Source organism: Humulus lupulus, chromosome 6, assembly GCF_963169125.1.
Source record: "Humulus lupulus chromosome 6, drHumLupu1.1, whole genome shotgun sequence".
Lineage (NCBI taxonomy): Eukaryota > Viridiplantae > Streptophyta > Magnoliopsida > Rosales > Cannabaceae > Humulus > Humulus lupulus.
In genome coordinates this window covers 144,552,616-144,624,704 of record NC_084798.1, presented here as the reverse complement: position 1 = coordinate 144,624,704, position 72,089 = coordinate 144,552,616, and the positions used below count along the sequence as shown (strand labels likewise).

At 38.0% G+C, this 72,089-nt stretch overlaps 2 protein-coding genes across 2 annotated transcripts; one reads left to right on the top strand and one right to left on the bottom strand.

Moving 5' to 3' along the window:
• Positions 1–41,444: 41,444 nt before the first annotated feature.
• On the top strand, positions 41,445–43,255 carry LOC133785520 (uncharacterized). Its single transcript, XM_062224746.1, has 3 exons — positions 41,445–41,973; positions 42,164–42,672; positions 42,788–43,255. The coding sequence occupies exons 1-3, from the start codon at positions 41,445–41,447 to the stop codon at positions 43,253–43,255; spliced, it is 1,506 nt and encodes a 501-aa protein (XP_062080730.1).
• LOC133782577 (uncharacterized) lies at positions 42,808–50,114 on the bottom strand. Its single transcript, XM_062221903.1, has 2 exons — positions 47,172–50,114; positions 42,808–47,029 (listed from the first exon to the last, which is right to left on the bottom strand). Exons 1-2 carry the CDS (start codon positions 47,799–47,801, stop codon positions 46,868–46,870), a joined length of 792 nt encoding a protein of 263 aa, XP_062077887.1. The 5' UTR covers positions 47,802–50,114; the 3' UTR covers positions 42,808–46,867.
• Positions 50,115–72,089: the final 21,975 nt, after the last annotated feature.

Genomic DNA, 72,089 nt, shown 5'->3' with positions numbered 1-72,089 from the left:
TTATTATTATTATTATTATCACTTAAATATAATTTATTCATCATTAGTCCAATTATTGAAGAATTAATGAACGTAGGACAAAGATTTTATTTTTAATTATCTTCTTCTTATTTTAATTAAAATAGTTTTATGATATTTTTTATTTTAAAATTAATTAATATATATTATTAGTCTTTTTTATATTTTAAAATTACTATAGGATTTCAAAATGGAAAAAAAAATAAGGGATATTGGCGGCGATAATACTATTTTTTTTTCAAAAGTTGCACTTTAATACCCAATTTTTTTTTTTTTTGTAGTAATAATACATAAATCTATAATTTTAGTGCAACCGTTAGTACTCACCGTTAAGTATCCACATGACACATTTTTATTAGTCTAATTGGTGGCGATAATACTCAAATATTTTCAAAAATTACACTTTAATAGTCATGCGTGTCGTATGTCGTACCAAATTTAATTATATTTATTCCTTATTACTCACTAAATTATTAGTAAAGTGGTAGTAAGGGTTGAACCTGTAACGCCCTGGTTATTCCAAGACCGTTACTGTGAGCTTTGAACCGTGCTTAACTCGTTAATCGAGTCATTTGGTTATAAACGTGCATCTAGGTATTATTAACAAGCTATGGTGAAATACCAATCAAAAGGAAATTATATATTTTTATTTAAAACATAAAACTGTTCATGGGCCCATAAAAACGTTTACAAGTTATTTACAACTCAAAATGGTCATTACAGTGTAAAATTACAACCCGCCGACCTAAGCGGCAAAAATAGGGTTAACCCCTTAGTTCCTCTGAGAAACTCCTTGGCCGTGGTGGTAAAGCGACCGCATATATACACATCGCCACCTAAGCTCTCTACTTAAGGCTGAGTGAGCTTTTCTTTCCCTTTACCTGCACCACATAGCACCCATGAGCCAAGGCTCAGCAGGAAAACTCATTACTGCATGTATATAATGTCAAATGATGATCATGATAATCATACAGAGCTTATAGCCCTGAACAAAATGAGTGAATAATACTTTTAGGTTCTATTTAACCATGATGGGGCTTATAGCCCTAATCAAATGAGTGATTCAACACTTGAGGTTCTGTTAACCATGATGGGTTGTGTAGCCCTAATCAGATGAGTGATTTAATACTTGAGGTTCTGTTAACCATAATGAGGTTTATAGCCCTAATTAGATGAGTGACTGATGAGTAAGTCACTATGGGAGCTCAGCACCCATAGCCATGTGACGATGCAGTCACATGGGCCTTCTGGCCTTGGCTCTAAGTGACTAGCCATAGGCTAGACAAGCGCTTTTAGTTTTCATCGAACTTGAGGTCGGTCCGACATTAATTCTTATGATGAGTCATTCAATGCTGATGGCGATTAGATCTAATCTTTATTGGCTTGCGTTAAACACACTAAGACCATTCTTGACTTATGAGTCAACACCATACGACCAGTGCTCAATATTACTACCGAACTTGACTAATGAGTCACAGCTTCACAGTTAATACTGACACCATTGCCGATTCTGACTAATGAGTCAGTGCCATGCACAAGTGAGTAAGATTTGCTAAGCATTTGATATGCAATCAATGTCCACATTTAAACACTCAACATGCCTCAATAATAACCATGCATGTCACATATGGGGTGCAGTTTTCTTACCTCTTGTTCGAGCGAGAAATAGTAAAAGAACGACCCTTGAGAACGATCGACATTTTGATTCCTTAGCGATTACCTAGTCATAACTAATTATAACATCCATCAATGAAAATCAACAATAAAAGGGTCTTGACCTAAACCTCACTCCCGGGACCCTAAATTGTACCAAAACGGTGAGTAGATTCGATCCCGACCCTTAGGAATTGAAACCCCGAGCCAAAAACCCTCAAAAATGCCCAAAACAGGAATCTGGAAAAGCAGGGTAGCGCTGTAGCGCTACCCTCCTAGCGCCCCAGCGCTATTGGCAGAGTGAAATCACTCCCTAGCTAGCGCTGTAGCGCTACAACCAGGGTTTTCAACCCTGGTTTTCCCATCCTTCGACACCACCATTTCCAACCAGAAAAACCAACTTCCAAACCTCATTTAAACCCCCAATTGAACCCAAAAACCATCTACACATGACCTAGGCATCATAACCCAAGTAATTCTAGCCAAAAACTCCCATCAATTCCCATTATCCAACCTAGAAATCCAAGCTAAAATCCAATAGAAAAACATAGCAAACTAGAGTTTTAATGGCTAGAACCTTACTTCAAGCTCAGTTTAGAACCCTCTTCAATGCTGGAACATAACCCTAAGCCCTCAAGGTCCACTTCCTTCGCTTGAATCCTCAAAAGAAGCTCAAAAATCCAAAGGAAAAAGGAAGAGAAATGATGTACGGGAGAGAAGAGAATGGTGCTCTGTTTTGACAAAGTTCTACAACCTTCAATGCCTTATATATATCTTATGGGTGAAAAGACTAAATTGCCCCTAGGCTATTTAAAATCCTTTACAGGCCTTTAAGGGTAAAACCGTCATTTCCCGCCTATCTCGTTAATCTTAATTAACGCTCTCCAATTCCTATTATTCCCAATATTCTAAAATACCAATAAATCATATCCCATTACCCTTTAATTCCCGCATATGTTCTAATCACCAAATTATCCCGAGACTCACCCCGAGCCCCGAACTTAACCCTGTTATGACCAAACTGCTAACTTGCACTCAAAGATCGTCTCATGCCGAATGGCTCGAACAAATCCACATTATAATGTGGCATCAACAATAGTTCACCAACATGCATGAAAATATACAATTATGCCCTTAACGGACCAAATTACAAAAATGCCCCTATGATGAAATGTGGACCCACATGCATGCATTTAACATCATATTATAATATAATTCACATAAACATGCACATAATCATTTAATGGCATAATAAATCAATTATGGCCCTCCCGGCCTACCAATCTAACCATTAAACATCATTAGGGATTTTGGGACATTACAGAATCCACGATGATTATTATTCAATTTATCAAAATAAAAACAAGAATTAAATATGAGATTTTGTTTCAAGATTTAATAATAATAAAAAATAATAAACAAAGAACAATGGATAATACGATTTTAAAGAAACAGTTAAGAATTTTTCTCCTCATTCGACAATCAATCTATCAACAATGACGAATAATATTCACTATTCCCAATTAAACTATGAACCCGCAGGTAACACTTAAGCAGTCAATTATCTCAGTTTCCCTAATATAATCAAGTAAAGCTAAGCACTCTTAATTAATCATTTTTACTAAGCAATAAATTCACTAAGCATGCAATTTATTTAACCCAGGAAAATCATTACATTCAATGGAAACAAGTTAATCTAGGCAACAAATTCATTAAGCATGCAATTCATTTAACATAGGTTCTATTCTTCATCACAATTAAAATACCCGTCACAATACCCTAATTGCAATTTATCACTCTACTTAGAATCCTAAACTATTAGATGAATAGAAATCCTAAGATGATAGTAGAACAATGCAAAACCCTAATTAGTGGCCATCTAAACAAGATTCATAACATTCAAAATAGAAAAATAGAAGCAATTTAATATAAGGGAATAAAAGGAATAAAATTTATCAATGCATTCAAGATCTCATGTCTAGGGTTTTGAAATAAGCCTCAACTACAAAGAAAACTACTCTATAATCACATTCATATTCACAAACATAAATATTCAATGAAAATAAATGAGTTTTGAGAAGAAAGAAAAATTAGATTGAAAAATGTAGATGATGATGTATTTTCTCCTTCTCTATTGTTCTAGCCTCTAAAATTCGCAATCCAAAGTTATTCTAAAAGTTAACCCTCATCCCTTTTATAGCCCATTAAAAATTATATTTAAAATCAAAATTTAAGAAAAATTATATCGCAGGCCGCAGCCAGTGATTCTTGGTGGCCACGGCAACGGGACTATTCTGGGCAAAATACGCACTCTGGCCACAACCAAGAGTTTATGGTGGTTGCGACCACTAGTCTCTGACTCCCAGGGCTCGACCAGTGATTCTTGGTGGCCGCGACTAGTGACCATTTTCAGTACGCGTGCATTTTTCTTCTTTTTTTCGTGTTTCTTCAACTGCAGCCACTGACGATATTTTAACAATAATTTCCTCAATATAGCTCAGAATTGGACAATTAAAAAATCTATGGAAAGCTAAGAAAAATATCTTAAACTTATATTTCTTGAAATATTTTCAAAAGGCATCGAAAAATTATCAAAATCAAGTGTGAAGTTTCAGACTTGTAATTCTGAGATTAACCATTGCTTGTAAACACATCCCAAATTCATTATTTGTCACCCAAGTGTCTTGGAAGTCTTTTAACACAAAATAAAATTATTAAACATATATAAAAAAATAATCAAGTGCATAATCATAGAAGAATAATGAATTAAAAATAGACAATTTCGATACTTATCAAATACCTTTTTTTTTTTTGCGGTAATACATAAATCTACAATTTTGGTACAACCGTTAGTACTCACCGTTAATTGCCTGTTAAGTATCCACGTAACACATATGGATTTTGGGATGATTTCAGACTACATTATTTAAATTCTGTAAATATTATAAAAATCATTTTAAATTTTAAAAAATCTAAAAGATTATTAAAAACTAATTAATAATATGGATTTTGGGATGATTTTGAGTTTCAATTTTAATTTGAGTTGTTTTAAATTTGCAAAGTTTAGTTTTATTAATTAGTTTCTAATATTCTTTTAGATTTTTTAAGATTTTAAATGATTTTTATAGTATTAAAGAATTTAGAGATATTGGCGGCGACAATGCCCAAATCATTTATAAAGTTACACTTTAATACCTAAATTTACGAGTATTATCCCCGTTTTCATCCCAACATTCACGGCTCTGCATATTGAGTCCATGGGCCACCCTGAAGGGACTAAAGGCCCAAATCAGGCCCCATAGACGAGGAAGGAGTGAGCTTTGGCGGCCCAAATATCAGTAAAGCCCAAACGGTGTCCCAGAATAGAAGCCGGGACCATGAAGTTGGCATGTTGCATGTTCCCGGACCCTTCGTCCGGTGTCGCCTGAGATGTGATGAAGATATCGTTTCCTCCAAGTCTAAAAATAGATTGGGACGACAATGGATGAACTCGGATCCTAGTAAACGAACCAGGATCCTGGTAAATGAAAAGGGATGTTAGTAAATGGACCCGGACCAGGCGACCAGGTTGGGCGTGATAAGTTGTCCTCGATACTGACATCACCCCGAGGAACACGTAGTTTTGTCCCCATAACTAACCTGCAGAAGAGGTTACATACGGAATGTACGCCGTCAGTTCAAAATTGTACTGCCACTACTCTAACAGATCCTGTCCCCGGATCTCCTTCGAAGCCCACGCGAACCAGACTGGAGCTGCGAACTGTTGTCAGTCTTATAGCGTGGTTATGCTCAAGCCCCCCAGTGGGCCCTGATTAGTACATTTTATTTATTAAAATCCTTTGTATTAAGCCTCCATTAGTGTGCAAATAGTGTTTATACCCTTATTGGGCCCGGGTTAGTCCGGCTCAAACCCAACGCACTCAACTGCCTATAAATATGAACAGTTGTGCACTGGGAAAATGGATCTGATTCTTCTCTTGTAAGCATACATTCTACTCAAATTCAGAGAGATCTTATTACTTAAGCTCCTAAAATCTCTAATACAATCGACTCGTGGACTAAGGCTCTTTAATGCCCCAACCACGTAAAATTCCTTGTGTGATAATCTACGTTATTCTCTTTCTAAGCTCTCTTATCTCTTATAATTCTAGTTTCTGAAAAACTCGGTAAACATTTTGGTGCTTTCATTGAGAGATGAGGAAAGCTTTTTGAAAAAAGATATCGGATATCTATAACAATGGTGAACACAAGACATACCACGTTCGACCTTGCTCACCAAGAACAAGGCAATGGAGAGCCACTGCCCAATCAGCCTCTCCCTCAAAATCAACCTGAGGATACACCTTATCAAATGCCCCAGCCTGACGAGTCACAGAACTATGAAGACGGGGAAGATTATGAGGAAGATTACTACGAGGAAGAAGAGGGAAATGAAGGGGAATACCACAATCATGAAGCTGAGGATCCGGCGATCCCAGAAGAAGTAGACCCCGACCAGGAGGACCCAGAGGTGACAAAACTAAGGCAACAAGTCCTGGACCAAGAGGCCAGGATAGCTGAATAGAAAGAAGTCACTCGCCAGATGCAAGAATCCCTCCTGGCCCTGCAAGCTTTCATTGCTGCCCAAGGATTGGCGGCCAACCCTCCAGTTGTTCCACCTCCAGGAACACGACCGTCTATCCCGCAGGTTAGGGCCAACGCGCCCGAAAATGTGAGGTCGATCCCTCCTTCGGGACAAGATCCAGAACATGGCCCACCTAACCCGGCTCAAGATAAAGGGAAGGCCAAAGCGACCGACCCCGAGGGAAAAGCAAACCCCCGGAGGAAGACTCCTCCCGTTCAGAAAACAGGGCCAACCCAGGGCCGCTCCCTAGGAGAGAGAAGGTGCGTCCCGTCCCAGGATGGGATCACCCAATCAATCTGCAAGGGATGTGTAATACCCAACATTTTCATAATACATTTTTTATTATAAATCAGAGTTTCAATACATAAAATGTACAAGTTTACAAATTTAAGAAACAGTAATGGAACAATAGTGTTTAAAATATGATTTTATGTTATTAACGAGATTAAAGAGAGAGAGAAACTTGAGTAGTCAAGTATTGGACCCAAATGTCATATAATTTTAATTGGGGATTTTTATAAAATTAAGAAAGTTTTGTTAAAGGGCTTATTTGAAAAGAATTTTAATATTTTAGGGTCTAAATGTAATTTCAAAAAAAAAAAGAAAGGCTTCAGCCTTATTTACCCGTAGCCTCTCTCTCTCTCCTCAAAAATTTTCTTCTCTCTCTCTCCTTCTCTTCCTCTTTCTTTCTCTCTCTTTTTCCTCTTTCTGTGCTACTGTTTCCGACGACGAACGACCACTTTCCGGCCGCCACATATAGCCACGTGCTGGACCGTTGGATTCAAAGGCCTTCGAACTATCAACAACGTGGGAATCTAGAGCTCACTCGCTAGTTAAGCACCTCAACCGATCGATTTAAGTTCGGCCACCGCGCGACTTCAAAGTTACGATTCGCCCACCTCGAGCATCTGTTTGCCGATCCGTCACCACCATCGTGTTCCTCATGTTGTGGGCTTCAAAACCCAATAACTTGTTCCCACATCTACCATAGTTGGGTGGTGGGCCCACCACGAGCCACCACAATCCATCGTAGACCGACGATCAAAACTTTGAGTTTCAGAAAATCATCGTTTGGCTTGTTGTGAAACCCGATCATTGTGGTATAATTTCTTTGACCTATATTGTGATTAATTAGAATAATTGTTATTATGTGTATTTATAGTATATAATTATATATTCTTGATGTACTGAATATTTTCTATAATTATACTGGCTGTCTGGGATTATATGTATTTTTTATACTGGTTTTGATTTTGGGTTTGTCCATTTTATAGCCGTTGTGCTGCCCAATTTTATAGAAAATAATAGACAATTAATAAATTTTAAAAATACATATTTAATTGATTTTCTATTAATATGGAAATTATTATGATTAATAATTTTAATTATTATTGTTATTATTTTGTTAAGTAAAACAAGAATATAATTTCATGTATATATATATATGTGTGTGAAAAGTGTGATTTATAGTAAACCTATTATTTAACAATTATTATTGTATATTCATATTTTCGTAAATATTTGAATATTAAATTAATATCAAATATTAGTTTCTTACAGTTATTGATATTTGTAAGACCAGTGAATTTTGGAGAACGTATATTTATTTTATCACTGGGACTGATATTATGACTAATTAATAATAATATAAATATTTATATTTATATTATTATCATTATATCGATTATTACAATTTTATGTTAAAAATATGATTTCTTTTATAAAATGACTATTTGAATATATACATTCACATACGTATTGTTATTGAGGTATTTTGTTATTAATATTGAAATAAGTTTATTTATAGACGAAAATTATTATTATTATTAATGTATCATAAAAGTACATTATATTATGAGCAAGGTTTAAAGCAGTGTTTTGTAAAAAGGATTATGATGCATGAAGAGTATTAGCATTGTGATGATGATAATTATTATTATCATTTATGTGGTTTCTGGTATTGTTAATATACACCATCAATAGTGTATATTTATGATTTTTATAGAATTTAATAAATGATGTATCTTGAATAGGATCTGTATGGATTGGATTGATTAACTCTTGGTGAGCAGTTTTAAAATAAGCTAAGGACCTAAGGTAAGTAAATTTCACATTTTGTGCTTAAGTGTGAGATGCATGAATACATTGATTGTGTATGTCTGATGAGTTAAGTATGAGATGATGATGTATATGTTTATACAAGTTATATGTGGTGTGTATATCATAATGGATTATATGATATATAATCGATGAGTTTCGTGATATGTGAAAGTTGTCTTAATTGGTTAAGTTTGATCTGAGTTATGTGCAAGTATGTGTTCTCATGTTGATGAATACGTGGATTACCTTCTATGTTCATGATTTTGTTACATGTTATGATATATGAAGTCTTAAGTTTTTAGGCTGGAAACCTTAGACCTGAGCCATAGCTCTACGTTAAGGTATAACAACACCACCAACCTAAAGCTTCATGTATTATGACTAAAGATGTTTTGAGTTATACGAGATGTGATACAATGCCTTGATTGAATACCATCAAATATGAATCATGAACATTGGCATTTCAGCATCTACATGTATGCATGACATGTACAGTTATGTGATACATTATTATGTGATATAAGATCATGCATAAGAATATGAGAAAATTTATGAAATGGCTTGAAAAGTCTTATGTAAAGTTAAACATTTTAATGACACAAAGCGTAAGCAAGGTGATAATAAGATGTTTAAAAAGAGTGATACTGTTTCGATGAAGCAATTAAGTAAGTTTAGTAAAGAAGTCGGAGGTCTATAAGACTTATAGTGGCTGCCCACTAGTGTGGACTAGGTCAGAGTTGACCATTCAGATATGTTTGCCATGTTCTCGTCTTTCTTTTCCATATGTGTAATAAGTATGGCAGCTATGGCAACGATGAAATGAGTGTTATGATGAGCCTAGCTGCAATGATGGCTAGCCGAAGGAGAACCCATGGGATTTTATATGATATCTGTAACAAGCCCTGCAAGCATTGGCTGAATCAAACAGTGTGCACAAGTGAAATTGGGCCCATAAAAATGTGAAAGTAAAAGAAAGAGCATATGAGTAAAGTTTGAAAGTGCATGAGCAATAAATGAAATGCATAAGTATATAAGTCAGCATATTAGTATATGTGCACTTCAAACTCACGATATTCATGTGTATGTGTATGCATGAGATTTGCTTACTGAGCGTTAGCTCATTATGTTATTTTCCAAGTGTGGCTTTAGATGTTGAGTAACTTGTGGAGCACGGACTCAGTAGCAATGCAATAGTGGTTTAGGGTTTTTCATATTGCTACATTAAATTTAAAGTATTCATACGTGTAATAATTTCTATTACTAAGTTTATATAAAAGTTTTAAATTTTTATGTATTTCTTAGTATCATTTTATTTAATTCATTTGGTCAAGTGCCTAACATACTCCTAAACTCTGGAGTTACGAGTATGTGTTGGAATTACGAGTATGTGGCAGATGTACCCTATCTTAGGGGCATCACAGGATGCGCCCGCAGGGTACCAGGCCCCGGGTTGTCCCTAGACAGATTGGACAGGAACAACATTTCCACCCCAGTGCCTCCGTGAATAAAAATCACCGAGGACACCAGCATGTTGATGAGCCAGACGCCCTTAATTCAGGGGAAGACACGTCCCGAGTAGACCTGCGTGACGGGCTGAACGCTCGAAAGGAGCAGGCCCGCAAAGAAAAGATCTGCCCCCGAGGGAGAGATCTGAGAAACAACCTCAACGACAGGAGGAACGAGAGGGTCCCTGTAATGCCCCGAATTCTCCGATGTGTTTAACGGCGTGAATAGTAGGCCGGGAGGGCCATACTTGCCTAATTATGTTATTAATTGATAAAATGCATGTATATGTTGATTATATTATTAAATGATGTGAAATGCATGCATGTGAGTCCATATTTCTAATTACAGGGGTGTGATGATAATTTGGCCCGTTGAGGGTAATTTGTGTATTTGGGTGCATGATGTGATTTGTGAATGAGATTCCATTATTATGGAGATATATTCGAGCTATTCGGCATGAGACGGTTATTTTTAGTGGATTAGCGGTTTTGGCATAACGGGGTCAATTCTGGGGTAATAGAAATATTCATTTGATGATAAATTGGGAATATTTGAGATCAGGGTGAAATTCTGGAGGTTTTGACTATAATGTCCCCGGGGGTGTTTTCGGGACCCCGAGCATTAGGTTTTATTTAAGGTTACTTAAGCTTGAAGTAGCTGTCAGATAGAACGTACGATAAGAAAACTTCCTGTTCTCCCTTTTCAAAGTCCGTTTTACCGTTTAAGCCTATTTGACGAAATCTTGAGTTCTAGGAGTCAGAATCAAGTGAGGATCGAGGCATAGCGATCCTAGGAAAGATTAGAAGCTTCTTAACCGAAGGATTCGACAGAAAACAACCCAATTGAAGGTAATCGAAGTTTAAGTTTTGAGTTTCCGATTCGTTTAAACCTTGGGTTTTGAGGGTTTTGATGCATGGGGAAGCTTGGGAACTTTGTGTTGATGATTGGGGAATGTTTAGGTATGATTTTTGAGGTTTTGGAGTGTTAAAAACACGGTTGGGAATGGCCCAGGGTGAAGGGCCGCGGCCCTGCCTTGAAGAAGCAGATGGAGAACTTGTGCTTGCTGGGCGCCGCGGCCCTTGATGGAGGGCGCCACGGCCCTTGCCTCAGAAAACCCTGGGGGCCGCGACCCAAGGTGCTAGGGCCGCAGCCCTTGCCCTGTTTTCGCCCCGTTTGCTCGTTTTGACCCCGGGAGCCTAGTTTTAGGCCTTGGGAGTGTCCTTACTACTTGGATTAGTTTGGATTGGTCTCTTGGAGGCTAGATAATGGTTTGAGAACCCTTGATTACCTTGATTATTGTCGATATCCTATATGTGTTATGATTAGGTAACCGCTAAAGGACTAAAAGCTAAACTGTTCTCAAGGGTCGTTCTTTTGTTCATTCTAGCTCGAATCAAAGGTAAGAAAACTGCACCCCAAGTGTGACATGCATGGATATTCATGAGGCATGTTGGTTGTGTAAATATGGACATGGATTGAATATAGAATGTTTAGCATATGTTGCTCACTTGTGCATGGTACTGACTCATTAGTCAGATTTGGCAAAGGTGCTAGTGTTAACTGTGAAGCTGTGACTTATTAGTTAGGTTTGGCAGTGGTACTGGGCACTGGTCACGTTGAGCTGACTCATTAGTCAGGACGGCCTTAGCGTTTTAACGCAAGCCAACAAAGATTAGATCTAATCGACTATCAGCATTGAATGACTCAAAGAGCATTAATGCCAACCCGACCCCGAGGGTCGATGAATGAAATAAGCGCTTGGAGGCTAGTGGCTTAACTAACAGCCACTCTCCCACTTGAAACAGTGACATGCTTGTCAGTCACTCAGTATGGTTTATCAGAACCTGTTGAAGGCTAGTGGCTTACCTAGCAGCCACTCTTCCATTTGAATTAGTGACTTGCTTGTCAGTCACTCAGTATGGTTTATCAGGACCTCATGTGATGTTCACTCATTTGTTTGAAAGCTTTATGCTCAGTGTGATTATAATGATAATCATTTTATAATGTTTATGAAAAGTGTTATGTTTTCTTGCTGGGCTTTGGCTCATGGGTGCTATGTGGTGCAGGTAAAGGAAAAGAAAAGCTCACCTAGCCTTGAGTGGAGAGCTTAGGTGGTGATGTGTACATATGCGGCCGCTTGACCACCACGGCCAAGGAGTTCTCAGAGGAACTAGGGGGTTTACCCTATTTTTGCCGCTTAGGTCGGCGGGTTTGTAAATTTGAAACAGTAGTGACCATTTTGTACTGAGAACAACTTGTAAACGTTTTGTTTAGCTCTGCAGAGCAGTTTGTAATGAAAATCTCCATTTCCTTTTTATTAGTTTTATACCTTAACCTGTTAATTACACTTAGAGCACGTTTTTGACCAAAGGACTCGGGTAGCGAGTCAAATTTTCGGTCCACCGTTCACCGTAACTGTTCTGGGGGTAACCAGGGCGTTACAGTCCCCCTGGACGATGGTATGGCCAGACAATTCATGGAACAACTGGCCGCATTAAAGAAGGTCACGGATCGCCTGGTCCGTAAGCAGGAGGGAGGAGGTTCTGATTCTGAGGAAGAGGAAAAGGAACCCTGCGCCAAACACATCCTAGATGTGGTGCTCCCCAAAGGGTTCAAAATGCCAAATTTACCCGCTTATACCGGGAACACAGATCCCAGAGACCATCTATCGCGCTACAATCGGTTAATGAACATAGCCCACGTCTGCGACAATGGAAAATGCCTCTACTTTTCAATTACTTTAGATGGACCCGCAGAGGAATGGTGGAAGAGGCTCAAGCCAGGATCCATCCAGTCCGGACTACAGCCAGCGTTTCGCAAACAGTTTGTGGCTGCCATGAGGATGGATATGCAGATCAGCACCCTCGCTAACATTAAACAGCTCCCCACGGAGAATCTGAGGGCCTACATCCAGCGCTTCACGGTGGAAGCCTCGAAAACCAAGGTGGACGATGGACAGAGCCTGGTGGTCCTGCAGTCCGGGATCCGAGCCAGGTCCCCCCTATGAGAGGACATGCAGCGCAGTAAGGCAGCCACTCTCGAAGAATTCATAAGGAGGGCACAAGGCTTTATCAACTGGGAGGAGGCCCGAATCCAGACCTTCGGATGGCAACTGGCTCCCCAGCCAAGTGCCCAAACCTTTTCCAGGGTACGGGATACAATATCAGGCCCCTCAGTATCTAGCACCCCCGATAGCGCCAGGATCGACGGGTACTCTGGGAATGAGTTTTGCTCCCCCAACAGTCTACGATCCTACGTCTTTCGAGTACGCGCCGGCCCAGTCCATGTTATATTATTTTAAATAATATAATGTTAGATTATATTATGTGACATAATGTGATTTTTCACACAAATGTGATTTGTCACACCTTATAACATATTATTGAGAGTCACAAAATTGGACACATGTGTGTGCCCAAATGTGACATATTTTGGAGTTACAAAAATAGTTACAAATTTGTAACTCCCAAATATTACCCAATAATGTGTAGATTTGATATTACACATTTTGATTTGAATTTCTCAAAGCCATAAGAGATATGGTTGTTAGAGATGTGAGTTTAACTCCCATAATGTGTATGGAAGTTACAAAATCAAGTGGGAATGAATTTGGAACGTTTTGGCAAATTTGGAAAATTGGTTGCTGAAAAAACGTCTTAGGCTGCGACCCAAGAGGCAGAAAACATCGTGGGCTGCAGCCCATGTTTTTCAGGCCGCGACTTGAGCGGCTGACAACATTTTCCAAACTTCGGTTTTATCCAATTTTGAACGTTTCCAACAGCCAAGTAACTCCCAAATCTATATTTTAATTCCATAAACATCCAATTAATCATTGGTAACAGTCATGGGGCTTGATGGAATTTGAAATTCAAAGGGTGTCTCAAAAACTCTATAAATAGGAGCCTAATGCTCACTTGTAAGACACACAATTTTCCATCCACAAAGCACTTGGTTGGAAAATACACCATAGAGGCTTGATAATTCCAAAGAGCTATTTCCTAGAGAGATCCCTTAGTGCTTAGAGAATAGGGGGAAATAAGCTTTTGGACAAAGGTTTTGAACCTTGTTCAAGTTGGTGACCCCCACTACTCTACACTTTGGTTGTGTGAGAGTTTGTTCTTTTTATTGGTTTTATTTTCATTCTTTTGATCTTGTTGATCTTATTTACTTGTATTAATATTGTTTTGAGTTTGTAATCTTCTTATTCTACATCTTTCTATTTACTTGTATTTTGAGCAATTGAGTTGTAATGTTTATTTAATCAATTACCTTGTCTATTGTATTTTTTGCATAGAGTTGTATTTTAGTTTTTCCATGTTTCCATTGAGTATAAATATATATTTTCCTAACAATCAAAAGTTTAGTTTCCTTTTCAATGGAAGGAGAAACCATAGAGATCTTGTGAGGATCCAACTTTGACAAGATGGTAAGACAAGGTAATGTTCTTCTTTAGTTTTCTTAGAATATCTAATGGTTTTCATATAGTAATAGAAATAAGAAGAAGAAATTTTATAAATGAGGTTCATTGTTTTCTAATCTCCTTTGTTTTCTCAAATATAGTGGTTAGATTAGAAGATAATTCAACATCTTGAGTCGTTGCTATATGTGATTAATTAACATATTGTGTAAATAATCTAGTAGATTATTGGGTAATATGATAGCATGTTATAGAATTGTCTTATTATGTGATAATGATAAATTATTAGAATGAAAATTTTATGAGTTTTATATGACATGCATAAGTATATTGATTTTGTGAACCAATAAAAATATGAAATCATATGTGTGTGTATTTGTAATTTATGTTTACATATTTATAAAGAACCATGTTAGTATGATAAAAGTCATATGTGTTGACAATTATGTGAAATTATATTGAAATATAATCATGCAAATATTTGTGAGATGTTAATAAGTTTTATCCTATATTATTGTTAGTATGTGATTTGTGAATAAAAGAATTATTTGAGAATTTAAAATTTTCTCATTTAAAAGATGAGCATCTCATTTTATGAGATAAGAAAAGATGAACCTAAGGGGGTTACATCTTTAAATGGTTGTATCTTGCTATTGCAAGAAAAATGGATCAAGTGGATTAAAAAATTGTGGGATAACATATTGACTCAATAAACTTGAAGTCTAGAGTGTGGTCAAATGAAATATATTTGAGAATTATTTAGTGACAATAATTCTTAAATATTCAATGTATCAATGAGGAGACATTGTAAAATTGGAGAAACAATTTTGAATCTTTACACCAATAGTGAATAGAATAAAGTGAACTTTATTCATTTTGGTTAAAGATGGTGATATGTTTAAATTAATATCAAAAATGAGATAATTTTAAACTAAAACATAAGAAATTAAAGTGTTTAAATAAATCAATGAGGGTTTATTTTCTTTGATTTAAAGTGTTTAAAAAATTGACATCTTCAAATTGATTTTGAAGAGAAAATCAATGGATGTAAAATTTGTGTTTTCAAAAGAATCTCAAAGAGACTCTTAAGAAATACACAAAAGTTGTTTAAGTGATTGTGAGATTATTTAGACAACTAAAAGTGAAAATTAATGATTATTTTTTTGAGAAATTTTCACATGACATATGTATTCACATATTTTATTTTGTGAAATATATAAAAGAAAGAAACTAAGTGAAAGATGCTTTGAAAGAAATGTGTCTTGCTTTAGCAAGTAAATAAATCAAGATAAACATTGAGGTTTTTATCTTGATCTATTGAGAGTTTATCATGTGTCTTAGAGGACTCATGATGAACTTTGAGAATTATAAGTCTAGATTTATCTTGGTGGATAAATGACTTAATAGAAATGAAGAAATTTCTATTTAAAAGTGATTATCACTATGTAATAAATGTCGGGGTGATGCTCCAAAGTTAATCAATTTATTTTGTTGATAATAATTGATTAATTTGGTCATCCTATCCAATGGTGATTTGGAATTCCACATTCTTAATCACATTGGATATATGTGTATAGAATGGATAAATCTAGACATGCTTGGTGTCTAAAGTTACTGTTTGTAATATTTTAATTCAAGAAGGAATCAATTTAAAACATAAAGAATAATTTTAGAAACAAAGAGATTTCTAGAATTAATATTCAAATGTTTATCTTGGATATTAAACTATAAAATAGTGGGGGTGTTGACTATGGTCAAAATCACTATTTAAAAGAGATAACTATTTTAATCAATCTATAGCTAGCAACAAAGTTTGAATAAAAATAATGAGAGTGTCTAAGTATGCATACATGAGAAAAGAAATGATTCAAATGGAATCATTTTTACATCTCAAGGGATGGGACTTAGACTCCCTAAAGAGATTCACGATTGATGGTAACCTATCCTAACACTATTAAATAACTAGTATTAGGTTCAATAGGTAATAACAAGTCAATCAAGTGAATAGTAGTAGTACTCAAATTTTGTCCCATCTGAGATATGAGTACTAGTGTGTTACCAAAATGAGGGTTAAAACCGAAAGGTTTTTTAATAGAACTCAGTCTTGAAAAGACAAGTATTTTAGGGTAACAAAATACTTTAAGAGTTCTACCTATATAGACCTAGGGGTGGTGCCGCCCCTCATGAGAATTGGGAGTCATTCTCAAGGAAATTCTATGAATGGAATGTGCACATGGCCATTAACGGTGCAAAAGCGAGACATTGATGTCTCAAGTGAACATGGCAAATGTGTGTGTTACCATCGGTTTGTTATCAATGGATAGTAGTTTAATGCTTCGGCAACCAAAATTTCAACAAACTTTGTGGTAATTACACTAAGGTAAAATTCAAGTCGAAAGAGATTTTACTTTATGCACCAATGCAAAGGTTTCTATAGAGAGTGATTATTTAATCAAGTGGGGGAATATTATATTTTAATATAATGTTTGATTAAATAAGTGTTACAAAAGGTGATTATTTAATCTAAGTGAGGGAATGTTACATTATTTTAAATAATATAATGTTAGATTATATAATGTGACATAATGTGATTTGTCACATCTTGTAACATATTATTGAGAGTCACAAAATTGGACACATGTATATGCCCAAATGTGACATATTTTGGAGTTACAAAAATAGTTATAAATTTGTAACTCCCAAATATTACCCAATAATGTGTAGATTTGATATTACACATTTTGATTTGAATTGCTCAAAGCCATAATAGATATGGCTGTTAGAGATGTGATTTTAACTCCCATAATGTGTATGGAAGTTACAAAATCAAGTGGGAATGAATTTGGAACGTTTTGGAAAATTTGGAAAATTGGTTGCTGAAAAAACTTCCTCAGGCTGCGGCCCAAGAGGCAGAAAACACCGTGGGCCGCAGCCTGAGCGGCTGACAACATTTTCCAAACTTCGGTTTTATCCAATTTTGAATGTTTCCAACAGCCAAGTAACTCCCAAATCTCTATTTTAATTCCATCAACATCCAATTAATCATTGGTAACAGCCATGGGGGTTGGTGAAATTTGAAATTCAAATGGTGTCTCAAAAACTCTATAAATAGGAGCCTAATGCTCACTTGTAAGACACACCATTTTCCATCCACAGAGCACTTGGCTGGAAAATACACCATAGAGGCTTGATAATTCCAGAGAGCTATTTCCTAGAGAGATCCCTTAGTGCTTAGAGAATAGGGGGAAATAAGCTTTTGGACAAAGGTTTTGAACCTTGTTCAAGTTGGTGATCCCCACTACTCTACATTTTGGTTGTGTGAGAGTTTGTTCTTTTTATTGGTTTTATTTTCATTCTTTTGATCTTGTTGATCTTATTTACTTGTATTAATATTGTTTTGAGTTTGTAATCTTATTGTTCTACATATTTCTATTTACTTGTATTTTGAGCAATTGAGTTGTAATGTTTATTTAATCAATTACCTTGTCTATTGTATTTTTTGCATAGAGTTGTATTTTAGTTTTTCCATGTTTCTATTGAGTATAAATATATATTTTCCTAACAGTCCACCCCATTGTCCCGATATGGGATGGCACCAGTCGGGTACAGTGCTGCTCCCGGCGTTGCCCAGCCGTCCCAGATGGGAGGGACAGAGGCAAGCGTAAACCCCTCCCGGGGGAAGAGATCGGGGAAAGGACAAAACCGATCCGAGCTCTCTAAGAAGGGAAAGAGGGGCTACGAGCCCCAATATTCAGAGTACACCGATTTAGTGGATACCAGGGAAAACATATACCTGGCCACGGAAAGGACGGTTCACTACCGGAAACCCACCCTATGTTAAAAGGGGGAAAGAACTCGAGGGACACCAGCAAGAGGTGTGCATACCATAAAGATGTGGGTCACTCGACCGAAGAGTGTCGTCAACTGAAGGATGAAATCGAGAATTTGATCAAGCTGGGACATCTTCACCAGTGGGTCAGGATGCCCATGGGTGTTCCGGGAGTGTCAGCAGTTCCTGGACAATCCGCGATCCCGGGTGCACCTGGAGCATACCAGCCTTCCCAGGGAGGATACACGACAGGCCCAGGAGCACAGGCCCCTCAGGGGGCCCCAATTATGCAGGCACCCAGACCCGGGATGCCCTACCCCTCCGGAACCGCGCCCCCGCAGGTAGATGGTCATGTAGCCACCATCTCGGGCGGGCCGCACCTGGGGGGACCATCCTAGAATGATAAAAAGTGCTACCTCAGCAAGCTTGACCACGACCAAGAGGTATGCGCCTTGGTCCAAGCACTGGCCCAACGCCCGAAGTTGATGAACCTCCCCATCACCTTCACTGAAGAAGACGCTCGGAACATCCATTTCCCGCATCATGATCCTCTGGTCATCGATGCCCAAATAGCTAACAAGATGGTGTCCCGAATATTGGTGGACGACGGAAGCTCCGTTAACATTTTGTTCAAGCTAGCCTTCGTCGCGATTGGCTTGACTGAGGCAGATTTGGCCTCATGCCCAACTCAGATCTACGGGTTCAACGGAGATTTGATACTCCCAATGGGGAAGATCCAGCTACACGTAACGCTAGGGAACGAGCTCCAAGGCTCGTTCAAATTTTGTACATTCATAGTAGTGGACTGCCCCACTACGTACAACATCATCTTTGGTCGGCCCGCACTAGTTGATTTCGGTGCTATCACTTCCATCTGCCACCTCTGCATGAAGTTCTCATGCAACAACAGAGGGGTAGGAATGGTCCGGGGCGATCAGAAAAGCGCTAGGAAATGCTACCAAGTGTCTGCACGACCTATTTATATGGTTCGCGAGGAGCCTCTTGAGGAGGAAAACGTCGATCCAGCTCCGACCCCTCCCCCGGAACAAATGATGGTCTGGGAGGAGGACGAATTGGACCCGTGGATAGGGGCGGACCGGGCGCTGGTGCCCATGGATGAAATTGAAGAAGTGTGTATCAGCGACACCAACCCAACTAAGGTAATCTAGGTCGGGAAGAACCTGAACACGGAGGTCCGGGCCGTCATCATCGCCCAAGTGAAAGAGAACCAGGACATCCTGGCCCGGTCTCATTCAGATATGACCGGGATTGACCGCAACATCATTTGCCACACCTTGAATATCGACGAGGGCGCGACTTCGGTCTGGCGAAAACGGAGACCTCTGGGGGCGGAGAGGGCAGAGGCCCTCAAACTAGAAGTTGAGAAGTTATACTCAATCAACTTCATCCGGGAAGCTTTGTATCTCGTATGGCTAGCCAATCCGGTGCTAGTGCCCAAGCCAAACGGGACGTGGAGAACTTGCATCGACTTCACAGACCTCAACAAGGCTTGCCCCAAAGATTGTTTCCTCCTACCCCGGATCGACCAAATGGTAGATGCGACATCCGGCTACGAGATCTTGAGCTTCATGGATGCCTATTCAGGCTACAACCAGATCTCAATGCATGTAGCGGACCAGGAACACACCAGCTTTCAAACCGACAAGGGGGTGTACAGCTACATCGTCATGCCTTTCGGGCTAAAAAATGTCGGAGCCACGTATCAAAGGCTCGTCCATAGAATGTTCTAAGCCCAGCTAGGAAGTAATATGGAGGTCTATATTGACGACATACTGGTCAAGTCCAAGACCTCCGGAGGACACACCAATGATCTGGCAGGAGCATTCGCAATCATTAAAAATTATGGGATGAAGTTGAACCCCAAGAAGTGCACCTTTGGTGTGGCATCCGGGAAGTTCCTGGGCTTCATAGTAAGCTACCGAGGAATATAGGCCAACCCGGACAAGATCAAAGCATTGATCGATATGCCCTCGCCACGGAATCACAAAGACATTCAGAGCTTGACAAGGTGAATAGCTGCCCTGAGACGTTTTGTCTCGAAAGCCACGTACAAATGCATCATATTCTTCAACGTCCTTCGAGGAAGCCAAAGGTTCGAATGGTCGGCCGAATGGGAGGAGGCTTTCCAAAGACTTAAAGAGCATCTGGCCCGAGCGCCAATCTTAGCAAAGCCGGTGGATGGAGAGCCGTTGTACCTCTATTTGGTCGTGACCGAACACGCCATCAGTGCTACGCTAGTACGGGAAGAAGAGAAGGCCCAGCTTCCGGTCTATTACGTAAGCAAGAGGTTATTAGGAGCGGAGTCGCAATATCCACTAATAAAAAAATTGATGTTTTTCCTACTAATTGTATCCCAGAAGCTTAGGCCTTACTTTCAAGCCCATGCCATAAGAGTGCTGACCAACCATCCCTTACGACAAGTGTTACAAAAACCTGAATCATTGGGGAGGCTCCTGAAGCAGGCCATGGAATTAAGTCAGTTCGACATTACGTATGTCCTCAAAATATCAATCAAGTGGCAAGCCCTGACCGACTTCATCGTGGAATGCACCGAGATCACTGAAGATGACGATACCATCGATCCCACGGTACCCTTGTGGAAGGTTTTCGTAGACGGAGCCTCGAACAAAAACGGAGTAGGAGCCGGAATCCTCCAAGTGTCACCGCAAGGACACCAGTTACAAAGTTCCCTGTGATTCCAGTTCAAGGCATCGAACAACGAGGCCGAGCACGAGGCCATGTTGGCCGGATTGCTCTTGGCCCAGGAAGTAGGGGTCGTGAGTCTGGAGGTCTATAGTGACTCCCAATTGGTTGATAGACAAATCTCGGGGGAATACCAAACAAAAGGGGAAAGGATGGCAGCTTATATGACACGAACACGAGAGCTGCTTCAATCTTTTAAGAAACACTCCATCCGCCAGATCCCCAGGGAACAAAACGTATTTGCAGACACGTTGGAAAAACTGGCCACGGATGTTGAGGTAGAGCTCTTCGGGCTGGTCCCGATCAACTATCTCCCCGCCCCAAGTATTCGAGCCCCCACGGTCAATGCTATAGACTACTCCACGTCCTGGATGGGACCCATCATCCAATACCTAACAACTGGGGGGTTGCCCACGGACAGGGCAGCAGCCAAGAAGCTTCAGTACCAGGCCCCCAGGTACGTCATGATGGAAGGAAAACTCTATTGCAAAGGGATATCCATGCCATACCTCCGATGCGTATCCGGGACCGAAATGAGTGCAATCATGCACGAGGTGCACGAAGGTTTTTGCGAAGATCATACAGCCGGACTCAGCTTGTCCAAGAAAATCCTAAGAGAAGGATATTTATGGCCAACCATGAAGAAAGACTGTGTTGATTACGTCCGCAAGTGCAAACAATGCCAAAGGTACGCGAAGATCCCGTGAGCCTCTCCAACGAAAATAACTCTAATGACGAGTCCCTGGCCCTTCCCAGTGTGGGGTATCGACCTAGTAGGGTCACTCCCGACCGGGAAAAGTGGCGTGAAATACGCTATCGTTGCCGTCGACTATTACACCAAGTGGGTCGAGGCGGAACCCATGAACACCATCACCTCAAAAAAGGCCCTGGACTTCGTTATCAACAACATTGTGTGCCGATATGGCCTCCCCTACAAGATCGTGTCCGACAACGAGAAGTAATTTGACAACGTCCATTTCATTGACTTCTGTGAAAGGCATGGCATCATCAAAAGCTTCTCCGCGGTCGCCAGACCTCAAGCAAATGGGCAAACAGAGTTCGTGGACAAGATCTTAAAGGGAACATTGAAGAAAAAGCTTCAAGCCTACGAAAGCAAGTGGCCGGAGGAGCTTCCCCACACATTATGGGCATACCAGACCACCGAAAGAACGTCTACCGGACACACTCCCTACTCCATGGTATACGGATGCGAAGCAGTCCTCCTAGTGGAGACAGTTTTCCCATCCCACAGAAGGGACACGTATGATCCCGCTCAGAACCACACCCTACTCCAGGAATCTTTAGACCTCATTGAGGAGATCCGGGAAGAATCCCAGGTTCAGTTGAAGATGTACCAAGGCAAGATTGCTCGACATTTTAACTCTAAAGTTAAGAGCCAAAGGTTTGAAACCGGCAATCTAGTCTTGAGAAGAGTCTTCCCTGTAACCCAAGATCCGGGAGTGGGGGTTCTGGGACCAAACTGGGAAGGACCATACGAAATCCAACATGAAGTGTGTCCGGGAACATATCGCTTAAGGCGACTTGACAGAACAGAGGTCCCAAGGGCTTAGAACGCGGAACATCTCCGTAAGTACTATCAATAGTCAGGAGGGCATCTAACTCAAGAACACAAAACTCAGCCATGGAAACACTATAATTCAGCCATTAAACCTTGAATTCAAGCTTACCTCAACTGCAAAACCACTCCTCCAAGAGATTTCTGGGCTAACTTCCAAGGTTCTAGCTTCAATTTAATCTTCAAATCCAAAAACCCAAAACCTCTTAGAACACACTCAAAACACATAATTTCAACCACAGAAAATGGGATTCAATGCTTACCTCAATCTTGATTAAGTTCCTTTGACAACCCTTGAGCTAATCCTCTAAATCCCAGCTTTAATCTTCAGAATTCCAGCCACAATTCTATGTTCTATTGTTTCTCCTTTTAGAGAGAAAGAGAGAAGGAAGGAGAGGGTCAGTCTATTTGATGTTCCACTGTTTTCTAAAATTTTCTTAAGTCTATCCTTGAGCAATAAAGCTAATCTCAAATCTCGGGGAACCAGAAACGTCCCTTAGGGAAAAATGGTAAAATTCCCCAACGTTCCCACCTAGACTTCCTAACCTCAAATATATCTCCAATGATTTATTCTCATAACCCGGTAATCTAAATAACCACCCGATACCAAAAATACCCCTTGACTTGTCCAAAGTCAAACGTTAGGCCCCGTTGTGACTTTCCCGCTATCTAGCTCCCTAGGATCGCCACAAGTCGCCCGCTGCAGATTTACCCACATAATAATGTGGTTCTCACAAATATAACATTTAACCACATTTATATTCATATAATCACACAAGCAAGCTTATCATGTAATCATGCATTAAATCAATAAATTCACACATAAACCACATATGCCCTCCTGGCACACTAATCAAGGCCCTTAAGCCATATTAGTGATTTTGGGTCGTTATAACTATCCCCTCCTACTGAGAATTTCGTCCTCGAAATTTACCTGAATAGCTCGGGATACTGATCCTGCATCACTGTCTCTAACTCCCAGGTCGCTTCCTCGACCTTGCTATTTATCCACAACACTTTAACTAACGGAATTGTCTTATTCCGTAAGACTTTGTCCTTCCGATCCAAAATCTGAGCTGGTCGCTCCTCATAGGACAAATCTGTCTATAACTCTAAGTCCTCATACTTCAGCACATGCGTTGTATCTGAAACATACTTCCGCAACATGGAGACATGGAATACATCGTGAACCCCTGACAACGACGGTGGCAAGGCCAAACTATAAGCCACCCGTCCAATCCTTTCTAAAATCTCGAAAGGTCCAACAAACCGAGGGCTCAGCTTGCCCTTTACCCCAAATCTCCTCACCCCTCTCAATGGTGAAACTCGCAGAAACACGTGGTCCCCAACCTAGAACTCCACGTCCCTACGCTTAGGATCAGCGTAGCTTTTCTGTCTACTCTGTGAAGCGAACATTCTGGCTCGAATCTTCTCAATAGCCTCATTGGTCTTCTGAACCATGTCTGGTCCCAAATACCTTCTCTCACCCATCTCATCCCAATGAATGGGTGATCTGCACTTCCTTCCATATAACATCTCATAAGGGGCCACCCCAATCGTAGACTGATAACTGTTATTATAAAAGAATTCGATCAATGGAAGATACCTACTCCAAGATCCCTCAAAATCAATCACACACGCCCTAAGCATGTCCTCCAATACCTGAATCGTCCTCTCAGACTGTCCGTCAGTCTGAGGATGAAAAGCTGTGCTGAACTTCAACTGAGTCCCCATGGCTCTCTGCAGAGCTCCCCAAAACTTGGAGGTAAAGATTGGGTCTCGATCAGATACAATAGACTTTGGAACCCCATGGAGACGAACTATCTCCCTCACATACAACTCTGCATACTGTTCCACTAAGTACGTCGACTTCACTGGTAGAAAATGAGCTGACTTGGTGTATCTGTCCACTATCACCCACACTGAGTCATAAAGTCCCACTGTTCTGGGTAGTCCTCCCACGAAATCCATAGTAATGTCATCCCACTTCCACTCTGGGATACCCAAAGGCGGAAGCAATCCCGCTGGTCGCTGATGCGGTGGCCCCTTATGAGAGGATCCGGGACAACCCAGAAAAATTTGTTCTCTTATTCTAAAACACCCAAAGCTACCCTAAACGGTGGCCCCGTCTCTAACAAACCTATAGCTATAACAACAGTATAATAAAATGATAAGCACGAGAAAACATGAGTAAAAGGGTCGGAAAACTTACGACAAAGTGCTAATTATGGAGGATGATATGTTTCTGGCGACAAAGACGACAAAACCACGGTCTTGAACAAGCGGAGGCGACACAAAAGTTTGTCCAACGGTCGAGTCAAAGTCACACTTTCAGGCAAAGGTGCAGAAATCAAACACGTAGGAAAGAGACGACGACGAAGGCAGAGTAACTGACGGAGAATTTCGTCGGTAAGCTTGGACATAAAAGGTCCTTTCTGTGATTTCGTTTGTTCGGAGTGCGTAAAATTGTTGAATGAAAATCTGGGGGTATTTATAAGAATCGAAAATGTATTTTTTGATCTGACGGTTCAACACAACCCCCCCCCCCCCATCGGACGGTCCCGGATCGCGTAGGGGCATTAATTAGCCCACTCGAGTATCGGATCACGGTTTTCCAAAGTCGCGATCCGCGCCGCCTCGATCCACAAGAAAAGCATCTCAAAGGCCATCCCATCTAACGATCCTCAATAATGCAGGAATATTAAAGGATCCGTTCGTGCATATGGGACGCTTTGGAATTCGCGCTAATGTTTGACTGCCAACACGGTAACCAAGAGAATGTCTCCTAATCCGTCAGTCTCGAGTACCTTTGACGCGCCAATTTCAGGGGGACACGTGTGTGTATCATGACGAAGCTGAAGGATCAGGGGTCATCTAAACGACCCTGAAGTAAATGAACCGGGGCTCCGTTAAACAAACCCGGATCCTAATAAACAGATTGGGCCTTTGGGATTCGATCAGGGACGTTAATACAAACGCTTATTATGCGAGCTCTCGGCAATCAATTCCCCGTGAAAGTAGACCCGTCTCCTTGGGAATGAACCGAGATTTCGAGAATTGATCCAGGGAAGGAAGCAAGCCTCCACCGTGCAAGCACAGATGAAGGCTTGGGGGGTAAATGTTATCCCCATTTTCATCCCAACGTTCACGGCTCCGCATATTGAGTCCATGGGCCACCCTGAAGGGACTAAAGGCCCAGATTAGGCCCTATAGATGAGGAAGGAGTGAGCTTTCGTGGCCCAAATACCAGTAAAGCCCAAACAGTGTCCTGGAATAGAAGCCGAGACCATGAAGTTAGCATGTTGCATGTTCCCGAAGCCTTCGTCCGGTGTTGCCCGAGATGTGATGAAGGTATCGTTTCCTCCAACTCTAAAAATAGACCGGGACGACAATGGATGAACCCGAATCCTGGTAAACGAACCAGGATCCTAGTAAATGAAGAGGGATGTTAGTAAATGGACTCGGACCAGGCGACCAGGTTGGGCGTGATAAGTTGTCCCCGATACTGACATCACCCCGAGGAACACAGAGTTTTGTCCCCATAACTAACCTATAGAAGATGTTACATACGGAATGTACGCCGTCAGTTCAGAATTGTACTGCCACTACTCTGACAGATCCTGTCCCCCGGATCTCCTTCGAAGCCCATGCGAACCAGACTAGAGTTGCATACTGTTGTCAGTCTTATAGCGTGGTTACGTGATAACTCTATAAAATAGAGTTATTTTACCACTTTTTTATATGCTAATTGTTGCTTAATTCTTGAGCTTTTAATTGATTTATTAAGTTTTTAAGTAATTTTGAATTTATTAGGTTTATTTTAATTTTATAGATTTTTGTGTATTTTTATAGTTATTTTGTTGTAAAATGTTGTAGTTAATTATTTGAATTATTGTTGTTTAGTTTGAGGTAAAAAATGTTGTATTATTGAACTTAAATGTTAAATATAAATTAAGTTATAATTAATATTTTCAAAGAATTAACTTGATTTATTTTATAGTTGGAAGTATTTTATTATGATTTATTTTATATTTATTTTGTAGGGAATTTATGACATTTTTGTGTTTGGAAAAGGATAAAAAGCTTAAAAAGATAGGAAAATGTGGCATTTCTCCAATTGCAAAACCACCTCATTCGACCAACCTCTCCAGCCCAGCCTGTGCATCCCTCAGGCCCATCACGCCTGCCTCAGGCCATTGTCTCCCCAGCCACGCTAGAATGCATCCAACCATTTCATTTAGTTGATGTCATCCGAAGCTGCCACCTGCCCAAGCCCAAGAAACCCAGCCCGTCTCCCTCACACAGCTACCAAGCCAAATCTCATCTGCTGCCAGAAGCCCAGCCCGTGCTCCCACAACTCCCTCAGCTAGCCCACCAGGCCCGAGCCCACATACCAGCCCGCCTGGCCCCTGCAAGCTCTCCCACGCCTGCCAACCTTCAGCTTCCCCTCCTAGCCGCCTGAACACATGCACCCAGCCAGCAGCCTACACGGTCCAAACAGTCTCCATGCCAATTGTCTTGAGCCCATAAATTGTCCAAAAGCATCCTTGTCCCCTTATGTCTAAAAGTACCACTTTGTACCCAAATCTTTCTACACATTTTACTCAAAAACCATCATTACACCCTATAATTTACCCCCATTTGCCATTTTATAATTAATTAAATTAATTTAATCAATTTAATTAATTTAAATTGATTATTTTAATCCCTTTTTTTGGCTATAAATAAGGGAGTTTGGTGCTTGATTTGGAGGAGGTTACCATACTACACATTCTACACTTTCAAGACCTCTCCATTTTCTTCTTCTTCTTTGTTGTAAATTTTCTATGTGTTTTTAGAGGAAAAATTTGGGGGTTTCTCCTCCAAATTTTCCTATTGATATTTGTAATTTTTAGTTTGTATTTGCTATTCTAGTTATGAGTTTCTAATATTTTTAAGATTATTAAGGTGATGATGAAACAATATGTAACTAAATAGTATTTATTTTGTATGTTGATTTCCTATTTTGTGCAACAAAGTTTATGTAATTTTCTTCTTCAAATATCTTCTTTCATCTTAAATATCATAAATTTTGGATTGTTAGTACATATTTACACTTTGTTCTTCATTAGTGCAAAAACATAATATTATTTATGTAAGATGTGTCATTAAATTATACACATCCATGCTTAGAACAAAAATATTATGTTTTGCCTTATAAATAATGTTCATTGATTTATTTTTTATTTCATTAGATTGATTTACACTAAATGCTTTGAAATTATAATTTTGAAAAGTGAAGAAAAATCTTAACTTTTTAGAAGTAATTTGTGCTTAAAATTATAAATCTATTTGGAAAATGATAGTTTGATTTATTTTAACTATCACTAAAACTTGGGAATCAATGTACTTATAAATATTATTGAACTTATATTTTGTGGACTCTAATCCTTAAGAATCTTATTTTACCATCTTGTTTACAATTATTAATTTAGTAATATATATTGTCTTTAATTTCTATATTATTGTTTTTTATTTTATTTTCATTATTCAAAAATCTCTTCAATCTTTGGAGCTAGGTTAGAATTTGTTAATTTTGGTTTAAAATAGTTTTCAACTCATTTGGTTCGATCTCGTGCTTACACGAACACTATATTCCATATACGATTCGTGCGCTTGCGAGTTATAAATATTTAAAACATACCCGTTTTGGGTCCATCATTACGCTCAGGCCGGCCTAGTGGACCCTGATTAGTGCATTTTATTTATTAAAATCCTTTGTATTAAGCCTCCATCAGTGAGAAAATAGTGTTTATACCCTTATTGGGCCCAGATTAGTTCGGCCCAAACCCAGCGCACTCAACTGCCTATAAATATGAACAGCTGTGCACTGGGAAAAGGGATCCGATTCTTCTCTTGTAAGCATACATTCTGCTCAAATTCATAGAGATCTTATTACTTAAGCTCCAAAAAGCTCTAAAATAATCGACTCGTGGACTAAGGCTCTTTAACGCCCCAACCACGTAAAATTTCTTGTGTGATAATCTACGTTCTTCGCTTTCTAAGCTCTCTTATCTCTTATAATTCTAGTTTCCGAAAAACTCGGTAAACGAGTATAAAAATGTGACACGTGGATACTTAACGGGCAATTAACGGTGAGTATTAACGGTTGCACCAAAATTGTAGATTTATGTATTATTACCGCCAAAAAAAAAATTTGGGGATTAAATTGTATCTTTTAAAAAAATTTGGGTGTTATCGCTGCCAATATCCCAAAATATAATTTTTTTAGTTATTTTTGTTGACTGCCTTTTTCGCTATCAACTTAATCCGAAAGATTAAAGGAAATACTAGGGAAGAACACAATGAGTTTACGTGGTTTAGGCTATAAAAGAGCCATAGTCCACGAGTCTCTATTATATAGTGAGCTTGAAGCTTGTTATAGCAAGCTTCAATGATGGTTCTCAGACATCGTGTATATAGCATTGAGTTACAAAGTTTATCTCTCTAAAAAACCAAACCCTGTACAACGAGATATCCCCTCCCTATTTATAAGGCTGAGGTCATTTTTCTAATCATCTATCATTAATACAAAAGTCCTCCCTCCTGGTGTGTTAATGCCGAATTAATACATAAATGCCTGCACTAAATAAAGACTACGACCTAGGCGGAATGCACAGGGCTCATTGCAAAAAGTTGCATACCAACTTTATGGGGAACGTGTCTCTGGCTTGTCAGGGTGCGACGCACGTTTGCCCGTGTTAGGCGGCGTTGTGAGAAATGACGATTGTCGAGTGTATGAACTAGACACTACTAATCGAGGTTCACCAAAAGCTGTTAGACGATCATCTGGTGGCCCACAATTGCAGTGACTGACATCTGGCTACCCCAGGTCCGAGGACCAGATTCATAGACTTGGGGATGAGTGAGTGAAGAGAGCTCCTCTGGACGTGGCCTCACCTGTAGAGATCCTCATCCCTAGGACAGACCTCAGGGCGTGACCTCACTCGGAGACATCCACGACTTATCAACTGGCTTGGGACGTGGCCTCACCTGGAGGTACCCTCGCCTCGAGGACAAACCTCGTGGTGTGGTCTCACTCGTAGACGTCCACGACTCATCCAAATTGGGCTTTCTGGAGGTAGGGGTGAGCATTTAAACCGGCAAACCGCGGCGACCGACCGCACCGCACTACATCGCAAACCGCAGTGTCAAAAGTTGAATGGTTCGGTATGGTTTGTATCTTAGCTAAACCGCGCAGTGTGCGGTTTGGCGGTGTGAAATTTTGGTTTGCACCACACCGCACCGTATACTTACAAATATGTTAAAAAAAAATAATTACATATACACTATTTTTTAGTAACCCAATCTAAAACTAGGAGCTCACTTAAATTAGGAGTCCACTTAAATTAGGGTATAACCTTATTCTCTTACACATCATACGCGATAACAACTCCTTCCTCTTTCATCTCATTTGCGCCTCCTCCCTATCACCTCTCTATCTCACACATATTTTTTACCACACTTACACCGTGGAAAACCACCCAAACCACACCGCAAAAAATTGTTTGGTTTGGTCGGTTTGGTGCAACGAAATCACACCGCACGGTGTGTTCTAGCTACTACACCGCACTTGTGGCGTGGTGTATTAAAAAGTGTTCAAATCGCCCAAACCACACCGTGCTCAGCCCTACCTGGAGGGGTTGCACTCTGAGAACCTCATGACTTATCTCGTCACTAATCACTCTTAATTGTCACGTGTTAGGAGGTGAAAATACGGACAATAATTTTAAAGTTTTGGTACTTTTACCGCAAAAAAAATTTAAATTTTGGTATTTATTCGCAATTAATAAATACAAAATTTAAGTATTTTAGCCATAGATTTATTGAATAAAAATAAGATTTAACCGTTGGTACCTGCGAAATGGCAATAAAAGTAATGTTATGATACTTTTATCGCCAATTTTTTTTTCGGTATTTATCCGCAAGTAAATACAAAGTTTAGCTACATTATCCGGAATTTTAATACCCGAAAATAAATCCTAGAAAAAAATAAATGATTACCTTATACACATTATCTTATTAGTATTATTATGAACGAATAACATATCTTTCATAATCTATTTTTTTTTTTAAATTAAAAATATCTTTCATAATATTAGGTTAATATATATTTTTTAAATTAAAAATTATTGAAATAGTTGATGAGATTTCTTTCTATGTATATATATTTATAATAGATATCTTTCTATATTTAATCATTTAAAAAACAATTCAAATGCAATTATTTACAAGTAAAAATATGTTTAACCTTTAGATATGTTCAATAGTTCAATCATATATTTTTTAATAATAAACCAGATAAATTTAGTTGATAGAGTAGTTGAAATTAATAAATGTTTAAAATAAGATAATTTTTATATATATATTTATATAATTTGTTTTAATTTTTTTTTTTGTCGGGAAATTTGTTTTAAATTTTAAATATTGATTAATTAAATCTAACGAAGAGATATATCAATAGAATTTTAAAAATCAGTACAGAGAGATATATCTATAGAATTTATTTCAATGGACAGTATTTTAAACGCTAATTTTACACATTAATTAGTAAAACGGATTAGAGATTATAAAAATGTTGTGAAAATTACTACAAATTTACATTATTATAGAGTTTTAAATCGAAATTAGGATTGCAAAATTTGTACTTCTATTTATAAAGCTGTACCTTTCTAATTAATGATCCTTTTTTCGGCTTGCTTATTGTAGCGTGTAGGGCTGTTCATTGGACTATATCCAATGTTTTTGGACCCATCCAGATCCAATCCAATTATACATTGGATGTTGGATTTCTCCAACCGATCCAATCTAATATTGTATGCTCAACCGAACCGAACCGATCCAATAAGTCATTGGATTGGATCGGTTCCATCCAATGAATATGAATCCCTGTATTGGATCGGATCCATCCAATATTTTTGATCCAATATTTATTAGGTTATTAGGGTTTAGGGATTTTTTTTTTCTTTTAGAATATAAATGCATTTTAATATATGTAAACAGTAAATGTAATAAAATATAATATATTTTAACTTTAAAAAAATATATAATATATTTTTTATCTGAATATTAATTGGATGGTATTGGATCATTATTGGATTGGATCAGTCGGTTGGATTCATTGGATTTACATATCATCCAAGAATCGACCAATCCAATATTGAATTTTTAAAAATGTTATCCGATCCAATCCAATCATGATTGGATATCTAATTTTTAACAGTCGGTTGATATTGGATCGATCGATTTGTTATTGAATCGGATCATTTCTGTACAGCCCTAATAGTGAGTATAGTCTTCTTTACCTTTGCTATGAGATGTGAGGGATATAATTATCAAATGATAAAGCTTAAATAAGGGGTTATTTATTTAAAGTTTTAGATAAGAAAAGATGACGACTGATGATAAGGCTAAAAAATAGTGAAAATAGACTTATTTTATCAACAAAAATATCGCTTTTTAATATCGGACTAAATTTTATCTATGTAATCTCATAAAACAAGCCACGTGGAATATTTGATTTTCCTAAAAAAAAAAGAAACTATTGAATATTTGACTTGGGAAGTATTTTAATAGCTGATATGAGAGGAGACACAATTGAATGAGGGTAATTGTACGCCACGTGTCGCAGTCAGCCTGGAACGTTGCGTGTTAAGCGGTATTAATCGGCTGCAGCCAAAGATATTTTTCTGAGATTTGACTGTAAGCCTGTAATCCCATAAATAGGGCCCCGCAGATTCTTTAATCCATCCTACGTGTACATTTCTGGCCATAGGGAACATGGACGCACGTGACGCCCACCTGGGCTTTTTTCAGCCAGACATCTTGCTTCTTGTTATAAAACTGGGCCCACAAACAATGATCCTCTCTATTCCTGGCCTCGGCTTTCGGCTCCGAATCATATTTAATTATTTTGTTTACCTTTATTAATTTGTATTGTAAAATCAATTTAATCCCATGGATAATATTATATACTAAAAAACAACAATAAATTACTAAATAGATAGTAGATGGGCACATATATTTTGGTGGCTGGGAGTTGCTTCTGTGTGGTATCGTGTTGCGACCACGGCCGTGCCCATCCCAAGAGTAGTTTCATTATTCTAATGGATTTAGGAATATACAATGATGACGTGGTATCATCACGTGGGTTCATCCTACGTGGGATGCTATATCAGATGGGGGAAATCTTTTTATGCTGAGGTGGAGTGGAGGAGAGACAGGTGGTTGTAGACCACTAGTTCTTTGTCGTATTGTGTGGATGAGGTTGAGTGTGAAGAAGATATAAGGTTCTATGCATTAAGACCGTTGAAGAGAGAGATAAAGATCGCGAATAAATAAATATACAAGAGTAACAAAGAGGAAGAAAGAGAGAATGGAAGGTTCATACTTTTTCGGGTGTGGCTATAATTATTATTATTGAGTGTCATTATTTGATTTTTTAAATTAGTAAGTAATATCTTATAATATTTATTAAAATATTAAATTTTCCTAATTAATAGTATGCCTCCTAAATACGATATCGGTAGGTAGCTAACAATTCTAATCATTATCCATACTACTAGAGCGTGGAAGCTAACGACAGTTGTGGCCTTGTGGGCGCACACGTTATTAAGTCCATAATATTCAGCCCATTTCGCATTCTAAAATAGTAAGTATGATAAAAATAAAATTATATTTATATATATTACACATTTATTTAAATGAAAAATGTGTATACACTATTTTTTAGATAACGAGGAAAGATATTAACTAAGATAAATATTTGGACATAAAACCAACATAAGCATAATAGTGTGAAAGTAAAATGTGCTAATGAGTATTTTGCTTTTGGACAAATATTCAAGTTGTTATATTCAGATAAATGAGATTAATGTGATAAAAAAGTTTGCCGCCACAAATAGTAGGGAAGACTTTGGTTTAATATATAGAATATGTATATTCTGAATTGGCAAGTCAAATTTTATTAGGTGGTGTTAAATCACAAATATTGGGAGATTAGATCAAAATCAAACTCAAAAGTTTTGAGAGTATTTCTCTGAATCCAAATTCAGCATGCATATATTAGACAATGAAAAATATTATTTATCATAAGTGTGATAGTTTATCATCATATCACTTTGAGTTTGTGTTTTTGTCCAATACCTCGATGAAATCTTTATTTATTATTATTTTTTTTTAGATTTTATATTTTGTCAAATACTCGAAGCTTTATGAATTAATTAATCATTATAAGCAAAATTAAATTAAAACTTTAATTAAAAAATAAAAATATTTAATTCACTAAAAATCAAATATAAAGTTCTAATAAAATAGATTACTATGATTGAATTTTCATAAACCAGATTTACACATCAATTAAAAGAGAAAAAAAAAATCTTCTTCTTCCTCTTCCTTGTAGCAGAGGAGATTGACAATGGACGTAGGTGCATGCCAGTAGCTTTGGTCGAATCTAGCAACAGTGGCAAGAGCACGACGTCGGGGCTGTGGCGTGGGGATCGACTCGAGGCAGAGAAGCTTTATTCTTTGCATGGTAGAGGAGCTTCCTTTTAAGCAAGGAAGAGAAGCTCTGAATTTCACAGGTGGTCAAAGATTTACTCAAGGATGACATCGTCGGGGATGGGCAATGCTTGGTCAGGGCTTAGAAGATGCTGCAGTTTGGGTCAGATCTGAGTAAGAGGATGGCATCTTTGGGTTTATTGATAAGGCTCAGATTTAAGCAAGGACAACAGCTTGGGTCACGGGGATGACTACAACAACGAGCGAGGATGGTCGCCTGGGTCTTGGGGACTGCAGCAACAATGACTAGGGGTGACTTCAAAGATCATTGGAAGAGGATTTAGGGTCGGCCGGGTTGAGAGAGTCGGTAGGGAAGAGAAGGGAGAGGAAGGATAGAGGGAGAATAAAATAAATTAATTAATTTTTTATTTTTCATTTAGTTTATATGTTATACCTTTTTTTGGGCACTGATAAGTGATGTGGACTGAGTAATCATGTTGCTCATATGGATGATGCTCACACACATGGAAAATGAAGCTGTTCACAAGCCCCATTTTCATCACATGCATGCTATTAGATGTTGTTTGCACCCTTAGGTTGTTCGCTCCCCGAACATAGACTAGGCAGCATGCTTGTAATGCTGTATTTACTCTTTAGTTAAATCATTTGTCAGAGATAATCCTAGAATTCGTGGGATTTAGCTATTAGCTATGAGTGGCTTGACCTGATGTAACCCTAATCCCACTATAAATGAAGGAGGAGGGGATCTAACATTTTTTTAGAGACTCCATAGTATGGAGAACACATTATTCTCTATAATCTGAAGCTCCATAACCCCTAGAAACTGATCAGTTGGTTCTAATTTATCTAATTTGTGGTTGGAAAAGTTATAAGCAATAAAAGTAATTAAGTTTACGTAGGTCATGTATTAGGTTAGGTCGAACCATTATAAACATTCTTCTTATTTAATATGCATTTAATTCTTTTTTGAGTTCATGCAACCACATCCTGTCGTCTCACATTGAATATTGTCATAAAATCTGAGTTAACACTATTAATATATTTAATAATTAATTATTTATATTTTAAAAGTATTTCGGTCATATTTAAAAATATTATACCAAATCTGGGTTAGGACCGTTTTTAACCATTTGACAAAACAGATGGTCTAAAAATATAAATTTTAAAGCAGATGGTCTATCGTGACATTGGACAAAAATACATGGACTCAAAATATTATAATATCAAACAAATGTGAAGACACGGAAGGAGACATGCATTTAGGACAGTGGATTTCATTCCCTTAAAATTTTATACATAGCTTGTGTTAAACTTTCCATGGAAATGATACTCATTTTGATATTTAGCTTGTTTATTAAATTAAAATTGAATAAGTTAGCTCCTTCCTTGGTCTCTGCCAAGAATTTAGTTGTATCGTAAAAATTTGTCATTAGTGTTATAATTGGTTAAATATAAGGTTAAGTGTACTTTCACAAAGTGGTGCAAAACACTTAACGATTTCACATAATGGTGATGTGAAATTTGATTTTTGTTGTAGAAATTAAAAAAGTATATATTTGGATCCAAAGGGATAAAGTGAGATATCTGAATATGCCCAACAAGTTTGAGAACATTTGGATGTGTTTAAGGTCATTTTTTAGAAGCTTAAACCGTCTTTCAGGTATTGTAGGTGACACATTGCCTGAAGTTTCAAGACTTAAGCAAATTGCAACAGGCAACAGGCAACACTTTGATTGACGTGTCCGTACAACGTCGTACAATTTCATGTTTTGGTTCTTAAACTCAATTTTAAAAATGTTCTAATCTTATTGGTTAGACCTAATGGCGGTTCCTAACCTATTTCAAGAGTTTTTTTTGGACTTGATCACTCTTATTCACTCTCTCTTTAGCTCTCAAAGATTCAAAGTTTTATGCAATTCAATAAGAAAAGTTTGCAAGTTTGGAGATTAAAGGCTTGTTATATCCCACTCCTTATTCCAAGTGAAAAAATCTCAAGCTTCATTAATAGTGGTCTGGAATAAAGGTTTTGGATAGAAATTATCTTTTCCTTGCAAGTCTTTTGTGATTATTTTCTCCTAAATTTTGTTTATGCTCTAGGTTTGTGTACCTCCATTGTTATTGATTCAAACCTTGAGTTGTCCATTGTTTGTTGAGAGAAAACAACTTGCCCCCAACAATCAAAACCTTTATACCTACTTTTATGAATATCCATCATCTTTAACAATGGAAGACGTCTCTACATCCATGGTGGCTCTCAAACTCATGCACCAAGATTTAGTTAGATTGGATCGCTTTGATGGGGCAAATTTTATTCATTGGCAAGATAAGATATGATTCTTCCTCACCACCCTTATAGTTTCATAAATATTGGATCTAGAATTGGAAACTCTACCCACTCCTAAGAAAGATGACACTACTGAAGTTATAGCACAAAGGAAGAAAATGGAAGAGGGTGAACTTGTTTGTCGAGGTCATATTCTCAACGCTCTATCAGATAGGCTCTATGATCTCTACACCAACACTAGTGGTGCTTAGAAAATTTGGGAGGTAGTTGAAAACAAGTACAAAGCAGAAGATGAAGGTACTAAAAAGTTTCTCATTACTCAATACATGGAGTTTAAATTTTATGACGATAAGCCATTGCTTCCTCAAATTCATGAATTGTAAATTATTGTCAATAGATTGAGTACCCTAAAGATTGTACTACCTGAAGCATTCCTTGTTGGTGCTATCATGACCAAGCTACCTCAAAGTTGGAGGAGCTATAGAAAGAAAATTCTCCACAAGAATGAGGAGATCTCATAGGAAGAGATTCTCAAACATTTGAGGATTGAAGAGGAATCTCGCTAAACGTTTTCACATAGTGAAGATGTGAAATTTGACTTTTCATTGTAAGCATTTAAAAATTATATTTTTGGGTCTAAAGTGATACATTGAGGTATCTAAGGATGCCCAAAATGTTTGGGAGCATTTGGAGGTGTTTAATATAACTTTTGAGAAGTTGGACATGCCCATGTGGTGTTGCGTTGCCTCCTTGGAGGCGATGCATCGCCTAAAATCTTAGGGCTTGAGTGAATCCCAGCAATCAACACATCGCCTATAGTCAGGTGATGCATTGCTTGATGAATCCGTACAAACATGTGTTTTAAGCTCCAAATGATGTGTTCAAAAGCTCTAATCCTATTGGTTTGACTTAATGATAGTGCTTACACTATAAAATGGTTATCTTAGAGTTTTGATAGACTTTGTCACTCTTTCAAATCTTTCTCTAATCTCTTTCTCTCTAGCTCTCAAGAACATAAGTTTTCTCCAAGAAATTCATAAAGAAAGTGCTTGTGTCTTTTTGAATTTCAAGGCTAGTTCAATCCCAATTCTCTTTCCCACTAGAGAAAGCCTCAAACATCCATAAAGGGCTAGGAAATAGAGAATTCGGACAGTGATACATCTCATGTGTAAGCCTTGGTTTTGATTATCATCTACAAATGATTCAAGTGGTGTTCTAACTATGGTATGATGCTTGCAAGAAGATCCAAGAGTTTGTTCTACAACTAGGGTTTGTATTATTCTATCCTAATATCTTATTGGAATCTGTCAAGAATAATTATGTGTAGATTCTTATTATTGTAGTTGTGTAATTTTGCTCTATCCCAACAGCTACGTCCAAACCCTCTCATCCTAAGATAGAAGACAACAAGAAACCCAATGGCAAGGATGGTAACCCTCTAGCACCAAAGAAGAACAAATGGCAATTCAAGGCAAACAAAGACTCTTGTTTTGTATGCAGCAAGAGGGGCCACTATGCTAGAGAATGTATATTTCGAAAGAACCCAAGTGGTGACAAGGTGAACTCTACAAATGGTGAGATTGAGATTTCCCTAATTAAAAATAAATAAATTCATCAACTAAAAAGATAAAAGAAACATTTCAGCAACTTGGAAAAAAAACCAACATTCAAGCAATAAAAAAACACAAATATGAAAGGAATATACAATAAATTACCTTGAGGGGTGGAAGGATTGAGAATAATAGTGTGTGAGATGAGGTGAGGGAGAGAGAGGGTGCATGAGGGAGATGAAAGGGTGGAGAGAGAGTTCATGAGGGAGATGAGAGGAGGGAGAGAGTGTTCTGTGAGTGAGTGACTAAAGCACCCGTATTGAGTGACTGAAGCACTTGCAGTGAATGAATGAATGAAGAGAATAGAAGAGAAGAGAAGAGGGAAAGATCACGACGTTGAAGGAGAAGAATTGAGTGTTTTAAAATTATGTTAAAAAAGCTTAGAAATCTCATTTAAAATGCCCATGAAAAGTCCAAAAAATCATTTAAAAAATCCCATTGGGGCCTTAAAAAGCAGCCCATGGTTGTGTAAGGCTAAGGCATAAGCCTCACGTGTCTCTGAGGCATAAATTGAGGAGAACTTAACATAAATATGGGAATCTTAACTAAACTTAACATATATATGGACAAAAAAATAATTAAGCTAAATATGGTAATACACGGTTAATACAAAAATATAAATATGGAATTCCCATAAACTAAACAAACAGATTCCCATAATTTTCTCGCCCACTGCCAATCAAGAAAATTTTTGTCTGCGTACAGCAATTCATCGACCATTTTTTCCGATCACAGCTTCATATTCTCCATTGTTTCCGATCAAAATCCGATCAAGAACTGGTGGCTGCTACTGTCATCATCGTCTCCGATCAAAATACGATCAAGAATTGGTGGCTGCTACTCCATCATCGTCTCCTTTCTCCAGTCATCCAATTAAAAATTCAATTCAATTTCAGATCTTCTTCTACTTCTTCTCCGGCAGATCTTCTTCTTCTTCTTCTCCGGCAGATCTTCTTCTCCGATTACATCCCCTGCTTATATGTTCGTTCACATCAGCAAAAGCAGAAATCAATCAACTTCTCTGATTTCTCAAACAGGTAAGCAAATCTTTCTTCAAATATACGACATGCAAAATATTTACACAAAGAATCTGCAAATTACTTCCTGATAAAATTCTTGACTCAAACTACTTGTTTCAAAACTTTTTTAATTACACACGTGAAACCAGTTACATCACAAAAAAGTTCAACATTAGATAATTCAAATATTACAAAATAATATAAAAATAACAACAAAATAAATACAGAAACCAGTTACAATCGAAAAATAATAATAATAATAACATTCTGCATAATAAATTATCATGAAAAATGTAAAAATACAAACTGATTTACGTTTATGAAACCTGTTGACTGCGTTTTTAGCCAACGACGTGAGAATGTCAAATACGACAAGCCTTCAAGAGAAATAAAAACGACACAGACGGTTTAAACAAGAAAAGTAAATAACACAAGAGATTTTTATAGTGGTTCAACCCCGATTGTCGGTAATAGCCTAATCCACTTAGAGTTGTGATTTATAGATCTGTACTCAAGATCAGATGGACTGAGCCAACTGAGTTTCTTCAGTACAGATGGCAAAAATACAAGAATTATCTCTCTAGAATACTCAGACCCAACTTTCTCTCTCTAGAATACACAGTCCCAATTTTCTCTCTCTAGAAAGAAGAAGCAGAAGAAGACCCCTCTCTCATCCCATAAGCTCTCTATTTATAGGCCTGGGATCCTCGACTGATATCCCCTTATGATAGGGATATTTTATTATATTTATTACATTTAAACATTCAAAATTCGAAATGTAACAAACCCCCCATTTGTGGGAAGAATGAGAGATTCCCGCGTATGTTGTTGAAGCTGTCTCTGGGAATCTTGACTTAGTCTCCTCTAGCTAGTTGATCCACCTCCTACTGACCACCCATGCAAGTGTTGGTCGGACGTGCATGGTGGTAGGACATGCACTTCTCTCCTCTAACATGACACTCTCCTCTAGCATGCCATGTTCCTCCTTGAACCAATCTCCTTGGCTTCTCCTCGGACCAAGGTGGTCCGAGGCAACCTCCTTGGCACCTCACCTTGGACAACATTGAGGCAACCTCCTTTAGCATCTCCCAAACATGTCCGATCGAACATTGTATAGGCTCTCCTTATCAAAATCTAAGTCTCCATTCTCTTTCATGAGACTCCTCCTCCTTAGCTACTTACCTTGGACACGTTCGAGCCAACACTTAGAAAACCTTGGGGGGCTTGCCTCCTACACACCCTTGGGGTCTCTTAGGACCACATCCTCCTTGGGGTCTCCTAAGACCACTTTCTCCTTGGGGTCTCCTAATACCACTCCCTTGGGGTCTCCTAGGACCACATCCTCCTTGGGGTCTCCTAGGACCACTCCCCTTAGCTCTCCTAGAATGCATTCTCCTTAGCCTCCTAGGATGCATTCTCCAATTTTTGGGTATAACAAAACCAGTTACACAATATAATTTTAACTTTGCATATTTGAAAATAAAAATAAAAAATAAAAATAAAAAGACAACACATTCACTAAAGTAACCAGTTACACACACAAAAACAGAATTTAATGCAACATAAATAATTATGGAACCTGGAAAATAGTTCTCGATTCAGTAAAAGAAACCAGTTACTAAAATAATTTCAACATTAATAATATTCATTCACTAACACAACCAGATACATTTTAAACATCACTAAAAATTATGTTGTGCTATATTGCAGATATGGAGACCATAATGACATTGATTCGTTTTGGAGGAAAATGGACAGATAGATATCAATATGATGAGTACACCATGACTGGACTGATAATACCAACAAATTGTTCTCTAAACAATTTGGTTCATTTAGTGAAAATTGAAATAAAATGCAATATTCAAAATATTGAGCTGAGTTACCAGTTATCACCAGGTATGCCACCAATGAAATTACTCACTGACAATTCAGTCCTATTCTACATTGAGCTGAAAAAGAAGCAAAATGAAGTAACTGAGCTACCACTATGCATCACCACTGTTGATCAAACAATAGCTGAAACTGTTCAACACACTACATATGAAGAAGAAACACAAAAACAAAACACAGATTTAGAAAAGCTAGTTCTTCAACTAAACAACGAGCAATCAGCTACAGAATTACAATATCACGAAGCAACCTACACGAGAAATAACCAGGTACAAACGTTCCCAAATACTACAGACATAGCTAATGATGTAGCAGAATTTATCATAGAGAGAACAGAAGAAAACAAAAGAAAAAGAAAAGAAGAAACATAAATTATAAATGATCATAAAATTTTCAAAGTTGAAGAATGCCAGATTTATAAGGACAAAAAGCTCTTAAAATCTGCTCTATGTTATTATGCTATGATCCACAACTTCCAATTCAAGACAAAAAGATCTGAACCAAGAGAGTACCTGGTAACCTGTGTGGATGACAATTGTAACTGGTTACTTAGAGCTTCAAAGTTCAGGAAAACAGAAACATTTAAAATAAAAAAGTATGTAAAAACTCACACCTGCTCCTTGGATATCATTATGGAAGACCACAGGCAGGCTAATTGCAATGTCATTGGGGAACTAATAAAATCAAAATACATGTCAATAAAGAGAGTACACACACCACATGACATAATCAACGACATGCTAGATGATTTTGGTGTTTCAATGGGGTACCAAAAAGCCTGGAGAGCAAGAGAAAAAGCTTTAGAATTGGCAAGGGGAAACCAAGATGATTCATACCAAAAACTTCCCATCTACCTTCACATGCTAAAAGTCTCGAACCCAGGTACAATTACACACCTGGTTATAGACAATACAGATCACTTCAAATATATGTACCTAGCATTTGCAAATTCCATCAAAGGATGGAAACACTGTAGGCCAGTCATTGTGATAGATGGAACTTACTTGAAGACATCATTTGGGAGAACTTTATTCACTGCTTCAACAATGGATGCTAACAACAACATATTCCCATTAGCCTTTGGAATAGGAGACTCTGAAAATGATTCATCATGGTTATGGTTTTTCACAAAGCTGAAGGAGACATATGGAGAAAGAGAAGGTACTGTTTTCTTCTTTATTTTCTTATTGAAACAAACTAAACTCATAAAATTATCAGTTTAATAATAATCCAGCAATAAAATAGAGAAAACAGTGTAAAAAAAAAAAAAATACCAGTCATATAAATTAATGAAACCAGTTACTCAGTTAAGACATAATAACCAGTTACTTCATTGTGATTTTGCAAACAGGTATGGCAATCATTTCAGACAGGCATAAAAGCATAGAAAATGTTATAGACGATGTATACCCAAAAGCTTTCCATGGAGCATGCATATTCCACCTGTTAAACAACATCAAAGTCAATTTTGGTGTCCATGGGGAGGACCTAAACCTAAACTTTGTCAAAGCAGCAAAGGCATACAGGGTACAATCATTTGAGCACTACATGCATGAAATAGATAAGATTGACACACGCATAAGACCGTATTTACAAAAAATTGGATATTCAACTTGGTCTAGATGCCATGCTCCAACAAGAAGATATACAATGATGACATCAAATATAGCTGAATCAATAAATGCTGCATTGAAAGCTGCAAGAACGCTGCCAATCACTACAATGATGGAGGGCCTTCGAAGTTTAGTTCAAAAATGGGTATGGAAAAATGGTAACGAAGCAAACGGAACATTCACACAAGTAACAATAGATACTGAAACTGTGCTTAGAGAAAACTTTATTCGTGCCATTAAATTTCAGGTACCTGACATATATTGAGCACTGAATATTATTTATCAAAACTTTTAGTAACCAGTTACTCAAAAATATCATAGTATCCAGTTTCTAACATGTGTTTCTCTACTAAAATAAACAGGTCTTCCCAATAAACACTATACTGTACCAAGTTGTGGTTGAACAGAAAGGAAATTTTTTGGTCAACCTAATGGAGAAAACATGTGAATGCAAAAGATTCCAACAAGACGAAATACCGTGTGCACATGCAATAGTAGTATTCGCCAAAACACGGCTGAAAACATATGATTATGTTGCTGATTACTACAAAACTACAACTATGAAAGCAACATATGACTCAACTGTTCATCCATTGCCAAATGAAAGCAAATGGACACTGCCAGAGACTTTAAACATAATTGTCCTACCACCAAAATCAAGAAAACCACCAGGCCGCCCTAGAAGAAAAAGAATCAGATCTAGAGGAGAACCAAAGGTGCAAATAAAATGTGGAAGATGCGCGCAGCAAGGGCATAATAGAAAAACATGCAGGAATGAACCAATCCCAAAGCTGCGGAACACAACAAAGTCAAAGAAAATAGACAAATAATTTTCTAAAGAATAGATATACTACAATTTCAATATTTTCATTTGATGTAATAAAATTGTATCCTAATGTTTTCTACCTCAATAAAAGTACAAACTTTTTAAACATTTTACATTTTATAAACTTGATACTCAACTTCATGGTTCCAAACACAAAGATATTCCAAATCTGGAGACTCAAGTACCTGGTTACAACACATACTATAGAAAGAAAAAAAACAGATACTATAACTAAATTTAACAAACAACTACATATACATGTAACCAACGATTTAAAAACCTAATTATATAACCACAAATCTTTCACAAAAAACAAAAAAACATAAATATTATAAACTTGATACTCAACTTCTAGGTTCCAACACAAGATATGCAAAAACTGAAAAATTCAAGTACCTGGTTACAACACACAATAACATATAAAAAAAAAAAAGCAGTTACTATAAGAAAATTTAACAAACAACTATATATTAATAAAACCAACTACTTAAAAAACCTAGTTATATAATCACAAATCGTTCACACAAAAAAAAAAACACAACAAACATAAATAAATCAAAAAATAATTAAAAAAATAGAAATAAAAACTAAATAAACAGTAACCAGTTACCTGAAACATATAGCTTTTACAATCTAACACAGAAGTAACCGGTTACACCATCTTCATACAATAATAATCGAAACCTATATGAAAAAAAACATGTACATAACAATATCTTCACACTTTAAAAAAAAAAAAAATCACCAACTCCATTGAAAAAAGAAACATACACATTAAAATAAAATACATTAAAAAAACTTTATATTAAGCCAAAAGTTGAAACCAATTCTTTACATTGACCAAAAAAAAAAAAAAAAAACCATACATAAGTCCAGTACTAAAACAGTATCCAGTTACAAACCACAACTTCACTATTAAACAAAGAAAAAAAAAAGACATGGTCGTTAATACAGCTAAAAAAAAAAACTCCAACATCTCTACTTATAATTCCTCATCCTCTTTGATTTCTTTGATGGAGCATCATCTTCTGTCTTGTACCCACCAATCTGCTTCTTTTTTGCATGACTATACAAGTTAATGGCAAGATAATCACGATAGGTAGCAATTTTGGCAGCCATGTTCTTCGGGATGTCATCAATCTTCCCATGGATAAACAAATCAGCATACTTGATAACAAATACTCCACAATCACTGCAAAAAAAAAAAAAAAACACAAAAAACAGCATATGAAATTATTTAAAAACAAACAAAATAGAAAAATAAACAACAATATACAAAAAACCAGTTACTTACTTATCCTCTTGAAATGGCAAGTCTTTGGCAAAGTTAAAATCAATTGGATCCTTCTTCCCAACAGAATATGGACCAACATTCAAGTCCAAATCTTTCCTAGAACAATAAAAATCAAGAAAATCTAGAAAATATGGTAAAACAACAGAATAAGCCTTCACATATGGCAAAGCAATACTCTCATTCTTCTTCCCCATCAAAGAATTGTAGACAGTTAACATCCTACTCTTAATGGAAAAGTGAATAAAAACCCAATGCAACTGAACCTTCACATGCACAGGAAAAAGAACATGATCCACATCCACCCAAGGAGTGTTACAAAACAAATATTCACCAATAATGTAATATGAAATTAGGTTATCAAAACGAATGTTGCTTGAATCACATTTGGCTGCCACAAAGTTATCATACAAACCCTTGATAGTTGCATCAAACTAAGAGTCTGTAGTTGTAACCCTCTTGTTCAAACCATGAATCAACTTAATCTTCTTCCTCAAGTAATAAAAACATACATTTATATGCTACAAAAAATAAATAAACATACAAAAGTTAGGAACTTGGATACTAGTAAATATATAATAAAAAAAAAACAAGTTACACACAATGCTACAAGAACCTGGTTACTACCCATAAATAATAAAAACAATTTACACATAGTACTAAAAGGAACCTGGTTACTTGTCTTAACCATGATCAACAACAAAAACAAAACATCTAAACAAACAAATACTAATTAATAAACATTATACCAAGAACCTGGTTACTAGCCAATATATAATAAAAAAAAAAAAAGTTACACACAATGCTTCAAAGAACCTGGTTACTACCCAAAATTTAAAAATAATTTACACACAGTACTAAAAGGAACCTGGTTACTTGTCTTAAACATGATCAATAAAAAAAAAAAAACATCTAAACAAACAAATACTAATAAATAAACATTATAACAAGAACCTGGTTACTTACAGTGTCCATAAGCTCCTCCCCACAAGTTTGAAGCTTGTAAAACCACATTTTCTCAGAAATTTTAACAAAAGAATAATCCATTGGGGGATTGATAATGTTATTGACATCAGAAAATTTCTTCTTCCTTCAAAACAAAAAAATATATATATATTAACAAACAATTAAATATAAAGAATAATAATATAAAACAAAATATAAAAAACATACTTATTCTTAAAATTCATTTTATCCTCAATCCAAGAAATATAATCCAGGCAATCATTCTTTGAAACATTCTGCCCAATTTCATTTTCAAATGGAAGCAATCCTCTTACAATCACCACTTCCTCTCCCTTCCTCTTCACAGTTTATTTTACTTCAGAATAGCCAAACTCAGTAACAAAAGGAGATTTGACATGAGTACTAGGTTTAGGCTCCCTCTTTTCAATAGCAACAGGAACCTCATCATCATCACCAACCATCACAACCTTCCAATCATCCTTACTCCCACTAAATATCTTTTCTCCTTCTGCATACTTAACAGTTTTATCAATAACACTCAAAATCTTAGGATCCACATATACTTCTTCAAAACTTAAACCAACTGAACTGAACTCAGGCTTCTTTGTAAAATCCTATAATGAATAAAAATAAAATCAATTACAACAAATTCAATTTTAAATAAAATAATACAAGAAACAAAAACAAAAATAAATTACAAAACCTTATCTCCACACACAACATTTGACAAATCCAACCCAGAATAAACAGCATCAAAATTTTCATTTAAATCCTTCTCGACACCCTAAAAGAAAAAATGAAACTGGTTACAACAGTAACTGGTTACACTAAACAACTACAAAAACACAACATACTATTAAGAAACATAAACCAGTTACCTTACTACCATCAGACTCTTCAGCTGAATCATTTCCACAATCCTAGCCAAAAAAAAAAAAAAAAAACAATCTGGTTACAACTAAAAATGGTTAAAAAAAACAATAAAGCATAAAAACAAACAAGTTACCTTAGAATCATCAGAAATAGGACTGGAAACATTATCACAATCAGCTGGCTTTTCCCCTTCATTAAAACTAGCACTTTCATCACTTGTATTTACAACTTTTTCAGAATTTTTTGCAACAAATTTTGCAATCATTGCAGATAAATCACTGAGTTTCCCCATGAACTCAGATCTGCAATGTCACTAATAATAGTTTCTTGGCATGCTTTTATTGATGAGATTGATTCACAAATCAATCTCAACTTTTCACTATCAACCTAAAAAAACAAAATAAAATACTTTACAAAACAGCAAAAAAAAAAAAAAAAAATATAAAAAGAAACCTATAAAGTTCAAAACAAAATAATATATATTTTTTAACTAAAACAAACAACAAAACTAACCAGTACCTGGGTACCCGGACTACTGTCTTCATCTTCAGCACACACCTTCGGCAAGTACAGAGGCTCAAACTTAAACTTCTTTACTGCCAGTTTCTTTCTCTCCTCAGAAGACGGATAGACATTCAGGATAGTCAACTGAATAAATTAAAAATATATATATATATACAAAATCAAGAAAACTGGTTACCATCAACTGAAACCAGGTACACAAACAAAAATCCAAAAATGAATAAAACAAATTTAGCAAGAAACCAGTTACAAAACAAAAAGATTATACCTTCTGATTGTTGAAAACCTTTCCCACCAAGTTTGCATAGAAGACATTATCTGTACTCTTCCAATTCAACAAACGTGGAAATTTTTTCCCAACCCGTTGACAAAACTCAGGACTCAACTCAGCTATACTTTCATATATCCATACAAGAAAAGCAATGGGAAACCCAAGAAGTTTGTAAGGGTGAAGGCCAAGCTTCCCATCAACGAACTTTCCATCAAAGATTTTATTCCCACCCTTCAAAGCAGTTTTCAAATAATGAAAACTCCTATCCCATACAAACTTGCCAAAACTAATATTTGCTAATTCAGAAAAATCTCGATCAACCATCTCAAAAAAGAAATCATCAACCAACTTATCACTAGTATAGCCGTACAAATAGTTAACTAGGATATGAACTATACCCAATTTGACAACATCCTCATCATTAACTAGATCCTTACTAATAAAAGCATTTCGTAATTCAGACTTTGACACCTTACCAACAAAACGGCCAAATATTTTTTTCTTAAACAAAACTTTCTTTTTTTGAAAACGACTTAAATCAAAAACACCATCACATCTAAGACCTGTAACTAGAGCAAACTCTTCAATAGAAAACCTACACACTCTACGACCAAGCTTAAACCACATTTCCTCTTCCTCCCTCTCATGAGAGACCTCTCTCAATAACACAAGCTGGGCAAGTTGAGTTTGAAAATGAATATCACATACTTCTAAAAAGTGCCCAAATGGGGTCTTCTTAAACAATGATTTCTGACTTTTCGTCAACTTAGATTTCAAGTCAGTAATGACACTCTTGTCAGTAAAATGTTGAACCTTACTACCAAACCTCTTGGAGGGGTTTATCTTTAAGTGAGCCTGCAGAAAAAAACAAAACAATTAAACATGTAACCAGTTTCAAAAAATATAAACATGAAAAATTGATAAGTACTTTACATTTATAAAACCACTTATATGTATTTAACTTTGTATGGTTGAAATATACATATAAAAAAAAAACAATTCATTCACTAAGGTAACCAGTTAAAAACTCATTAAGCAAAATCGTTCACTGTTATCTGCAAAGTAACCAGGTACATATGTAACCAGGTACACATGAAACCAGGTACAAAAAAAAATAAAACAGAGTAACAACAAAAAAAAACACAACAATAACAATAAAACAAACACAAAACAGAATTGAAAATTATGCAAATTAACTACAAATCTACAAGAACCCAGATACACAACCATAAAAAAATTAAAAAAAAAAAACAGAATCCACATGTAACCAGGAACACATATAACTAGGTACACATGTAACCAGGTACCAAAAAAAAAAAAACAGTTTAACAACAAAAGAAAACACAACAATAACAATAAAACAAACACAAAACAGAATTAAACATTATGCAAATTAACTACAAAACTACAAGAAACCAGATACACAACCATAAAAAAATAAAACAAACAGAATCCACCGAATGTGAAACACAAAAACAGAAACATAAACAGATGAACAATTTTTTATTATAATAATTAAAAAAATAAAGACATACCACAACATGTTTAGTCTCATGAGAATCATCTCCAGCATCCTTACTACCAGATGCACACGAATCCTTCATCTGTTTAACAGTGGAAGGCGATTTTCTTGTCTTCCTTGCAACAAAGGAAGGGGATTTACTCTTCTTCCTTGCAACAGACTTCAAATGTGTAATGTTACTCCTTCGAGGAAGAATCTCGCCAATATCATCCCCTACATTCTTCGATTCATCCTCTACTATACCAGAAATTTTCTTCTCAGAACCAGAAACACCACCGCATTCACCAGAGTGATCCATCACACAAATTCGAGCAAGAGAAATATACAATGCACTGCATAAAAAAAACAAACAACACAAATGAAAAAAGAATAACAGATATACATATATATAGAGCACAAATTACAAATAACTACCCATAAACTTCCCAAAAAATAAACTGATCAAAAACTGACAAAAACCCCACTAAAAAACTAACGATAAAATCGTGCACCAAAAATAAAAACCACCATTAACACAGATTAAAAAACAACCACCCACGATCAAAACAAAATATAAAATACAAATCAAAATTAACAATCAATATACATTAAAAAAATAAAAAAATAAACCCTGAAACCGGGTACTCACCGATACGAAAACACCACAAAGAGGCACAAATCCACAACGAGAAACTTATAAAAATCCTAAGAAAAAGAAAAAAAAAAGAAGAAATCAACACAAAAAACCAAATACTGAAGGAAAGAAAAAATTCGAACCAAACGATATATAAAAAACGTGATACTGAAGCAAACGGAAAAATACATACCTGAAACCAGGTACTCACCGAGACGAATACACGCACAGATGGCACAAAATCGACAACAAAATACTCAAATAAACCCTAAAACAGCAGGGAAACTAAGAACAAATATCACCCTGAAGAAAACGTGATGCTGAATAAAATAAACTAATAAAATTGAAGAAACGTGATGCAGATAAAAACGTGATAGAGCATATGTACTCAAGTACCTGCATGCATACTGGGAATTGATTTCCTTACAAAAAAATAAAAATAAAATAATAATAATAAAAAAAAAACACATAAAATGACTGAAAAGCCCTCACAAAAATCCACATAAATGCATAATAAACAACTACTGAATTAAAATTTTCTTACAAAAATGTTTACCAAAATAATAAAAATAATAATAATAAAAAGACAAAAATTCCCTCATAAAAATACCCCTATAGAATAAAAAAACGTATACAAAAAAATATGGGATACAAAAGCCATATTTTGATAAATATGGGAAAACCAAACCCATAAAAAAAGAAAACAACAAAAAAAACCATAAAAAATGCACACACAAAAAAAAGCCATATATATCAAATTTTATTGAATTTTCCCATATTTCATGTAAATTCCTCTAAATTGAGTCATAAAACAAAGGTGTACGCCTCATGGACCCGAGGCGTAAGCCTTATAGCAGACACTAGAGGCGTTTTTTAACTGCCTCGCCTTGAGGCTTACGCCTCGACTACTTTTGAAAACTACATAGAGCCTGCATCTGACTTTATGTAAAGAAGAATAAGTTTTCTCTTTTCATTTTGTTTAAACGTGAATGTCAATTTATTTTGTATTCATCAAAATAATTCATAGTGACATACCTTTGCATGTAAATAATGAATTACAAGCTTTCAGATTTTGATCAATCTTGAGCAAATTTTTAAGTTTCCGTTGGAATGTTTCTATAAAGCTTGAGAGTTGAAACCACACTGTGTTACTTCTACAAACCTGAGAAGAACATTGAAGAAGATTTAGTTTTATGAATAGATGAAAATGATTCATATGTAGAAAACTATGCAATGTGTTTAGTTTTTTCATTATTTGAAATTTATATTGAATAATTTGTTAGTCTGACAATTTTTATTTCACTAGGAGGATTTTCTTATTTTGGATTTAATTTTAACTGTTGAGAACTTATGAGAATGATGACATAACTTTTTAGAATAAAGTAAATGACAGCTAAAATACCTAATGTTTATAAAATGTTGTACTTTTATATCAATTTTTTTTACGGTAAATATACTTAATGTCTTCAAAATATTACACTTTTATACTTCAACTTTTTTTTGGCGGTAAATATATCTAATTTTTTAAAATGTTGCACTTTTATTCTTATTTTTTAAAATTATTTTAAGAAATAATAAAAAAGTTAAGGAAAAATATAAGATTTTAGTTATTTTTAAAATTTTAAATTATTTTAACTTTTAAAATAATAAAAAAAATTAAGATTAGTAAAATTAATCAAAATAATTAAACTTATATTTTTATTTTACTTTTTTTAAAAAAAAAAGTTATATTTTAAATTGATGAAAATATATAAGTTTTAAATCATTTTTATTAATTTTAATAAAATATTTAATAATGTTTAATTTAAAATAGTTATTTTGAGAAAGAATAAGAAAGAGAAAATAATTTAAAATTTAAAAAATAATTGAATTCTTATATTTTTCTTTCACATTCTTATTATTTCTAAAAATAATTTTAAAAAATAGGGATAAAAGTGCAACATTTTAAAAAATTGGGTAATATTTGGGAGTTACAAATCTCCATTTTAATTCCATAAACATCCAATTAAACATTGGTAACAACCATGTGGGTTGGTGGAATTTGAAATCAAAAGGGGTATCTCAAACTCTATAAATAGGAGTCTAATGCTCATTTGTAAGACACACCATTTTCCATCCACAAAGCACTTGGCTGGAAAATACACCTTGATGCTTGATTATTCCAGAAAGCATTACCAAAAAATCTGTGAGAGATCTCTTAGCGCTTGAGTTAAGGGGAAATAAGTTTTTGGACAAATATTTTAAACCTTGTTCAAGTTGGTGATCCCCAACCCTTTTCACTTAGGTTGTGTAAGTGAGAGTTTACTATTGTTTTGTTCTTGCATTTTTTCTCTATTGTTTTTCATCTTATTTTTATTTTCTATTTACTTGTAACTTTTGTTTAGAGTTGTAATCTTCTTTTCTTTTGTTTCAAACATCTTTCCTTTACTTGTAATCTTTTGTTTAGAGTTGTATCTTTCACCATTCTCTTCTTCTTCTTCTTCTTCCTCTTCCTTTCTTTCTTTGTTTGTATTTTCAGTTATAGAGTTGTAACACTCTTTTTAATCAATCATTATTTATTTGTAATATATTACATAGAGTTGTACTATCTTACCTTTTCCATTGAGGCAATTAACTATTTTTCCTAACAATCAAAAGCTTATTTCCCCCTAATTCAAGCACTAAGGGATCTCTCACAGATTTTTTGGAAATGCTTTCTGGAATAATCAAGCCTCAAGGTGTATTTTCCAGCCAAGTGCTTTGTGGATGGAAAATGGTGTGTCTTACAAGTGAGCATTAGGCTCCTATTTATAGAGTTTGAGATACCCATTTGGATTTCAAATTCCACCAACCTCCATGGCTGTTACCAATATTTAATTGGATGTTTATGGAATTAAAATGGAGATTTGGGAGTTATTTGGGATGTTAGAACCGTTCAATTTGGAAAGAACTGAAAAATCATAGCCAGTGGCCGCGGCCACTGAAAAGTCCTGGCCGCGGCCACAGACCATTTTCAACACAAAAAAGTCATTTTTCCAAAACGTTCCAAAACGTCCCAAATCATTTCCCACATGATTTTGTAACCTCCAAACACCTATTGGGAGTTAAAAACATGTCTCCAACAACCATATTTTATTATGGCTTTATGAAATCCAATCTCAAATGTGTAACATATAATATACACATTATTGGGTAATATTTGGGAGTTACAAATTTGTAACTGATTTTGTAACTCCAAAATATGTCACATTTGGGCACACACATGTGTACAATTTTGTGACTCTCAATAATATGTTACAAGGTGTGACAAATCACATTTTGTCACATTATTTAATCTAATATTATATTATATGAAATAATATAACACTAGCAGTCTTTGATTTAACGAGCATATCATTGACATACACCTCCATGTTTCTCCTGATCTGGTTAGCAAACATTTTTTTGACTAATCGTTGGTATGTAGCACCGACATTCTTCAGCCCGAATGGCATAATTTTGTAACAGTATACGTTATGCTCAGTCATGAAGTTGGTATGCTCTTGGTCTGTAGGGTTCATCACGATATGGTTATATCCAGAATACGCGTCCATGAAGACATGAGCTTGTGACCAGCTGTGGCGTCTACCAACTGATCAATTCTTGACAATGGGAAATAGTCCTTAGGACAAGCTTTTTTGAGATCAGAACAATCAATGTAGGTTCTCCACTTCCTATTTGGCTTTGGGACTAGCACTGGATTAGCAACCCAGATCGAGTATTTTGCTTCCCTGATAAAACTGCTTTTAAGTAGGCGAGCTACTTCTTCTTCCAATGCTTCCGACCGTACTGTTCCCAAAAGCCTTCATTTTTGGGACTTTGCAGACACATTCTTGTCCAAGTTCAAAGTATGCATTATTATACTCAGACTGATTCCCACCATATCTTCATGCGGCCAGGCGAAGACGTCCAGGTTCTTCCTCAAGAATTCGACCAGCTCCTTCTTCCTTTTAGCTCCAAGAATTTTCCCAACTTTTACAACTATTGAAGATGTTTCTGGATCAATATTTATTTCCTTAAGCTCCTCCACTACTTTGAGCACAGATCTATCTTCGCCTACTCGCGGATCAATGTCGTCCTGTTGGGCAACCTCGTTATCCCTTTCCCGAGGTTCTTCCATCCCATGGGTAACTTCTGTAACGTCCTACGTTTTCGGGTACCTTTAAACGACTCGGGTCGGTATTTTTCCCCCGGGTTAAGAATATTATTTTAAATAATATTATATTTTGTTTGTAAGTATTCCATGAGTTATTGCTAGCCAAAATATGAATTTTGTGATTTTAAAAGTCAAGATAAGACTTTCGGTCCTGGACCGACACAAAAACCCTGATCGGGTAAAAATCTCGGAAAATAAAACGAAAAATCATGGCAATTATATTTTGGGCATAAAATACATTCATAAAAGTTAAAGTTTGGTCAAAAATAATAAACCTAAAAGAAAATGGAAATTTTAAGGCATTTTGTGGTAAATGCCTAATTTTGCCGAAATTGGGAATTTTATTCCATGAATGGACCTTAGGTTAAATTTTATTATGTGATTAATTAAATTAAATGTGAGAGAAATTAAATTTAATTAATTAATGTTAAGTTTGGTGATTAAAACTTAATGAGAGTGAAAAAGGTGTAAGAAGTCAAGTGGGCAAGTGGGTAGAAAAGCACTCAAGTGTTTTGTGATATTTTCAAGAGTTGTGTGAGCCATTCTAACCCCCAAATCCGACCACTCTCCCTCCCTCATTCACTCTCATCTGATTTTTGAAGACTCTCTCAAGTGTTCTCTCCATTTTCAACCCCAAGAACACCAAAGAAACTTGGAAGCTAAGTCTTGGTCTAGGAAGGGTTTTCCCTAAGGTAAAGTTTCATTAATCTAGACTTTTGTCAAGTTTTAATCATAGAGTTTCAAATAGCTAATTACCAATGTTGTTGGGGGAAGTTGGTTAGGGTTTTTGAAAGGTTTTGGAGGAGCCAAAGCTAATAGGAAGGTCCAAACCTTAAGCAAGAACACCAAAGAGGTAAAAAGTTTACTTTTGATGATTTTGTTGTAGGGTTTTTAGTTTTAAGCATTATTTTGTATATGTAATGCTTAAAGTTTCTTATTGGTGATGTAATAAGGTTATGGTAGTTGTTTAATAATTTTTATGATGCATGTGTATTGATTTTTGAAAATGGGAACCAAAACCCCCAAGGGTTTTGTAGGATACCCTAAAACAAAACATGTTTTGAGCTGTGACTTCCAAGGGGTCAAGCAGCCACTGTATATTGGTTTTGTAAAATTTAATTGTACTGTGATGTTTTTGAGATTGATTACATAAAATTGAGCTTTTGAAACACAAAAAAATGTTTAGAAATGAGTAAGTTATGCTATTTCAAAGTTTAGGTAAAAAACTGTTTTTTCGTATTCTTATTTTCGGAACCAAGTTTGGACAGCCACTGTATAGGGAAAATGAACCCAGTTTTTTCTAAAATTTTGTGGACATATTACTGGAATAACCTATTATTCCACTGTAAAATTTGGTAAGAAAATATTGAACGGTTTGAAAGTTATTAACTGTCAAAGTTTAGAAAAAATAAGGACTTGAAAATAAGGTCATTTTTACCTCATTGTTGGAAAATGATTTCACCAATAAAAAATGCTCATTTTGACCTAAGATTTTACAAAGGGCTAAATGGCATAACAAAAATGGAATTGTCAAATTTTGGTAATAATTGGGTAAGTAAATTTCAAGTTATGAACTAACGAAGTATGTAGTTAAAAATGTGAAAATTAGGTTTTTCACACTTAGTGTAAAAATGAGATTTTGGAACATAAGGTAAAAAGTAAAATTTTGCTTATTTCAAGATATAAATTGGTAAGTCTTGAAATCATATTTTCACTAAAATTATCCCTTTGAGTTTAAATGAATTATTTTTATTAAAGAGTTTTTATTCTTTCTAAAAATAAGAGATTTAATTTATTAGTAGTTAATAAATTAAAAGAGGGTTTAAAACCCTATATTTTGAGAAAATAATTAAATAAATTATTTTCCTAGTAAGTAAAATTGATTTATTGCTTTTGGAAAATTAATTAGTCAAGATGAGAAATTTATAACGGTTTTCCTAATTAAGACAAATTAGGCAATTTTCTTAAAACGGTTTTTAGATATTAAAACCTTAAGAAAAATAAAAGGAAAATTTAAAGAGTTTATTTTCTTTAAAAATAATTAAGGAATTTATTTGTATTTTCTGGATATAATACCGGCTAAAATCTTACATATTTTAACCGACTAGTCGAAAGTGCGGGTTAATAGCGATACCTTGAAAGAATAAGATTTTTAGCGGATTGTGGGAAATACCATTGTGATACCCGAGCCTAGGTATCGAGACCTTAGGATAGGTCTCCCCGAGACTTAGGGCTTAGTCTCGAATATTTTGTATAACTTTCCTTAATAGGTTTAAAACCAAATAAGGATTATAAATCCTTACAAATGACTTTTATTAAAATGACCAAACTGCCCAAAATAATAATAATGAATTATTAGTGCCATAATTAATCCGAGTATACTGTATGGATAACTACAGTATTGGCTAAGCGTAACTGGACTGAACGTTGGAGGGTGAAAACCTGCTGAGCGCTAAGGACTCCAAGTAAGTCAACTTATATTGTATGGCTGCAACATGAAATGATTATTGTCTTGTATGTTAGTATAGGGATACATGCACATATATAGGCTGTCATAGAAAGTTGCTTAGAGACGTTAGTCTAGTGAGTGCTGATTTAGAAAATATGAACGGTAGAAGTCCGTCATATCCTAGACGGTTGATCCCCGTCACACTGCTTGATTTTATTTATGTCCGGTTCATTACCGCGACGAGTGGCCATGAGATGAGGATAAGCTGGTTAAACCTAGGGGCGCCAAGATAAATGGGACCTAGGGGCCCTCATGCTTACTTAATCATTGGACGGTTAGAATCCGAGCAAGTGCTCTGATAAGTTATTCCCGGATAGCAGCCGTGAATATTGGCCATTCCGTGAGAGTGCCTAGAGATACTAGGGGTTGCCAAGATAGAGTGAGGTTGAACACCCTAGGGGCAGCTGCTCACCAGCCCCACTGATTAACATAGAAGTCTCCGTAAAACCGTGTAAATTGGATTACGCTCTTGGATAAGTAGCGATGCCCTAGGTAACACGATAGTTACCCTTGATGAGAATATTTATTGGCTAGATCTTAGTGTGGAGACTCGGTTCTCTTTTATAGATTAGCAATTATGTTGGAGGGCGCGTTACGTCTGAATTGTTGGAAATTGTCGAGCGTTGGTCTCGAATTATATGGTGATATAATATATCTGCTTGCTCTGGGATTTTCTGAGTGCAGGGATATAATTGTTGATAAGATGTAGTTGTGATATAATATATCTGCTTGCTCTGGGATTTTCTGAGTGCAGGGATATAATTGTTGATAAGATATAGTTGTGATATAATATATCTGCTTGTTCTGGGATTTTTCTGAGTGCAGGATTTTTATCTAGTTACGAATTAATTTATCATTGGTTATCAGGCATGACCATAAGTTTGCCAGGACGCTTTAGCGTTCTTGAAATTGATTGTGTAGGGTCCGGATGGGTCCGGATCCCTATTTCTCTATCTGCTTTGTTTGGAAGTTGATCTTACTAAGCGTTTTCGCTTACCTAGTTGTTTCATGTTGTAGGTAAGAACAAGGGCAAGGCAGAGCAGTGAGCGCTGGAGTCTTCCTTGCAAATGTACATGTGGACCGACCTTTTGGGAAGCCTTTTTATTTTTGGAAATGTTGTGTAATTTTCCTAAACTAGGCTCACTCTAATCTTTATAAAACATGTTTGTAACTAAATGTTAAGTATGGCCATACGACTTTTTAAAAAGTTTTTTTTTTCTATGGGTTTTTGAGACATTTTGTTAAATGAAAACATTTATATTTCCGCATTATTGAGTCTTGAAAATCCGGGTCGTTACAACTTCCATTACCTGAGACTCCTCACCTCCTTTGTTTATGACCATTACCTGTTGCCTGGGTTGTGACTTTCCCTTCATGGCTACACTGTAGCATTCTCGGGCGGCAAGTTGGTCTCCACGTACTGTGCATATCCCCGAGCTGAGGGGAGCTTCATTGCCAGGTGTCGGATTGAGGTGATGGCTTCAAAAACCATCAATGTGGGTCGTCCCAAAATTGCGTTATACGCAGCCAGACTATCAATTACCACGAAATCAAGTGTTTTAGTAATAGTTCGTGCATCATCTCCTAGTGTAACCACCAGTCCGATTGTTCCTATGGCCGCCGTCCCTTCGCCTGACGCAGTTTTTCGCCAACAGTAGAATTATAAATCTAATAAGGATATTAGTGATTATTTGTAAACCGTAATGAAATAATAAGAATCCTTTTGTACACTTAGTCCACGAGACAGTATTATTGCTTTTCTCTCACAATTTCTGTAGAGTTTCAGTAATGCAAAAAGGTCATCCCCTTCCCTAAAAATCCGTACAATGTCATTGAGGTCTCTTTGAGATCAGTCACGGACAATCCCATCTTTTCTAGGGTGGACCTGAAAAGCACATTTACTGAGCTTCCATTATCTACCAATATCCTTCACACCCTTTGATTAGCGAGCTGCACGATTACCACCATTGGATCATTATGTGGGAATTAAATGTGGCTGGCATCCTCCTGTGTGAAAATGATTAGTTGTTTTTCCAACAGCTGTTGTTTTGATAACCGCTGCTCCGGGATAAATTCCATACCGTTATGAGTTTTAGCTCATTTATATACCTTTTTTGGGCCCCGTTGCTTGTGCCCGCCAAATGAGGTCCCCCGACAATAGTAGTTATATCTCCTCCTACTATTGGGGGAGGGTTGACTTAATTCTAATTCATCTGATCTGTCTGAGTCCTTAGTTGAACTACCAGAGCTTCCGGAGCTGGACGAGAATTTTGCCGGACATACTGATTGGGAGCAACTCAATTTCAAGCGTACTGGGCTAATGGTCCAGCCCAAATAAGAGTCTCAATCTCATCATCCACTTGTCGACAATCATCGGTGTTATGACCGATGCCATTGTGGTATCGACAAAACTTTGAGGTATCTCTCTTCGCCCTCTGATACCTTAACAACTTTGGTTTCTTCCACGAAAGGCGAGTTGAGTTTGCCAAGAAGATATGTTCTCGTGTATCTGTTAGATCAGGGTAGGTGGCACAAGCAAGCTTGAATTTCTCCCTGGACTTATTCTTCTTCGTGTCGTTCTGGTCGCCCTCACCATTCCATTTTCTCTTGTTTTTTCCCGCTTGGTTATTCTGGGTAATAGGTTGAGCCGTAGCTGCAACACCTGTCACCGCTCCAGCGGGCTGAATAGGGGCTTGGTTGGTTCCTGCGACAGCAGATCGCGCCTCTTCCAAGTTTATCCATTCCTAAGCTCGGGCCAAGAACTCATCTACACTTTTAACCCCTTTCCGCTAGAGTTCCTCCCACCAGGATTCTTGTTCTCATCGCCATGAGCTTGGAGCTATCATCAGCGTCTCTAGCTCGTGCTACAACATTGGCGAATCTGCTCAGATATGCTTTCAAGGATTCACCAGGTTGCTGTTTTACATTGTCCAATGAGTCAGCCTCCACGCGAGTTGCCTTTGAAGCTCAGAACACTTTCTTGAACTCAGAAGACAACTTCTTCTAAGAGCTTATCGAATGCTTTTTGTACTTCTTGAACCATTCTCTAGCAGGCCTGATTAGAGTCGTGGGGAACATAATACACCTTAGGTCAAATCCGGCATTGTGGGCCATCATCAACGTATTGAACATCCCGAGGTGGTCAGATGGATCTGTGTTTCCATCAAATGATGGCATGTTCGGCATCCTGAAGCCAATAGGATACGTAGCTGCTGCAATGTTTGGAGCGAAAGGTTCGAGCTCCTCATCAGAGTCACAATCATCAATCCCCTTTCCATATAAGAGCTTCATCTGTTAGGAAACTTATACATGATCTTTATTTATTTTCATGTAGATCTAATATTAAACAAATTAATATGAGATAACTTAGAACATGTTTCTAAAATTGAATTCAAAGAGAAACAAAGATAAGAATACTTACAGTATACGCAGCGGAATGAAAGAGTCATTCCTTCAGTTTCTCTAACTCTTCTATCCTTTCTGTCACAGAGTATTATCAAGAAACTGAATCGTTCTTCTAATTTCTTCACAGTCTTCCAATGTATCCTTAGAATCACCTAGACTAGAGTGGGCAATTCTCAAAACATGAGATAGATATAGAGAGAAGAAGAGAAAATAACAAAGAGGCTTAGAAAATGACTTGTGTTTAGAGAGAATCTAAAACTATCAGAAAACCAGTGATTAAACTTATATGTCGTCTGTGTTGACTTCTCTCTAAGCACTCCTTTTATAGACTCAATTAGGCCATTTAATTTAATTAAAAAATTAATAAAATAATAGCCAATATGAAGCCCTAGGTCAAAATTATCATGGGCTTTAGGCCCGTGAAATTTTCCATTTGATTATAAGCCCATTGGACTTAAAATCAAGACATGCATTATTTTCTATTGATTTGATTAATTAAATAATTATTTAAATCCTTTATCAAATTAATTATTTATAATTTGAACATTGATTTAAACTTATTTATTAATTTAGATACCAATTTATCTTAATTAATAAATCTGCCATAATTTCTCTTTTCTTTTCAAAATTACACAACTCTCTGAAACTATCCAAAATTGACCTGGTCAACTTTGATAATTAAATAAATTAATTGAGACTATCTAGATGATTTTATCCAAGGTACAATGGGGACCATGGGCCTATGAAATCAAGCTCCAATAAGTTATCATAAATCTAACAAATAAATTTACAAACTTATTAATTCCTCGTGACTCCACTATAAACTCAGAATTGCACTCTAGAATTCATAGAACACTCTATACCAAATATAGATACGCTATTAATTATCCATTGTTACAACCATAATTCACTCGATCCTCTATAGACGGTCTACAATGAGATGGGACTAAAATACCGTTTTACCCCTCATTGTATTTTCTCCTTAAAACACTTAGTTCCTTGTCAATGATATTTCAGTAAACTAATTTAATTACTGAAATGAGATCTCTATCATTTAACACCTTGAACCAAACCAAAAGGAAACCATCGTTTCACTTCTTCAACATAAGCTATAGATGTTCATATCTATGATTAAAACTCCCACTGAATTATACTATCGAGTTCCCAAGATGTAAGTATGGGCTAGTTCGTAGGGTAAGCTGGTAACGAACAAGTCACAGAACTCAAATAATACAATCAGTTAAAATACTAACCACTTAGAATTGACCTATGGTCAACTATATGATATGACTAGAATAGATAATAACGGTATGTTTACTCATCTTATCAACTGTCAATATCGGTCCATTCCGATGTAACAAATACATTCGATCTTATCTACTTTGCTAATGTTCTGGGAAGAACATAACACTGTAATGTGTAAGTAGATCATATCGTAGATTGGCAAGTCAGTGTAAATCCTGTGCACTGACTAATCTTAGGACTAACTTATTTTGAACATATAATCATATTTATATTCCACTATGATTACGTCACTATAAATACGATTAGCTATATGCTCGGGATTTAATAGAAGTTTATATTAAACAAATAATCATGAAAATAAAACATGTGAGCAAAGTGATTGACCAAGTCAAAAAAATGATTTCTATTCTTTTATTGATAATAAAATGGGATTACAAAGAATTTGGGTTTTAATTAGGGCATAAAATCCCAACATCATCATCTTCTCCTCCATCAAGGCCAGTCGCTCAAGGGTTGGGTCTTTGGTCTCTAGGTTAGCTGGGGGCTATTCACCAACTCCCATCCTATTGTACGTGTTTAATGGGTTATTGTCCCTCCAAGTTCGAGCTTGGTTAGGTGGGACATTCCCATTATCGTGTACGATAGACGAACCTCCCTCATGTCAAGTATAATTCATATCATCATTGCGAGTTGGATACCTCCTTTGTGAATTCAGATTATCATCCAGGTCAGGCTATGGATCATACCGAGGACTTTATGCTGAGCTAAGGTGATTCCTCAGGTCACTCTCACACCTGCCTCCACGCCGGCTCCCCGTCCAGTAACTTTCATTTGCAAAACTTACAGCCCCCGGTTGAGATCGAGGACTTGGGTTATCAGCACGTGCTCATGGGACGTAAGTGTCTACTAATGAGGGAGGATTTCTCCTACTATTTCCACAAGCTGGAGCGCCTCTTTGTGGGCGTGGTGGTGTAGGATGTCTAACCAATGATGGCGGATGTCTTATTGGTGAGGCTATCCTCGTTCCATCTGGATGAACTAAATTATCCTACCTTAGCTCTACACCAATGTCCCGAGTTCTCTGTGCTTGGGGTTCTGATCGCAGCATAGAAGGATTTGCTGGGGTGTTTTGTCTTCGTGAACTTGTCCCAGCTCGCCCTGGTGGGTTGTTGTGGGCATTCCTGGGAATCTGTGCGGAAGGCATAGAGCCGGGGTCGCAGTTCTGACCAACTGACTGATATGTTGAATGATGGTTCCTATGATGACTAGTGGGCTGAGCACTTCGGTGATTTCGCTCTGAAGGTACAGTGCTCAGAGTGGCGGTCCTGACAGAAAAACTGGATTTGGACCGGTTATTCCTGTGGGACTTATGAGACCTACTTTGCCTTTTTCCGACATATGCGTCAGTTGCAAGCGGGGGTAACCGAACCAGGATGTAACGCCCTAGATAGCCAAGACCGTTACACTGTGTGTTTATAAAAGTGCTAGACTTGCTAATCAAGTCATTTAGTAAAGAACGTGTTACTGAAACTAAAATGGAGCTAGGGTTAAAATGTTTTGGTCTTAAAAGTCACATATTTTATAAAGAAACATTTTCCTGTTTACACGGGATCCCAAAAATATTAAAATTAAAACCATTTACAAAAGATTCGAGAATTAAATACAGTATTAACCATATTAAGGCAAACACAGACAATTAGGCAATCTCTGTCCCGATCCACTCCTCGGCCATGGCGACTGAACAGCTGACTATATACATTCAGCCCCGCAGCTCTCCATCTCAGGACTGGTCTAACTTGCCTTTGGCTTTACCTGCACCACGTAGCACCCGTGAGCCAAGGCCCAGCAAGAAAACACAATAACAGAGCATAAGCAATCAATAGACAATCCATTATCTCATATTGCATAACATATTCTCAACCATATAAACATTCAGAATAATCAAGTATTCAGCATACTAAACATATCAACTCATATCATACACCAAATCACAAATGATAACTAGGGTTAGAGCCCTCAGGCCGCACCCTCCGTTATCCCACTGACTCCGGCCCGCTTAAACTGAGCTCAGTGAATGTTAAGCTGTCCTCGGCTACCAGTGGCCAAGCCGCGCCCTGTGCGCAAATATTGTGTACGGGACACTTAGGCCGCTATCACATGTCCCATGGCATAATACCATCATTGACATTATACAGATATCGGGAGCTCTTAGTCCCATCACAAACATATAACCGGGTGCAGTTTTCTTACCTTTAGATTCGCTGGCTTTGTTCACTTGATTCCTTGAGCACGATCCCTCTCGAGTCCTAGCGCTCACCTAATCACAACCATAGATCAAAGTCATCACCAAACCTCAAGTCCAAAAACTAGCCTCGGGACCAATCCCGAGCCCCCGGGAAGTCCTAATTCCACCAAACAGGGTGGTGGAATCGAACCCCGAACCCTTGGTCAAAAACCCTAAAATCCCTTTATGAACACAGGGTAGCGCTACAACGCTCATTGGAGGGCGCTACAGCGCTACAAACAGAACCAAAATGCCCTCAGCAAGCTTGGCCTAGCGCTACAGCGCCCAAAGGCTAGCGCTGTAACGCTAGTCACAGACTGCCAACACCACATTTTCCCTTCCTGCGATTTCCCAGAGCCAAACTTAACCAAAACTTCTCCAAGCCTTCACCAAACTCAAAATCAAGCTCACTAACATGTCTAACTCATCCCAAGCATCATAACCACATAAAATCTAACCACATGCACCTCTAATCCCAAAATTCACCATAGTCACTCCTAGACCTCATAATTCAGCAAAACACAGTCAAAACTTCAAAGTTTAAAGTTCAGAATTTATACCTTTGATGGAAATTCGATTTCAAGTTAACTTCTTGACCTCCTTAGCTTGTTCTTCCCCAATTCCTTGGCTTGAATTCCCCTAAAGTTCCCGTCAACTCAGCTTAGACACCATAGTTTAAAGTAACCAAACCAGAAACTGAAAACTCTAAAGGCTTACCTCAAATATTGATGTGTTCTTGCTAATCCCTTGCCAACCTTTCAAGTTCAGCTCAATACTCTTGTTGCTCAGCCTAACCTAGCTCCCTTCTGAGTTTTTCTCCAAGAAAATTGAAGAGAAAGGGTGAGAAAATCACCAACCGACCCTAACTGCTCTGTTTTCCTTCCTTTTCTTTTTCTCTCTTTTCCTTCTTTTCTTTCTTTCCCCAGACTTCTATATTATTCTACCATTACCACTAAGTATAAAGCCTCAACATACTTATCTCTTGAAAGCCAAATGACCATAATGCCCTCCCTTTTAATTTTAAACCTTTAATCCACTTAGGGGCATTTTAGTTATTTTACCCAATTCTCGCTAATTTCCTCGAGTGTCTCTAATATTTCCCGCTTACTTCCCAATACCTATTTAATCACAAATTATATTCCTCATTATCAAAATTAACCCCAATATATTCTCTATATTCCCATTTATACCCCCAGGCTCGCTCCGAGCCGGGTATAAATCCCCGCCGTGACTTTTTCGCTAATCTGCTCACTAGGATCGTCTCGAATCACAAATCACAGATATATCCACATAATAATGTGGTCTCAACAATTATCACATATATACACAGTTATGCCCGCAACGGGCCAAAATTACGATTATGCCCTTCTAACTTATTCATGGCCTACATGCATGTTATCCAATAAATTCGCATTGGTGACGTGGCAAGTGATCCCTGGACACGTTGCTGACACCTGGATGCGTTCTGCTAGAGTATCGACCAGAAGACACATTAGAAGCAGTGAGCGGCGCAGTCTTACCTGCGACCAGACTGGTCGATAGTTTCGCATACAAGGCAACATTAATGGGAAGATCTTTGTAAATCCCGAATTTATCTCACACAATCTCCTGAGTATCCGATTATTCAGGAAAGAATATATGTAACAATATTTTGTAATCCCCCTTGAGCCTATAAATAGCAAGAGATAGCTCAAGGGAGGGACTTTTGGCTTTTGAATCATTTGAGACTATAATAACTCTCCTAGTAATATTGTATTGTTCTTCAAAGGTTGGTGAAACTCATTGAACCCTAGTTCTTTGATCACTCTTCTGATTCTTATATCAACATCAGTCTAAGTGGACGTAGGTCATTACCAGATCCTGGGGCCGAACCACTATAAAATACTGTGTCTTATTTACTTTTGTCATTACGTTCTTCTCATTATATTCATTCATATCAAGCATATTTTGACTCTGTGTCAGTTGGCCAAATCTTGGGTCAACATTCTGGTGCTTTCATTGAGAGCTTGATTTATCGTTGTTGAGAAAACTAATGGCGAAAGCTGGAAAGAAAACCGGACAGGCTGCCGCCGTTGCACCGTCAAACTCGCCACCTCCTCCTCCTCCTGCAAGCATGGCGGAGGATGAGCCACAATTGGACTTTGAGGAGGAGGAAATGGATGATGCAACGTTGAAAAGTACCCTGGGCGCATTGCAGGAAGAACTGGCTAGTCTGAAGGCCAGTCAGGAGACTGCCGCTGAAGTTATGGCGCGGCAGCAGCAGGAGATTGAGCAGCAGCGTGCAGAGTTAAGCGAAAGACAGGCGGAGGTGGACCGCCGCCAGAGCGAAGCCATGGAAGCCCTCGAGGCAGCCTTGCTATTGGCTAGAAATCAGGCCGCACCTGCCTCGCAGCCTGACCAATCTATGAATGGGCCACCTCAGAAGGGTCCCAATCCTAGCCCACCAATCCAGCCTTTAAGTCCGCAAAGGCCCGAGCAGCCTCAGATGCCCCATGACGATGTCCCACTGGACCCTGAGGCACAGCCACCATCCCAAGCTGCTCGGGGTAATCCCCCGCAACAAAGGCAGAATAGGGTCGAGCATCAGCCTCGCAGTCCTAGACGCCATGGGGATGGTGGGCCAAACCTACCGAACAGAGGTCAGTACCCTCCTGGTAACAGGAGGGACTCAGAGTTAGGCTCTGCGGTCTGGGGTCCCCCATGGCATGATAATGCACGGGGACACCACGACCAGCGCAGGCCGCCCTCTAACGCTCAGGACGTTTCTGCCAGAGACGGGAATAGAGGGAACAGTCGATCCCACAATAGCCAGTCGAGATTCAGAGACGGCCACAGATATAATGAGGCCGACTCAGGCAAGGGAAATGCCGGTGGGAGGAACGAAGAAAGAGGTAAAGGCAAGAGCCATGTACCTCAAGATGACCAACCCCATAGACGGGACGCTGGGGGGCAGCCTAGGCAAAATAATGTCTTCAACCGGCTCGGGGGTAGCGAGCATCAGAGAAGAGAAGAGGACCTGAGAGATGTACTCAACGACCGCCGTGAGCGGCATGGCGAGAATGTCCCTCCAGCAACAAAGGCCACATCGATTCCTGTCGCTGTGCAGGCCCAGATAGACGCCCTCAACCAGGCAGTGCAACAGCTGGTCGGGGGAAGGACATCTTACATCGACCATGATAGGAGGAAAGACACTCCTTTTGTGCAAAGGATAGCTAATGCCGAAACCCCGAGCAAGTTCAAAATGCCTACACTCCCAAAATTTGACGGATATGGGGACCAAGTGTCCCATGTCAACAAGTTTGAAATTTAGATGGACATTCAGAAAGTGTCCGAAGACGCTCGGCGCAGGATCTTCCCTACAACACTTTCTGAAGCAGCGCAGGAATGGTTTTTTAAGTTCCCTCCTGCAAGCATAGTTTCCTGGGAAATGTTCGTAAGAGAGTTCTACGGACAGTTCTATGCAGGTTGTGTGCATTCGACCGAGGCGAACCAGTTGGTGGAAATCCGCCAGCAGGATGGGGAATCGCTGAAGGATTACATCCAGCGTTTTATGCGAGCAGCAGCTGGAGCAAAAACGGTCCGAGACGAAGGAAAAATGATGGCCATAACTGCAGGAGTAAAACGCCGTTCGCCCCTCTGGAAGAGCCTTCGTAAAGATGGGGTTAGAACCACCCAGGAATTTTTGGACCGAGCTGATCGTTACATCAAGCTCGAAGAAGCCATTGCCGACGATGGAAAGCCCTCAGGCAAGGATAAGAAGGCTTCCGAACCCGCCAAAGCCGCCAATGGGTCCAAACCCAGTGGCAACGGCAAAGGCAACGGGAACGGTAACGGCAATGGAAAAAATGGTGGAAAACGGCCGCACAATGAGCCTTCCACCTCCGACAATAAACGAGCCAAAGGTAATCGTTATGAACCTCGGTTCACTAACTACACTGCCCTCGTTGAGTCTCGGGGAGAGGTTTATCAAGCCACAAGTTCTAGTGTGCCTTACAAGAAACCTGGTCCCATTCGGAAGGATATTTCGAAAAGAGACACAACTAAGTTATGTCGTTACCATAACGACTACGGACATGACACCAATGAATGCAACCAGTTGAAAGACGAAATCGAGTTCCTTATTAGACAAGGACACTTGAGAAGATATGTACGGGCCTCGGGAAATTCCCAACGAGAAGCTCCGGGTAGCAACGAGCAGGCGCCCACGCGCCAACGCTCGCCACCCTTGCAGCCTGCCCCCGTGACTGGCACGTTATTAACCATCTGTGGAGGCCCGCACCTCGTGGGAACTAGCAGAAAGGCCAGGGAACGATACACTCGAACCCTGCGCCACGACCAGGACATCGAGATAATGAATGTGGAGGAACGCGCTCCTAAGAAGGCTCGGTCAGAGGAAGGTGAGATAACCTTCTCTGATGGCGATGCCCAGCATGTCCGTTTCCCACATTCCGATCCGCTGGTCGTGGATATCCAGATGGCTAACATGATGGTGAAGAGAGTGCTAGTCGATACAGGAAGTTCAGTGAATATCGTGTATAAGTCTTCTCTGGAATGCATGAAACTGTCCGTTAAGGATTTGGAGCCTTGCAACCAAACGATATACGGCTTCTCTGGGGAAGGACTCGCCCCCACATGATTAATCAAACTCCCAGTGACGACAGGTACAACGCCTGCTACAAGGACATTACTCACCACTTTTGTGGTGGTCGATTGTCCTTCGGCGTACAATGCCGTCATTGGAAGGCCTACATTGGTTGATCTACGGGCCGTCATTTCTGTGTGGTACTTGGCCATGAAATTCCCAATGGACGCAGGGGTAGGATGCGTGTTGGGGAACCAGAGGGAAGCCAGAGAATGCTACAACGCCTCAATCACAAAGGCAAAGAAGGGCACTCCCTCTGATAGGTTGCAGATGGTAGTTGATACACCAGCCCAATCCGGTGATGAGGTCACCAAATAGGGTGTTTCCCAAAGTGAGGATGGAGATTTAGATCCTCGCTTTGGGGATTTTGAAGAAAATGTTGGACCCGTCGAGGACCTGGAGGAGGTCCAACTCGAAAAAGAAGACCCAACCAGAGTCATAAAGGTTGGGAAAAACTTAGAGCCGACCACGAAGAACGTACTGGTGGAATTCTTGCGAAAGAACCAGGAGGTTTTCGCCTGGTCCCATAAAGACATGGTTGGAATAGATCCTGCAGTAATCAGCCATGTCCTGAACATAGATAAGACCTTTCCACCCGTGCAACAAAAAAGAAGGCTTCTCGATAAAGATAGATCAAGAGCCTTGAAAGAAGAAGTCGAAAGGCTAAAGGAGAATGGGTTCATCAGGGTGGCATTTTATCCGTCGTGGGTCTCCAATCCGATGCTGGTCCCCAAGCCTAACGGCAAGTGGCAGACCTGTTTGGATTTCACAGACCTCAATAAAGCCTGCCCAAAGGACTGCTTCCCGCTCCCAAGGATCGACCAGCTGGTCGATGCAACTGCAGGACATGAGATCCTCTCGTTCATGGATGCATATTCAGGCTACAACCAGATTAGCATGCATCCCCCTGATGAGGACCACACCAGCTTTCGGACCGGTACGGGCTTATACTGTTACAAAGTAATGCCTTTCGGATTGAAAAACGCAGGTGCGACTTACCAACGGCTAGTCAACCACATGTTTAAGGAGTTAATCGGTGTAAACATGGAGGTATATGTGGACGACATGCTGGTAAAGTCTAAGAAGGCAGAAGGACATGTAGGGGATTTACAAGAGTGCTTTGATGTGTTAAAAAAATTCCAGATGAAGTTAAATCCCCTCAAGTGTTCCTTTGGAGTCGGATCAGGGAAATTTTTGGGGTTTATCGTAAATTCAAGAGGAATCAAGGCCAACCCCGACAAGATAAAATCCCTGCTCGACATGAAGTCGCCAGAAAAAATCAAAGATGTACAAAGTTTAACCGGGAGGATCGCAGCCCTAAATAGATTCATTTCGAAATCGACGGACAAGTGTGTCCCTTTTTTCAATCTACTTAGGGGAAACAAGAAGTTTGAATGGACAGGAGACTGCGAGCAAGAATTCCAGGCCTTGAAGGCTCATATGGCACAACCTCCCATCTTATCAAAGCCGATCGAAGGAGAAACTTTGTTTATTTATCTGGCGATTACAGAAGTTGCTGCTAGCGCGGTACTTGTACGGGAGGAAGAAGGCGTACAGAAAGCAGTCTACTATGTCAGCAAGAGGCTGATCGGTGCAGAATTAAGATATCCGCCAATCGAAAGGTTAGCATATTGCTTAATTCTAGCCTCTAGGAAGTTACGTCCTTACTTCCAAGCCCATCCTATTACAGTTTTAACTGACCAGCCCCTTCGGCAAGTCCTCCTAAAACCAGAAGCGGCTGGGCGATTGTTAAAATGGGCTATCGAATTAGGGCAGTTTGACATAACTTATTCACCGTGAGCAGCAGTAAAGGGACAAGTCTTGGACGATCTTATTGCGGAGTTCACCGAACTCCCAGACAGCGAGCAGTGCGAACAGCCTGAAGCGCCCGTGCCTCAAGACGAAACTCCTTCGTGGAAGCTATTCACGGATGGTTCATCCAACGAATCCCACGCTGGAGTGGGAGTGATATTGATAACGCCGGAAGGGCATCGATTTCACTGCGCCATCAGGTTCGACTTCGCCGCCTCAAATAATGAAGCGGAATATGATGCACTCCTCGCTGGATTAAGGATGGCAAAAGATATGGGCATAAAGACGCTTGATATCTACAGTGATTCACAGCTGGTGGTGAATTAGGTCTTAGGAGAATATCAAGCGCGAGGTTTGAAAATGGTGGCCTACTTAAATAAAACAAAGGACCTGCTAGCCCAGTTCACGAAGTACACCCTCCAGCAAATCCCGCGGGATCAGAATTCAAACGCAGATGCCCTGGCCAAACTCGCGAGCGCGAAAGATGCTGACACTTTGAACATTGTGCCAGTAGAGAGACTGAGTAAGCCGAGCATACAAGCAGCTGAGTCCAGTATGGAGATTCGAATGGAGGATACATGGATGGCGCCTTACTTGGAGTATCTGACAAATGGTACGCTGCCAACAGATAGAAACAAAGCTAGAACTCTACAAAGACGAGCTGCTAGGTACATACTGGTCGATGGCATTATGTACTGAAGAGGATATTCAATGCCACTACTCAGGTGCGTGACACCAGAAAAAGCTAAGGAGCTCATGAAAGAGGTGCATGAAGGCTTCTGCGGGGATCGCGTTCGGGGGCAGAGTTTGGCAAAAAAGATTCTAAGGCAAGGCTACTTCTGGCCAACGATGAACGAGGATTCGATGGAGTATGTACGAAGATGCGACAAATGTCAAAGGTTCTCCAAGATTCCACGAGCAGCTCCAAACGAACTAAAGAAGATGCAGAGCCCGTTGCCTTTTGCAGTATGGGGGATAGATTTGATTGGATCCCTGCCTACAGGGAAAGGCGGAGTAAAATACGCAGTTGTGGCAGTTGATTACTTCACCAAATGGGCCGAAGTTGAATCGCTCGCAACCATCACGACCAAGAAGGTTCTTGACTTCATCATCAAGAACATTGTCTGTCGGTATGGTTTGCCCAGGAAGATAGTTTCAGACAATGGGACCCAATTTGACAGCGACTTATTCACCGATTTCTGCGAAAGGCATGGAGTTATTAAAAGCTTTTCTTCAGTCGCACACCCCCAGGCGAATGGGCAAGTCGAAGCCATGAACAAAACTCTCAAAGACACCCTGAAGAAAAGACTTGAGGAAGCTAAAGGAGCGTGGCCAGAACAGCTGCCTGAAGTCCTCTGGTCGTATAGAATGTCCCACCGAACAGCGACAGGACATACCCCATTTTCCTTAGCCTATGGGTATGAGGCTATGTTGCCTGTTGAGTTAGATCCCCCCTCACATCGGCGTTTGACTTACGACCAGGATCAGAACAGCCAGCTAATGATGGAGTCCCTAGACTCAATCGATGAGATACGAGAGAAATCTCAACTCCGAGTTGCTGCATACCAGCAAAAAGTCGGCCGGTACTTTAACTCCAAAGTTAAAGAAAGAAAATTCAACGTCGGTGACTTGGTGTTACGACAAGTTTTCTTAAATACCCGCGACCCTACTGCTGGAGTGCTCGGACCTAATTGGGAAGGACCTTACCAGATTGAAGAAGTCCTTCATCCAGGCACCTACAAACTTGCACGCTTAAACGGAGATCTCGTTCCACGCTATTGGAATGGAGAACACCTGCGCAAGTATTATCAGTGAACAGTCCTTTTTAAAGGACTGGCTTGTATTAAATTTCAATTTTTACAAGTTTTGCAAAGAGGGTTAGCCAAGTTGTATGGCTAACTGCTCGTATATGTAAGGTTCTATTATAGAATCACTCGTAAAGACATGTTTAGTCCATTTTTAATACGAGATTATAAGGGACTGTGCACAGCCAGTCATTCTTGCCAACCATTGTGAATTTACATTTACAAGTATTTGTTCATTACGTGTGTTGTTTTGCTGTATTACAAGTATCATTTTTTCACACGAACAGGAATGTTCGGACAGGCCATGGTCAAGGCAAGTGACCAAGGACCTAAAGCTCCTCGATCACTTGGGGGGCATATAAGACACATCGATAGCAAAGCATACTCGCAAGGTATGTAAACACATGAACAAAATAAGTGAAAGCATGCTACAGTACTTAGAGTATTTTTCAAAATTTATATTTTGTTAAGTCAAGCCAAAGTACTATGCTAAGTTCGGTCATACGGACAAATGTTATAATAAATAAAAATATTATAGCATCAAGATTTAAGCTTTTACACCGCAAGCATCACTGCTTGGATGTAATTGTTCAAGTAAAAGAAAAAAAGATTTACTGCCCGTGCAGCAATGTTTAAAACGAAAATATATTGTCTTTACATCACGACCCGTGGGTCGTGTAGCCAAAAAGAAAGAAAAAATAAGGGAAAAGTTTAAGAGGCATTTGGGGTTGGAGGGTCCTGAGCAACATCCTGGTTGGTCGCGTCCTCAACGACTTCTTCTTCTTCTACACCAACAATGCTTGGAGAGGCAGGGATCCTCAATCTTGCCTCCTCTTCGGCCAGTTGGGCAGTGCAGCGAGCCAACTCAGCAGTCCTGACTTCTTCCGAAAGATAGCTGAAGTCG

What these genes read in the sequence shown, in the direction of transcription:
- LOC133782577 (XM_062221903.1), bottom strand. Translation starts at nt 47,801, where the DNA reads ATGTGGTTTAAGCTTGGTCGTAGAGTGTGTAGGTTTTCTATTGAAGAG. An exon ending in AGGTTTTCAACAATCAGAAG is followed by an intron (nt 47,030 to 47,171) that starts GTATAATCTTTT and finishes TAATTTATTCAG; the next exon opens with TTGACTATCCTGAATGTCTA.
- LOC133785520 (XM_062224746.1), top strand. Translation starts at nt 41,445, where the DNA reads ATGGAAGACCACAGGCAGGCTAATTGCAATGTCATTGGGGAACTAATA. An exon ending in GACATATGGAGAAAGAGAAG is followed by an intron (nt 41,974 to 42,163) that starts GTACTGTTTTCT and finishes TTTTGCAAACAG; the next exon opens with GTATGGCAATCATTTCAGAC. An exon ending in TTCGTGCCATTAAATTTCAG is followed by an intron (nt 42,673 to 42,787) that starts GTACCTGACATA and finishes TAAAATAAACAG; the next exon opens with GTCTTCCCAATAAACACTAT.